This window comes from Heterodontus francisci, chromosome 30 (genome assembly GCF_036365525.1).
Source record: "Heterodontus francisci isolate sHetFra1 chromosome 30, sHetFra1.hap1, whole genome shotgun sequence".
Lineage (NCBI taxonomy): Eukaryota > Metazoa > Chordata > Chondrichthyes > Heterodontiformes > Heterodontidae > Heterodontus > Heterodontus francisci.
Genome location: NC_090400.1, coordinates 54,694,590 through 54,765,429, shown reverse-complemented (window position 1 = coordinate 54,765,429; position 70,840 = coordinate 54,694,590). Strand labels below are relative to the sequence as shown.

The window sequence follows — 70,840 nt, the reverse complement described above, 5'->3', positions numbered from 1 at the left end:
CATTGCTTATCCGCAATGCCGTGACTCGGATTCGAACCGAGGTTGCTGCGGCCACAACGCAGAGTACTAACCACTATACGATCACGGCGTGCTACATGGACTGATGGAAGACAATACTGAAAATCAGCCTCAAATCCAAGAAGCTGGAGATTTCACAATGTAACAACAATAATTCATTCAACATGGCGTTTACTCCAGTAACGTTGTATGTGATTCACTGAATATCTTATCTGCACCTCCTGCTTTCGCACTTAGCTGGAGATGGCCACTTTCCGAACAGGAACTTATTTTTTTTCTGCACAAAGCTACTCTAAAATGCAGCAAGGCGGGGGGAAGTAACATTTCAACACACTCTGCACCGGGGTCATTGCAAAGTCCATTTCCATCCCATTGCTGTTCTCGCTGCTGAGAAGAGCATTGCTCAAAATCGGCTTAGTTTGGTCGATTTATAAAAGCAAGCAACCGTTTCCTGTCATTGTCAGGGTTCTACTCCGTAGCCGTCAAAATGACACACACGACACAACTCACTTATGATCAGCACAATTCATTGTGCTCATAGCGATCTCCAGTTGAATCTAGTCTTGCTTCAGAGTACTGATCTGGAATCCAACGTGTGACTGTATTGTCTGCATCGCTCTTTGCCACTTAGTTTTCATGAAACATGTATAAAAACAATTTTCCTACACTTCTAATGCTGCATGCTATTAAGTTTTGTTTTTAGAAAAACGCTCCAAACTAAAAATATTGCATAATTCATGGTATTGCAACAGTATTCTGGACCAGTCTGAGTAAGAAGGGCTAAATAAATTATTCCATAGTTCAGAAGAAGCTAAGTAACAGGTTTAGCACTTCTAATTCTCTGAATACAAGCAAGTACTGTTATTAACAGCAGTGATCATTCTGCTGTATTTGATACTGGAAGAATGTGTTCCACAGCTGTTTGGTTCAATACTGTTACAATGGATAACTGAATATATATGTTATAAGAAACAGTAATAATAAATCAAATGGTTGTCTACACAGACATTTAATTCCAAGAAAAGACAGCCATTAAAAAAGTCAGTTAATCCACCTATAACATCGCAATAATATTCTGAACTAACAGCCTAGAATAAGTCCTAAATTCCAAAGGCCATGTGTTTACTACTGACCAGTAAACAATGCACACCCTCCAGTAGCCCACTCAAGTGGACTAAATAGTGAGTGTTAGCAGGCTATGACTGTGTCACCTCCAAACTCTACAATTTCCTACATTGGCTTCAACGCCACAAGTTTCAAATTCTCACAGTCTCAATCAATGGGTGGGAATCAGAAAGTTTCCCGATCCAATCTGGAGTCAGACAGGGCTGTCCTCTCTCCCCTGTCTTGTTTGTTTGCTGTATTGAACCCTTTACTGAGTCTATTAGGAAGGATGTGGGCATAAGAAGGGTGACAATCCCAGGCAGTGGAGGCACTCAGGTTAAAACCTCCCTGTACATGGATGACGTCGCCTGCTCGGATCCGCTGTCCGTTCGCAGACTGATGAGCAATTGCGACCAGTTCCAACTGGCCTCGGGAGCCAAAGTTAACCACGGCAAGAGTGAGGCCATGTTCTTTGGGAACTGGGTTGACCGATCCTTTGTCCCCTTCACCGTCAGGTCAGACTACCTGAAGGTGCTGGGAATATGGTTCAGAAGGGCCAGGGCGTGTAACAAAACCTGGAAGGAGCAAGTAGCCAGGGTACACCATAAGCTGAGCATGTGGGAGCAGCGATCTCTCCCCATTGTGGGTAAGAACCTGGTCATCAAGTGCAAGGCGCTCACATTGTTGCTGTACGTGGCGCAGGTCTGGCCCATATCACACTCCTGTGCTGTGGCAGTCACCCGAGCCATTTTCCACTTCATCTGGGGATCCAAAATGGACCGGGTCCGGAGGGACACGATGTTCAAACCTCTAGATAAGGGCGGGAAAAATGCACCCAACGCCGCCCTCATCCTGATGACCATCTTCATGTGCAGCTGCATCAAGCTGTGCGTAGATCCCCAATACGCAAACACCAAGTGTCACTACGTGCTGAGGTTCTATCTGTCCCCGGTGTTGCGAAGGATGGGCCTGGTCACATTGCCGCGGAACACTCCATCCAGTTGGACCGTGCCATACCACCTATCCTTCGTGGAAAAGGTTCTGTGGAAAAACACCTTTGAACACCAATCCATCAGACAGTGGTCTGCACGGAATGTCCTCAAGGCTCTACGGGAAAAGGAGATGGTGGATCCTGTCGGATGGGTCCCCGAGCAGACTGCCAAAGTCATTTGGCGGAATGCCTCATCACCAGAACTTTCAAACAAACACCAAGACGTAGCTTGGCTGGTGGTGAGAAGGGCCCTCCCCGTCAGATCCTTCATGCACACCCGAAGTCTCGCCCCCTCCACACAGTGCCCCCGCGTTGGCTGTGGTGGGGAAGAGACGGTCGCACACCTCCTCCTGGAATGTGCCTTTGCAAAGCAGGTGTGGAAAGAGATGCAGTGGTTTTTGTCAAGGTTCATCCCAAGCAGCTCTGTAACACAGGAGTCTGTGCTCTACGGGCTGTTCCCAGGGACGCACACCGAGACAAACATCAACTGCTGCTGGAGGACTATCAATTCGGTGAAAGACGCCCTTTGGTCTGCCCGAAACTTGCTGGTCTTCCAGCGCAAAGAGTTGTCCACCGCCGAATGTTGCAGACTGGCACATTCCAAGGTCCAGGACTACGTGCTGAGGGACGCACTAAAGCTTGGGGCAGCCGCAGCAAAGGCTCAATGGGGAAAGACCACAGTGTAAGGTTCCCCCACCAAGCTGGACTGAGGGGCTGGATCAATGGGAAACCCCTCAAACTGTATCGTTAATATTCTCAATTGCTGTAAATGTAAAACTGTAATTGACATGACAATTGTGAAACGGAAGGGTTGGGAAGAAACTCATGACAGTATTGAAGGAAACTGATCTCCCTTGCAATGTTTGTATTTTTTGGTGCTGTTTGGAAACTGTTTGGCAATGTAATTTTTACAGATTTTTATGAATAAAGTATATTTTGGAAATAAAAAAAAAGTGAAATATTCAGCACTTTTAGGTTTGAGGATATACAAAGACATAATTCACTAAATGTATACAGTAAATCCAAAGTCCAAGCCTAACCTTAATACAGAATCCTCAAATGTAAGATTCCCACCTTTCTTTAGGATTTTTTTCACTTTGGTGTGGTTGCCCTCTCTAACAAATTGATGTAACTGCGACCCTGATGTATCAGCTTTCATTGAACCAAGTTGTACAGGGCAGGGCACAGGGAGTGGTACCAGGTGAGACATCCTAAAGCAAGTCAAAAAAAAGTATTAACTCAGTATAAAATGAATTTACAGTCAATAACTGACATCTGGAATTCTTACATAAAGGTGAAAAAAACTGCATTTTGCTTCATAAATGTCTTTAATATTGACAGGGAATCTGTGAATCTTCATGTGGTGGTGGTAGAGGTTTGGAACTCTCTCCCGCAAACAGCAGTTGCTGGTAGGTCAACTGTTAATTCTAAATCTGAGATTGACAGATTTTTTTGTTGAACAAAAGTATTGGGGGTTATGGGGCAAAGACAGATGTGCCGGAGACTCTCAGACACTTCTTCCTACCTGTCCCAGACCATGACCACACCACCAAACATCAAGCCACTGTTTCCAGGACTGTCACTGACCTCATCTCCTCCGGAGATCTTCCCTCTACAGCTTCCAATCTCATACTCCCGCAACCCCGGTCAGCCCACTTCTACCTCCTTCCCAAAATCCACAAACAGGACTGTCCTGGTAAACCATCGTTTCAGCCTGTTTCTGCCCCACTGAACTTATTTCTTCCTATCTTGACTCTATCCTTTCTCCCCTGCTCCAGTCTCTTCCTACCTACATCCGTGACTCTCCTGACACCCTACATCATTTCGACAATTTCCGGTTTCCTGGCCCTAACTGCCTCCTCCTCACTATGGGCGTCCAATCTCTTTACACCTCCATCCTCCACCAGGACGGTCTGAGGGTTCTCCGCTTCTTCATTGAACAGAGGCCCAACCAGTCCCCATCCTACACCACCCTCCTCTACCTGGCTGAACTTGTTCTCATATTGAACAACTTCTCCTTCAACTCCACTCACTTCCATCAAATAAAAGTTGTAGCTATGGGTACCCGCATGGGTCCTAGTTATGCCTGTCTTTTTGTGGGATATGTCAAACATTTCTTGTTCCAGTCCTACTCAGGCCCCCTTCCTCACCTCTTTTTCAGTACATTGATGACTGTATTGGTGCCACTTCCTGCTCTCGCCCCGAACTGGAAAACTTTATCAACTTTGCTTCCAATTTCCATCCTTCTCTCACCTTTACATGGTCTATCTCCGACACTTCCCTTCACTTCCTTGACAACTCTGTCTCCATCTCTGGGGATAGGCTGTCTACTAATATTCATTATAAGCCCACTGACTCCCACGGCTACCTTGATTACATTTCCTCACGCCCTATTTCCTATAAGGACTCCATTCCATTCTCCCAGTTTCTCCATCTTCGATGCATCTATTCTGATGATGCAACCTTCCACAAAAGCGCTTCTGTCTTCCTTTTTCCTCAACTGAGGACTCTCCCCACTGTGGTTGACAGGGCCTTCAACTGTGTCCCACCCATTTCACACACTTCTACCCTCACCCCTTCCCCTCTTTCCCAGAACCGTGACAGGTTCCCCTTGTCCTCACTTTCCACCCCACCAGCCTCCACATCCAAAGGATCATCCTCCGCCATTTCCACCACCTCCAGCGGGATGCCACCACCAAACACATCTTCCCGTCCCCTCCCCTGTCAGCATTCCGAAGTGATCGTTCCCTCCGCGACACCCTGGTCCACTCCTCCATCACCTTCCCATGCAATCGTAGACAGTGTAATACCTGCCCTTTTACCTCCTCTCTCCTCACCATTCAAGGCCCCAAACATTCCTTCCAGGTGAAACAGCGATTTACTTGTACTTCCTTCAATTTAGTATACTGTACTTGCTGCTCATAATGCAGTCTCCTCTATACTGGGGAGACCAAATGCAGATTGTGTGACTGTTTTGTGGAACCCCTCTGCTCAGTCCGAAAGCATGACTCTGAGTTTCTGGTTGCTTGCCAATTCAACACCCACCCCCCAATCTCATGCCCACATTTCTGTCCTTGGCCTGCTGCAGTGTTCCAGTCAATATCAATGCAAGCTCGAGGAGCAGCATCTGATCTTTCGATAAGGCACTCTACAGCCTTATAGACTCAACCTTGAGTTCAACAATTTCAGAGCACGACTAGCCTTTTTTATATTTTTGTATTTTCTTTATTATTTTGTTTTATTTTTGAACCATGTGCCTGTTTTTTCATGTGGACAGAGTTGCTTATTATTCTGCCATTAACACTCTTTCTGTACTAATGCTTTGTCTTTCACCACAAGCATTAACACTGTCTTTGCCTTTGTTCCATGGCAGCTTTGTTATTTAATCTCTCCTGCTCTCTGCCCTATCACACACCTTCCCTTTTCTTCTCTTCCCCACCAAATCAACCCCCTCCCCCTTCACTTGCTTAAAACCTAATTCTTTTCTAACCTTTGCCAGTTCTGATGAAAGGTCACAGACCTGAAACGTTAACTCTGCTTCTCTCTCTGCAGATGCTGCTTGATGAACATACGAACATAACAAGATGTTAGCCTTGGATTGTCTGAGTCAAGAAATTATGGGTTCAAGTCCCACTCCAGAGACTTGAGCCATTTAATCCAGTCTGATTAGGATTCCAATATCCTCTATTTAAGGATTAGATTGATTGAGTTTCTAAATGGAGGTGCCATCTTTCATATGAGCCATTAAACTGAGGCCCCGTCTGCCCTTTCAAGTGGATTGCCCTAGTGGGAGAGTTCCTCCCAGTGTCCTGGCCAACATTTATCCCTCAGCCAACGTCATGAAAAAAAAATATCTGGCCATTATCACATTGTTGCTTATGGAAACGGCTTGTGCATAAATTGACTGTCACATTGCCTACATTTACAACAATGACTATAGTTCAAAAGTACTTCATTGGCTGCAAAGCACTTTGGAATATCCTGAGGTTGTGAAAGGTGCTATACAAATAAAAGCTTGTTGTTTCTGTTTTCTTCGTCATCTCCTTTCTTTCTTTTCCATGTTAAGGATAAGGGTGTAGGGATAAATCGAGCAACTACAGGCCAGTTAGTTTAACCTTGGTGATGGGAAAGGTTTTAGAAATGATAATCCGGGACAAAACTAACAGTCACTTGGGCAAATGTGGATTAATTAAGGAAAGCCAACATGGATTTGTTAAGGTCAAATCATATTTAACTAACATGATTGAGTTTTTTGATGAGATAACAAAAAGGGTTGATAAAAAGAAATGCAGTTTATGTGGTGTACATCGGCTTCCAAAAGGCTTTTGATAAAGTGCCACATAATTGACTTGTCAGCAAAGCGAAAGCCCATGGAATGAAAAGGACAGTAGCAGCATGGATACGAAGTTGGTTGAGTAAAAGAAAACAGAGCGTAGTGATCAATGGTTGTTTTGTGGACTGAAGGAAGGTTTATGGTGGAGTCCTCAAGGGTCGGTATTAGAACCACTGCTTTTCTTGATATATATTAATGAATTAGACTTGAGTGTACAGGGTACTTTTGCAAAAATTGCAGATGACACAAAATTTGGAAGCATTGTGAACTGTGAGGAGGATAGTGATAGACTTCAAGAGGACATGAATATGAGGAAGAACCTTTTTACACAGCAGGTGGTAATGATCTGGAACCCGCTGCCCACAAGGATGGAAGAACGAGAACTGGCAATATAAAATAAAGGATACAATTCTAAAGGGGATAGAGGAGCAGAGGGACCGGGGGGATATATGTGCACAAATCGTTGAAAGTGGCAGGGCAGCTTGAGAAAGTGGTTAAAAAGGCATACAGGATCCTGGGCTTTATAAATAGAGGCATAGAGTACAAAAGCTAAGGAAGATATGGTAAACTTCTGTAAAACACTGGTTCGGCCTCAACTATAGTACTGCATCCCATTCTGGGCACCACACTTTAGGAAGAATGTGAAGGCTTTAGGGAGGGTGCAAAAAAGATTTACAAGAATGGTTCCAGGGAGAAGGGACATCAGTTATGTGGATAAATTGAGAGAAGTTTGAGCTGTTCTCCATAGAGAAGATTGTGAGGAGATTTGATACAGGTGTTCAAAATCATTAGGGGGCTGGACAGCGTAGATAGAAAGAAACTGTTCCCATTGGCAGAAGGGTCAAGAACCAGAGGACACCGATTTAAGGTGATTGGCAAAAGAACCGGAGGCGACACGAGAAAACATTTTGTCGGCAGTGAGTGGTTAGGATCTGAAATACACTGCCTGAGAGTGTGGTGGAGAAAGATTCAATCGTGGCTTTCAAAAGTGATTTGGTTAATTAATAGAAAAATATTTGCAGGGCTACGCAAAAAAGGCAGGTGAGTGGAATTACTTTTACAGAGAGTCAACATGGACTCAACGGCTGACTGGCTTCCTTCCTGAGACAGATGCAGATTGAAGGGAACCCTAAAACTATTGAGGTCTTGAAAAGAGGAAAATGCCAGTGGTTTAATGCTTCCCCCACCGGTGCCAACCCCCACCCCCCCCCCAACTCTCCCTCTCTCCCCATCCCTCCCTGGGTCTCTTTCCTCTCTTCCCCCACCCCAGTCTCTCTCTCTCCCTCCCTCCCTCCCCTGGGGTCTTTCTCTCTCCCTCAGGGGTCTCACTCCCCCTCGGGCATCTCACTCCCCCCTCCCCCGTTGGGGATCTCTCTCCCGCCCCCGGCTTCCCCCTCCCCCCAAGGTCTCTCTCCCACCCCCACCCTGCTCCCCTCCCTCTCCCCCATTCCTTCCCCCCACCAATAACCCCTCCCTTTCCTTCCCCCTCCCTGACCTGCACCCCCCACCTCCCCTATTCCCCCTCCCCTATTCCCCCCCTCCCCTTACCTCTCCCTTCCCCCTCTCCCCCTCCCCGCTTCCCCCTCCTTCCCTCCCCTTCCACCTCTCTCCCCCTCCCTCCGCTTCCCCCTCCTTCCCTCCCCTTCCCCCTCTCTGCCCCTCCCTCCCTCCCATCTCCCTCTCTCACCTCCCCTCTCTCACCCCTCCCCTCCCTCCCCCCCTCTCTCACCTTCCCCTCTCCTCTCCCCCTCCCCTCTCCCCCTCCCATTCCCCCCTCACCCTCCCTCCCCCTCTCTCACCTTCCCTCTCTCTTCTCCCATTCCCCCTCTCACCCTCCCTCCCTTCCCCCTCTCACCCTCCCTCCCCTTCCCCCTCTCACCCTCCCTCCCTTCCCCTCTCTCTCCCCCTCCCTCCCTCCCTTCCCCTCTCTCTCCCCTTCCCATTCCCCCTCTCCCCCTTCCCATTCCCCCTCACCCCTCCCTCACCTTCCCCTCTCTCTCACCCTCCCTCCCCTTCCCCTCTCTCTCCCCCTCCCCTTCCCCCTCTCTCACCCCTCCCTCCCCTTCCCCTCTCTCTCCCCCCCCCTTCCCCCTCTCTCCCCCTCCCTCCCCTTCCCCTCTCTCACCCCCTCCCCTTCCCCCTCTCATCACCCTCCCTCCCCTTCCCCCTCCCTCTCCCTCCCTCCCCCTCCCTCCCCCTCTCTCACCTTCCCCTCTCTCTCCCCCTCCCCCCCTCCCCCTCCCTCCCCCTCTCTCACCTTCCCATCTCTCTCCCCCTCACCTTCCCCCTCTCTCTCCCCACCTCTCCACCCCCCCTCCCTTCCCCCTCTCACCCCCTCCCCTTCCCCTCTCTCTCCCCCTCCCCTTCCCCTCTCTCTCCCCCTCCCCTTCCCCCTCTCCCCTTCCCCCTCTCACCCTCCCTCCCCTTCCCCTCTCTCTCCCCCTCCCATTCCCCTCCCTCCCCTCTCTCTCACCCTCCATCCCCTTCCCCTCTCTCTCCCCCTCCCATTCCCCTCCCTCCCCCTCTCTCACCTTCCCCTCTCTCTCCCCCATCCCCCTCCCCCTCTCTCACCTTCCCCTCTCTCTCCCCCTCCCCCTCCCCCTCTCTCACCTTCCCCTCTCTCTCCCCCTCCCCCTCCCCCTCTCTCACCTTCCCCTCTCTCTCCCCCTCCCCCTCCCCCTCTCTCACCTTCCCCCTCTCTCCCCCTCCCCCTCTCTCACCCTCCCCCCCTCTCTCCCCCCCTCCCTCCCCCTCTCTCACCCTCCCCCCTCTCTCAACCCCCCTCCCCCTTCCCCCTCTCTCACCCTCCACCCCTCCCCTCTCTCACCCCCCCCCCCCTCCCTCACACCCCCTCCCCTTCCCACTCTCTCCTCCCCCTCCCCTCTCTCTCCCCCCCCATCCCACTCTCTCTCCCCCTCCCCTTCCCACTCTCTCTCCCCCTCCCCCTTCCCCCTCTCTCTCCCCCTCCCCCCTCTCTCTCCCCCTCCCCTTCCCCCTCTCACTCCCCACCCTTCCCCCTCTCTCTCCCCCTCCCCTCTCTCTCCCCCTCCCCCTCCCCCTCCTCACCCTCCCTCCCCTTCCCCTCTCTCTCCCCCTCCCCCTCCCCTTCCCCTCTCTCACCCTCCCTCCCCTTCCCCTCTCTCAACCCTCCCTCCCCTTCCCCTCTCTCACCCCCTCACCCTTCTCCCCTCCCCTTCCCCCTCTCTCTCTCCCCCTCCCCTTCCCCCTCTCTCTCTCCCCCTCCCCTTCACCCTCTCTCTCTCCCCCTTCCCCTTCCCCCTCTCTCTCTCCCCCTCCCCTTCCCCCCCTCTCTCTCTCCCCCTCCCCTTCCCCCCCTCTCTCTCTCCCCCTCCCCTTCCCCCCTCTCTCTCACCCTTCCCCCCCTCTCTCTCCCCTCCCCTACCCCCCTCTCTCTCTCCCCCTCCCCTTCCCCCTCTCTCTCTCCCCCTCCCCTTCCCCCTCTCTCTCTCCCCCTTCCCCCTCTCTCTCTCCCCCTCCCCTTCCCCCCCTCTCTCCTCCCCTCCCCTTCCCCCCCTCTCTCTCTCCCCCTCCCCTTCCCCCCTCTCTCTCTCCCCCTCCCCTTCCCCCTCTCTCTCTCCCCCTCCCCTTCCCCCTCTCTCTCTCCCCCTCCCCTTCCCCCTCTCTCTCTCTCCCCCTCCCCTTCCCCCTCTCTCTCTCCCCCTCCCCTTCCCCTCTCACTCTCCCCCTCCCCTTCCCCCTCTCTCTCTCCCTCCCCTTCCCCCTCTCTCTCTCTCCCCTCCCCTTCCCCCTCTCTCTCCCCCTCCCCTCCCCTTCCCCCTCTCTCTCCCCCTCCCCCTCTCTCTCTCCCCCTCCCCCACTCTCTCTCCCCCTCCCCTTCCCCCTCTCTCTCTCCCCCTCCCCTTCCCCCCTCTCTCTCTCCCCCTCCCCTTCCCCCTCCCCTTCCCCCTCTCTCTCTCCCCCTCCCCTCCCCCTCTCTCTCTCCCCCTCCCCTTCCCCCTCTCTCTCTCCCCCTCCCCTTCCCCCTCTCTCTCTCCCCCTCCCCTCTCTCTCCCCCTCCCTCTCTCCCCCTCCCCCTCTCTCTCCCCCTCCCTCTCACCCCCTCCCCTCCCCCTCTCTCTCCCCCCTCCCCTTCCCCTCTCTCTCTCCCCCTCCCCTTCCCCCTCTCTCTCTCCCCCTCCCCTTCCCCCTCTCCTCTCTCCCCCTCCCCTTCCCCCTCTCTCTCCCCCTCCCTTCCCCCTCTCTCTCTCCCCCTCCCCTTCCCCCTCTCTCTCTCCCCCTCCCCTTCCCCCTCTCTCTCTCCCCCTCCCCTTCCCCCTCTCTCTCTCTCCCCCCTCCCCTTCCCCCTCTCTCTCTCTCCCCCTCCCCCTCTCTCTCTCTCCCCCTCCCCTTCCCCCTCCCCCTCCCCTTCCCCCTCCCCTTCCCCCTCCCCTTCCCCCTCCCCTTCCCCTCTCTCTCTCTCCCCCTCCCCTTCCCCCTCCCCCCTCCCCCTTCCCCCTCTCTCTCTCCCCCTCCCCTTCCCCTTCCCCCTCTCTCTCTCCCCCTCCCATTCCCCCTCTCCCTCCCCCTCCCATTCCCCCTCTCCTCTCCCCTTCCCATTCCCCCTCTCCCCTCCCTCCCCTTCCCCCTCTCTCTCCCCCCCCTCCCCTTCCCCCTCTCTCTCCCCCCCCTCCCCTTCCCCCTCTCTCTCCCCCTCCCATTCCCCCTCTCCCCTCTCCTCCCCCCTCCCCTTCCCCCTCTCTCTCTCCCCCTCCCCTTCCCCCTCTCTCTCTCCCCCTCCCATTCCCCCTCTCCCTCTCTCCCTCCCCCTCTCTCTCCCCCTCCCCCTCTCTCTCCCCCTCCCCTTCCCCCTCTCTCTCCCCCTCCCCTTCCCCCTCTCTCTCCCCTCCCATTCCCCCTCTCCCCTCTCCCTCCCCCTCCCCCTCCCCCTCTCTCTCTCCCCCTCCCCCTCCCCTTCCCCCTCTCTCTCTCCCCCTCCCATTCCCCCTCTCCCTCTCTCCCTCCCCCTCTCTCTCCCCCTCCCCCTCTCTCTCCCCCTCCCCTTCCCCCTCTCTCTCCCCCTCCCCTTCCCCCTCTCTCTCCCCCTCCCCTTCCCCTCTCTCTCCCCTCCCATTCCCCCTCTCCCCTCTCCCTCCCCCTCCCCTTCCCCCTCTCTCTCTCTCCCCTCCCCTTCCCCCTCCCCCTCCCCCTCTCCCCTCCCCCTCCCCTTCCCCCTCCCCCTCTCCCCTCCCCCTCCCCTTCCCCCTCCCTCCTCCCCTCTCTCCTCCCCCGCCGCCAGTTGAGGATTTGCGGTTTTGACGGAGTTTTTTTAATGATGGAATCTGTTTATATATTCCTTGATTTATTCACTGATTTATTTGATAGATTTATTTATTGACTGATTGATTTTACCTCTGAACTCCCGCTCTTCTTTCCAGGTTTTTAATATTTCGGTTTTTTTTTGGTGAAATTCAACCTCGCGCCGCGAACGGGCACGCGGTCCCTGGGCTACGGCGGCCCCGCAGGGCCAGCGCGTCCTCCCCACGCCAGCTCGAAACGCGATCTCACCCATCCCTCCACTCCCCCAGTGGCTGCCTCCAACCAATGCCCCAACACAGAATAACGCTGCTCAATTACTTGCATGGGCCAAATGATGCTAACTTTCCCTTCCTTGCCGTTGTTGTTAATTGATTGTGATCTCTCAGAAGCAAATTCTACCTGGAACTCACCTGAAACTGTCCCAGTCTGAAAGCTCTCTCCTTTGCTTCTGGTCTTCACTTTGCCTTTGGATGACTACTTAACCTCTCCAACTCAATAAAAGGCCAGTGCAGAAAGCCTGGTGTAATAACAAGAATGGTTATACCTGTCTGGTCCCATACTTTTTTTTTTGGCTGCTCTACTCAGGTACTGGAATTAAATAAAGAGCTTGTACAAGTATAGCACCTTTCATATCCTCAGTATGTCACAAAGTGCTTCAAGGCCGATTAATTACTTTTAAGAATATAGTTATTTGTTCATGTAGCAGAAAACGCAATTTGTGCACAGCAAGGTCCCACAAACAGCAATTAGACAATGACCAATTAATCGGTTTGTGTGATGATGGTTGAGGGTTAAATGTACTTGAAAACCTGGTTGTTCTTCAAATAGTGCCATAGTATTTGCAATATATATGGAAAGGCAGATAGGGACTGGGTTTAACATCTCATCTACATGTTAAATTGGTTCCTGGGATGAGAGGGTTGTCGTATGATGAGGGGCTGAGTAAATTGGGCCTATACTCTCTGGAAGTTATCTCATTGAAACATACAAGATTCTGAAGGGGTCTGACAGAGTTGACACTGAGAGGTTGTTTCCGCTAACTGGAGAATCTAGCACAGTCTCAAGGTAAGGGGTCAATCATTTAGGTCTGAGATGATGAGAAATTTATTCACAAAGAGGATTGTGAATCTTTGGAATTGTCTACTCTACAGGGCTGTGGATGCTCCATTGTTGAATATATTTAAGGCTGAGATAGACAGATTTTGGGTCTCTCAGGAAATCAAGGGATATGGGGAGTGGGCAGGAAAGTGGAGTTGAGGCAGAAGATCAGCCATGATCATATTGAATGGCAGAGCAGATTCGAGGAGCTGTATGATCCACTCTTGCTCCTTTTTCTCCTGCTCTTATGTTCACTCTGACAATGCATCAGTCCCTCAGTTATTGCATTGAAATGTCAATCTAGATTCAAGCCTTGGATGGAGCTTGAACCCTTGATATTCTGAGTCAGGCTCAAGAGTGCTAATACTGACACCGTGAACATTTTCTACAACAGTATGTTTATAGTCCAACAAGAAAGACCTGGTTCATGGGAATGAGGTGGGCCAATTAGATCATGTATCAGTAGATCATCATTTAAGGGACAGTGATCATTGCATCTGGACAGAGTAGACAGACAGAACCTGTTTCCACCCATGAAAGGATCGAGAATGAAAGAGCACAGATTTAAAGTAATTGCTAAAAGAAACAAAAACAACATGAGGAAAATCTTTCATGCAGCAAGTGGTTAAGATCTGGAATGCACTGCCAGAGAGTGTGGTGGGCGCAGGTTCAATTGAAACATTCAAAAGGGAATCAGATTTTTATATGAAAAGGAAGAATGTGCAGGGTTATGGGAAGAAGGCGGGGGAATGACACTAAGTGAATTGCTCTTTTGGAGAGCTGGTGTGGACATGATGGGCCGAATGGCCTCCTTCTGCATTGTAACGATTCTGTGATTCTGATGAATAGATTCATCATTTTAAATACATTGAGAAAATAGAAAGTTCAGCTTCCATGTCCCCTGCTAACCTGCTGGTCGTCCTTTAAGCGACAGTTGGCCAGTAGGAGGCAGTGGTCAGAGAAGAACACCGACTTGACGTCAGTCGATCTGACCGTGAAAGCACGGGGCACAAACAGAAAGTCAATCCTGGAACGGGCAGACCCATCCGGTCTTGACCAGGTGTATCTACGCTGCGCTCCGTCTGCAGGGTTGCTGAAGACGTCGTGCAGATTGGTATCTTTTGCTGTTTCCATCAGGAGTCTGGACGTAGCTTTGACTGTCAGCCCTGCTGGATTGTCCAGCAGCATCAATGATGCGGTTAAAGTCATCACCTCGAATGACCAGCCTGGACGTTGCCAGCAGCAGTGGGAGCTGCTGGAGGACGGTCAGCCGCTCGCTGTTTTGAGCCGGGCATACACATTGATTAACCGGAGCAGAGCATTGTTATACGTTACGTCTGCTACGAAGAGGTGACCACTCACCACCTCCTTAACTTCGGAGATGATGAAGTTGCCTCCCTGCAGCAGAATACCCAGGCCAGAGGAACGGGAATCATTTCCCCTGACCAAATCGACGGCCATTGCCTGTAAGTGCTGAGGTACAATATTCCACACTCCTGCAGAAACAGCAGGTCGGCTTTGATCTTGGCGAGGTAGTCCAAGGTTGAAACATATCACGTAGTGGATTTAACACTATGTACGTTAATGCAAGCAATCTTCAATCCCATTAAAGCCACATGTTGCTTACCACTCCCGGTGTCATTACTAGTCTCAGTCTTTGGGTATGTTCCTGCATAGCCATAGTGTTTGTAAACTGTTGCAGTTTTTGGGCTCAAAAAACTGTCCTGGTCACTCATGGGGAGTTTGTTCCGCTGGGGTGAAATCGAGGTCGGGGGCGGTGGGGGGGGCGGGTCGGTCTTGTAGGCAGCGAATTTTAGACTGTCCTCTGCTGGTGGTGTCTTTTCCCTCTGTTCCTCCTCCAGGGATGTTGCTGCTCCTGGCTTCCTGGAGCCCGGGTGCGTTGGGCGCTTCACTGCTCCTGGTCTCCTGGAGCTGGGGTGCGCTGGGCATCTCGCTGGGTTCAGTGCTTTGGGGCTGGAGTGCACTGGGCATCTTGCTGTTTCCAGTGTTTTGGAGCTGGGGGGGTTTTCTCTTCCAGCTGCTTTGCGTTCTGCCGCTTCTTTTGCTGGTGACGTCTTTCCTGCCTTCCTCATCTGATGAGGAGCAGCTGCTGTAGTCAGTCTCAGACATTAACCTCCTCTTGCCACAGGTTTGGGGGGGGGGGTGGCCTGTTCCTTTTTTTGGGTCTTCTTTATGGTTCTCCTTTTGACCACTTGCCACTCACCTGGTTGTCCCTCTGCTGGTTCCTCCTCCATTGATTCAGTCTGCTGAGGAGGAGCTTCCGGGCACAGGGTTGGTATTAGATAGCTTGCTGCAGCTCCCTCCCCTTTCTTCTCCTTCATAGACAGCATTTCCTCGCTGGGAAGCTCAGTGCGGGGAGGGTTGCTGGTCTCCATCGCAGCACCAGCTGCGTTCACTGTTGCATCCTCCAGCCTTTCCTTGGTCCTTGCCACCTGTGTGTAACTGAGGCAGCATTTGGGAAGGTCTTGTAGAGGTGACCTGCCTCACCACACAGGTTGCAGCACTTACTCTGCTTACAGTCCTTGGTCTGATGGCCTTCCTGCTTGCAGTTCTTGCAGACGACTATGCTGCAGTTGGCCACCACATGACCAGATTTGCCGCAGGTATGACAAACTCTGGGCTGCTCTGCATAGACCAAGAAGCCTCGACTTCCCCTGATAGCAAAGCTGGAGGGAGGATGGATGATGGATCTGTTGGCATCGACCTTCAAGGTCGCCTTGACCTGCCGCATGCTGGTCCAAATCCCAAATGGGTCCTTGACCTCAGTGCTGCTGCCAGTCACCTTGACATACCTGGCGAGGAAGGTGAGTACATCCAAGACAGGAACATGGGGGTTATAGAGGTGGATTGTCACCACCACCTGCAAGTTCCCCTCCAAGTCACACACCATCCTGACTTGGAACTATATCGCCGTTCCTTCACTGTCGCTGGGTCAAAATCCTGGAACCCCCCTCCTAACAGCACTGTGGGTATATCTACCCCAAATGGACTTCAGCAGTTCAAGAAGGCAGCTCACCACCACCTTCTCAAGGGCAATTAGGGATGGGCAATAAATGCTGGCCTGGCCAGCGATGCCCACATCCCATGAATGAATAAAAAAAAAACCCGGTTCCGTTGCAACGGCAGCATGACGAGCAGCTCCGCCATGAGGATGGACAGCGGCGCCTGGTTTCCTCTCTCCTTGAACACCTTCAGGAACTTGATGCATCCCGCCACGTTCTTGAACGTCACGTCGAAATATCCACTGCTGGGGAAGTCCTGCAGGCAGAAGATGTCCACAGCTTGGAAGCCACAGAATTCAATCAGGATTTTCTCAATGAAGAAGGCGCAGTCGATGGGTGCACCTTTCTCGCTATCTTTCACTGCCACCCTAATGGTGTTACGCACCCCCTGGCCAGAAGCTCTGGTGCTGATTGCAGCCATTTTTTGCTTGAAGCTTTTCCGGGACAGGCACTAAAACCCCAACCAACAGGAAAACAACAACCTCAGTAGACCTCCAATCACAAAGGGCAAAATGCTGTAATTACGGCGCTGAACCCACCGCCACCCCCCCTAAAAAACACAAAAACACCACCTGCAGGATCAAGCTCTGCTGATCATGGTCTCTCCCCAGCCTGGGAGAGCTTCTGCCTTATCAAGACTTCTCCCCTGCCAGGTAAGTATCTTTTTTTTTTATTTCCAAAATATACTTTATTCATAAAAATCTGTAAAAATTACATTGCCAAACAGTTTCAAAACAGCACCAAAAAATACAAACATTGCAAGGGAGATCAGTTTCCTTCAATACTGTCATGAGTTTCTTCCCAACCCTTCCGTTTCACAATTGTCATGTCAATTACAGTTTTACATTTACAGCAATTCAGAATATTAACGATACAGTTTGAGGGGTTTCCCATGGATCCAGCCCGTCAGTTCAGCTTGGTGGGGGGACCTTACACTGTGGTCTTTCCCCATTGAGCCTTTGCTGCGGCTGCCCCAAGCTTTAGTGCGTCCCTCAGCACGTAGTCCTGGACCTTGGAATGTGCCAGTCTGCAACATTCGGTGGTGGACAACTCTTTGCGCTGGAAGACCAGCAAGTTTCGGGCAGACCAAAGGGCGTCTTTCACCGAATTGATAGTCCTCCAAATGACTTTGACGGTCTGCTCGAGGAACCATCCGACAGGATCCATCGTCTCCTTTTCCCGTAGGGCCTTGAGGACATTCCGTGCAGACCACTGCCTGATGGACCGGTGGTCAAAGGTGTTTTCCCGCAGAAACTACTCCACGAAGGATAGGTGGTACGGCACGGCCCAACTGCACGGAGCGTTCCGTGGCAATGTGCCCAGGCCCATCCTTCGCAACACCGGGGACAGGTAGAACCTCAGCACGTAGTGACACTTGGAGTTTGCGTACTGGAGCTCTACATACAGCTTGATGCAGCCGCACACGAAGGTGGTCATCAGGATGAGGGCCACGTTGGGTACATTTTTCCCACCCTTGTCCAGAGATTTGAATATCGTGTCCCTCCGGACCCGCTCCATTTTAGATCCCCAGATGAAGCGGAAAATGGCTCGGGTGACTGCCATGGCGCAGGAGTGGGGTATGGGCCAGACCTGCGCCACGTAGAGCAACAACGTGAGCACCTCGCACCTGATGACCAGGTTCTTACCCACAATGGAGAGAGATCGCTGCCCCCACATGCCCAACTTTTGTCGTACCTTGGCTACTCGCTCCTCCCATGTTTTGGTGCACGCCCCGGCCCTTCCGAACCATATCCCCAGCACCTTCAGGTAATCTGACCTGACGGTGAAGGGGACAAAGGATCGGTCAGCCCAGTTCCCAAAGAACATGGCCTCGCTCTTGCCGTGGTGAACTTTGGCTCCCAAGGCCAGTTCGAACTGGTCGCAGATGCTCATCAGTCTGCGCACGGACAGCGGATCCGAGCAGAAGACGGCGACGTCATCCATGTACAGGGAGGTTTTAACCTGAGTGCCTCCGCTGCCTGGGATTGTCACCCCTCTTATGCTCGCATCCCTCCTAATAGACTCAGCAAAGGGTTCAATACAGCAAACAAACAAGACTGGGGAGAGAGGACAGCCCTGTCTGACTCCAGATTTGATCAGGAAACTTTCCGATTCCCACCCGTTGATTGAGACTGCGCGACTGATGTTTGTGTAGAGCAGTTGGATCCAATTGCAGTTTCCCTCCCCAAACCCCATTCTGGAAAGCACGTCCATCATGTAGGTGTGCGATATCCTGTCAAAAGCCTTCTCCTGGTCCAGGCTGATGAGGCAGGTGTCCACCCTCCTGTCCCGTACGTAGGCGATCGTATCCCTGAGTAGCGCGAGACTATCAGAGATCTTCCTGCCGGGTACAGTACAGGTCTGATCGGGGTGAATCACCAACTCCAGAGCAGATTTGACTCGACTGGCTATGACTTTGGACAGAATCTTGTAGTCAACATTAAGCAGTGAGATGGGCCGTCAATTTCTGATTTCTGCCCTCTCCCCCTTCTGCTTGTAAATGAGGGTGATGATGCCTTTCCTCATGGATTCTGACATGCTGCCGGCCAGGAGCATACTCTCGTATACTTCCAGCAGGTCCGGGCCGACCCAGTCCCACAGGGCCGAGTACAACCCGACCGGTAAGCCGTCGCTCCCGTGAGTTTTACTCGTCTCGAAGGACTCGACGGCCTTTGTCAGCTCATCCAGAGTTAGCAGCTTGTCCAGTCCCTCCCTCCTGCTGTCATCTAAGACCTCTGTGATAGATGACAGGAAGGACAGGGAGGCTCTGCTGTCTGTGGGCTTTGTGTCATACAGCCCAACATAAAAGGATTTGCTGATCCTTAGTATGTCGGACTGCGAAGACGTTACCGAGCCATCTTCTTCCTTCAGGCTGCTGATAACAGAGCTCTCTCTGTGTACCTTTTGGAAGAAGTAATGCGAGCACGTCTCATCCTGCTCGATGGAGCGGACTCTGGACCGGAAGATGATCTTGGAGGCCTCCTTGGCAAAGAGCGAGGCCTGCTGGCTCTTCCCCTCTTGGAGGTCCTCTTTGACCTCGACCCCCATCGACTGCAACCGGAGTAGATTTTGCATAATTTTCTGGAGTCGGGACATTTTCCTCTGTCTCTCTCTCGCCCTCTGAACACCTTTGTGGATGAAGAACCTCTTGATGTTCTCCTTGATCACTTCCCACCAGTGAACTGGAGACTCAAAGAGGGGTTTCACGGTCCTCCAACCTTTGTAATCCCTTTTGAGTTCCTCAACGTTCTCTGGGGTCAGCAGTGTAGCATTGAGCTTACACGTCCCTCTGCCAACCCGCTGGTCGTCCTGTAAGTGACAGTCGGCCAGTAAGAGGCAGTGGTCGGAGAAGAACACCGGCTTGACGTCGGTGGATCCGACAGTGACAGCACGGAACAGAAACAGGAAGTCAATCCTGGAACGGGCAGACCCGTCTGATCTTGACCATGTGTATCTGCGCTGCACTTTGTCTGAAGGTTTGCTGAAGACGTCGTGCAGTTTGGCATCTTTAACTGTTTCTATTAGGAATCTGGACGTAGCGTCCAGTTTGCTGTCGTCACTGCCAGATCGTCCAGCCACATCGATGATGCAGTTGAAGTCACCGCCTAGGATGACCGGCCTGGACGTCGCCAGCAGCAGTGGGAGCTGCTGGAAGACGGTCAGCCGCTCGCTGCGTTGTACCGGGGCGTACACGTTGATCAACCGGAGCGGAGTGTTGTTGTACATCACGTCTGCTACGAGGAGGGGACCGCCCACCACCTCCTTAACTTCGGAGATGGTGAAGTTACCTCCCCGCAGCAGAATACCCAGGCCGGAGGAACGGCAATCATTACCCCCTGACCAGATCGATGGCCTGTGGGACCACCATCGCGACCACTGCCTGTAGGTGCTGAGGTGTGGTATTCCACACTCCTGCAGAAACAGTAGGTCAGCTTTGACCTTGGCAAGGTAATCCAAGGTTGAAACACATCGCGTAGTAGATTTAATGCAACGCACATTAATGGAAGCAATTCTTACACCCATTTTTTTAAAGGTTATATGTTGCTTCCCATACCATTTCGCCTTGCTAGTCCCAGTCCTTCGGGATCTTCCTGCATACCCGTCGTGTGCGCAAGCAGTTTCACGTTGGTTGGGCTCAGAAACCCCTCCTGCTTTTTCATGCAGTGTTTGTTCCGCTCGGGTGACATCGGGGGGGGTCTTGTAGGCAGAGAGGATTGGGTTGTCCTCAGCTGCTTCCATCTGTTCCTCCTCGAAAACATCACTGCTCCCGGCTTCCCGGAGCTCAGGTGCGCCAGACGTGTCTTTGCTCTCGGTGTCCCGGAGCTGAGATGCGTTGGCCACATCGTTACGTGTGGCGCATTGGGGTTGGGGCACGCTGGGCCCATCACAGCTTCCAGTGCCCGGGGGCTGGGATGCTTTATCATCCATCTTGGATGTCTGCCGCCTCTTTTGAAGGGGCTGTCGTTCCAGCATTTCCCCGTCCAGTGAAGAGGAGTTGTTGCAGTCTGATTCAGAAGATAGCCTCCTCTTGCCACTGGTTTGGGTGCTGGCCTGTTCCGCTTTGGGTTGTTTTTTCTTTGCGGTTTTCCTCCGGACCACTTGCCACTGACCTGTTTGTCCATCTGCTGCCTCCTCCTCCATTGATTCTGTCTGTGGAGGAGGGGTTTCCGGGCGCTGGGTAGGTGCTGGGTCGCTGGTTTCAGCTGCCTCCCCTTCCTTCTCAGGTTGAAGTTCCTCACTGCGGAGAAGGTTGCTGGTCTCCTTTCCAACACCGGACGCCTTCGTCGAACCTTCTCCCGGCCTTTCCTTGGACCTTGCTGCCTGAGCATAACTGAGGAAGCGTTTGGGGCAGGTTTTGTAGAGATGGCCTGCCGCACCACACAAGTTGCAACACTTAGTCTGCTTACAGTCCTTGGTCTGATGGCCTTCCTCCTTGCAGTTCTTGCAAACAACCGTGCTGCAGTTGGCTGCCATGTGACCAGATTTGCCACAGGTGCGGCAAACTCTGGGCTGCCCAGCGTAGACCAAGAAGCCTCGACTTCGCCCGATAGCGAAGCTGGAGGGAGGGTGGATAATGGCTCCACTGGGATCGACCTTCAAGGTCACCTTGACCTGCCGCTTGCTGGTCCAAATCCCAAAGGGGTCCTTGACATCAGTGCTGCTGCCGGCCACCTCGAAGTACCTGGCGAGAAAGGTGAGTACATCCACCACCGGAACATGGGGGTTGTAGAGGTGAATCGTCACCACCCGGTCCCGTTGTGATGGAAGCGTGAAGAGCAGCTCCGCTGTGAGGATCGACAGTGGCGCCCGGTCCCCTTTCCCCTTGAACGCCTTCAGGAACTTGATGCATCCCGCCATGTTCCGGAACGTCACGTCGAAGTATCCACTGCTGGGGAAATCCTGCAGGCAGAAGACGTCCGTCGCTTGAAATCCGCAGCAATCGAAGAGAATTTTCTTGATGAAGAAGGTGCGATCAACCGGGGCATCTCCTTCCTTGTCCTTCACGACCACCCGAACGGTGTTCCGCACTCCCTGGCCCGAAGCTCGAAAATTTGTTGTAGCCATTTTACTCAAAGCTTCCCCAGGATCAAAAGGCAATGATCATGGTCTCTTCTCAATCAAATAAGCACTGATAAGAACAGATACTACACTTGATCTTAGCCAAAAGGCCACTTGAACAGGGAGGCAGGACCACCATGTAATATTTCATTCTAAAACCAAGGGCTACGAACATAAGCAGTCCCTCTAAGGTAACTATATCCTTCCTTAGATAGCATAGGAATATAGGAGCAGGATAGGCCATTCAGCCCTTTGAGCCTGCTCCGCCATTCAACTAGATCATGGCTGATTATCTACTTCAATGTCACTTTTCCGTGCTATCGCCATATTGCTTAATGTCATTTGTCTCCAGAAATCTATCAATTTCTGTCTTGAACATGCTCAGTGATTGAGCTTCCACAGCCCTCTGGGGTAGAGAATTCCAAAGAATAACCACCCTCTGAGTGAAGAAATTCCTCCTCATCCCAGTCTTAAATAGCCTATCTCTTATTCTGAGATTATGTCCCTTGGCTCTAGACTCACCAGCCAGAGGAAACATCCTATCCACACCTACCCTGTCACGCCCTGTAAGAATTTTATAATTTCAATGAGATCACCTCTCATTCTTCGAAACTCTAGAGAATACAGGCCTAGTTTCCTCAATCTCTCCTCGTAAGACAATCTCGCCAATCCAGGGATTAGTCTGGTGAACCTCTGTTGCACTCCCTCTATGGCAAGCATATCCTTCCTTCGATAAAGAGACGCCAAACTGTACACAATACTCCAGGTGCAGTCTCACCAAGGCCCTGTGTAACTGTAGTAAGACTTCCTCACTCATACTCCAATCCCTTTGTAATAAAGGCTAATACACCACTTGCTTTCCCAATTGCTTGTTGTACCTACACATTAACTTTCTGTGATCTGTGTATGAGGACATCCAGGAATTTCTGAATATGAACATTTCCTAATCATTTGTCATTCAAAAAATATTCTGCTTTTCTACCCAAGTGGATAAATTCACACTACCCCACACAAAATTCCCACTGCCATGATCTTGCCCACTCACTTAACCTGTCCATATGCTCTTGATAACTTGATGTTAATCTGTCTCTTTAGCCTTGTAGATGCTGATTCAGCAGCTGATTTGCTGTATTCCCCACCACCCTCAACTCCCTCTCACCCCTCCACCCCCTTACCCTCAACTCCCTCTCACCCCTCCACCCCCTTACCCTCAACTCCCTCTCACCCCTCCCCCTCAACCCCCCCCCTCCCCAACCTCCCTTCCCCCAAATCCCCCTCCACAACCTCCCTTCCCCCTCCCCCAAATCCCCCTCCACAACCTCCCCTCCCCCAACCCCACCCACAGGCTGTGCTGCTCCTTTAAGAGGCGGGAATGTCTATCGAGGCCGCCGGTGGCTCTCAGGGTCTGTTGGCGGGAATGTTGCTGCAGTTTGGGGGCGAGCTGTAACTTGCCGCCTGTTTATTTTCATTCATTGAGAGTGAGTGTGAGGTGATTCTCTGAGGGGAGGTTTACAAGAAGGCAGGCCGGTGGGCAGGAGCGGGTCCGGGCGCTTGTTTGCAGTCAGGCCCCGGCTTTCTGGTCGCTGCAGGAGGGGAAGATGCAGAGGGACCTGGGCAGCTTCCCCCTTCCACCCGGCCTCAGGGTTAAGCTGATCGGCTCCGGATTCCAAAGCGCCGAGGATCTGCGCGGAGTGAGAGCGAGTGAGCTCAGCAGAGGTAAAAAATATAGCGAACGGCCGGAATATACCGGGAAGCGGGGTCCCCGCCCCCCCCCCCCCCCCCACCTGGGAGTGGGGTCCCCGCCCCCCCCCCTCGGGAGCGGGGTCCCCGCTGCCGCCACACGCCCTGAAGTGGGGACCCCGTCGCTGCCACCTGCCCCCGGAGTGGAATCAGCGTCACTGCCACCTGCCCCTGGAGCCAGGTCCCTGTCGCCGCCACCTGCGTCTGGGAGTGGGGTCCCTGCCGTTGCCAACTGCCCCGGGAGTGGGGTCCCCACTACTGCCGCCCCCCCCCGGAGAGGGGTCCCCGCCCCTGCACCCCTCCCCCCCCCCCCCCCGGCCTGGGGTCCCTGCCGCCACCACCCACTCGCCCCGGGAGGGGAATCACCGTTGCTGCCAGCCGCCCCTGGAGCCGGGTCCCTGCCCCCGCCATCCGCCCAGGATCGGGGACCCCGTCACTGCCACCCACTCTCAGAGAGGGGTCCCCGTCACCGCCACCTGCCCCCGGAGCCGGGTCCCTGTCGCCGCCACCCACCGGGGATCGGGGACTCTACCGCTGCCAGCCGCTCCCCGGAGCAGAGGAGAGGGGAGAAAGAGGAGGGGATTTTTCTTCCATAGTCTTATTAAGTCAGGAATATTTCCCTTAAAAGGAAAAGAGCAAGTTGCATTTATATAGATTCACTCAGGGAAGGGAAGCTGGCACTGACTGGCTTCCATGTGGCTCCCGTTATATGGTAGACTCTTGGGCAACTGGAGATGGGCAAAAGAGGTGCAGTGTTAACAAAGTTAAGATGTCTAAAAGTGTGCAATAATCTGCTTCAGCTCTGGCATCGCAAGATACATCCCTTGATCCATCCAGAAATGTTCTAACATCTCCCACTGTCGCGGAATGCTCCATTCAGTTGTACCGTGCTGTATCACTTATCCTTCGTGGAAAAGTTTGTGCAGAAAAATGCCTTTGACCGTCCGGCAGTGGTCTGCATGGAATGTCAAGATCCTACAGGAAAAGGAGGTGGTTGATCCCGTCGGATGGTTACCTGAGCAGACTGCCAAAGTCATTTGGCAGAATGCCTCATCACCAAAACTTTCAAACAAGCACCAAGACGTAGCTTGGCTGGTGGTGAGAAGGACCCTCCCCGTCTGTTCCTTCCTGCATGCCCGGAATCTCACTCCCTCCGCACAATGCCCTCACGGTGACTGTGGTGGAGAAGAGACAGTTGCCCACCTCCTTCTGGAATGTGTCTTTGCAAAGCAGGTGTGGAAAGAGATGCTGTGGTTTTTGTCAAGGTTCATCCCAAGCAGCTCTGTAACATAGGAGTCTGTGCTCTATGGGCTGTTCCCAGGGACGCACACCGAGTTAAACATCAACTGCTGCTGGAGGACCATCAATTCGGTGAAAGACGCCCTTTGGTCTGCCTGAAACCTGCTGGTCTTCCAGCGCAAAGAGTTGTCCACGACCGAATGTTGCAGACTGGCACATTCCAAGGTCCAGGACTACGTGCTGAGGGACACACTAATGCTTGGGGCAGCCGCAGCAAAGGCTCAATGGGGAAAGACCACAGTGTAAGGTCCTCCCACCAAGGTGAACTGAGGGGCTGGATCCATGGAAACCCCTTGGGCTGTATCCAGCAAATATGGGTTTGCTGTAAAATGTATATTGTATGTGAAATGGAATGGAAGGGTTGTGAGGCAACTCACTCCTGTATTGAAGAAAACTGATTTCCTTTGCACTCTTTGTATTGTTTGACTTGATGCTGTTTTGAACTGTGTTGTAATGCACTTGTTTTACAGATTTTTCTGAATAAAGCATATTTTTTGGGAGGAAAAAAATCTCCCACTGCAGCATCCAAATGATTGCAGGATTTTTCCCACCTGCAGTCCGTTCCTTCTGCCAATCAGTCCTAGTGCGGGGAAGTATTTCCTGATACCAGTCTTATTTTAATTGTTTGAGTGTGTATCCCTTTACATCACCGTTTAGAGCTGGGCATCTCCAAAGAGGAGGCATTGGAAGTCCTACAGATCGTGCGACGGGAGGACTCCAGAGAGGAATCCCAACAGAATGTGGGGCTACCATCCATCCGGAAGTACACTGCCCTGGAACTGCTAGAGCAGGAGCACGCTCAAGGCTCCATAATCACCTTCAGCTCAGCTCTGGATGAAATCCTTGGGGGAGGGGTGCCTATCGGCAAAATCGTGGAGATCTGCGGTGCTCCTGGTGTTGGGAAAACTCAGCTAAGGTAGGAACCTCCCCACACGGTCAATCCATGTCCCAAACTTCGAACTAAAATGATGCACAATACAAATTTGCAAAGCATGGTGGTTTATCAATAATTATTTCTCCGAAGTCAATGGGCAGTGAGCGTCTCAGTGGCCTTGCGAGCCATGTTGGATGAGCCCAGGTTCGATCCCTCGTCCCTGCCGCATTACTTGGTCTTGGTCAGGGTGAAGGCTTGGGGAGCTACAGTGTCCCTGGGCTGGGGAATCCTACGGTCCCTGCTGCAGATTTCTGCTCAGTGCCTCCTGCTGAGACGTGCCTGCAATGGCAGGAGGGTTGGTAGCCAGAAGTAAAGGCCTGCTCGGGTCTGGGGAAAAAAAACCTGACCCGAACCCAACAGAACCACATCGGACCCGGGCCCGACCCAGCCCGAGTCCTTTCCATTTTTTTCCCACGCCCGACCCGAGCCCGACTCGACCACCGGAATGTTCACTTTCTCCAGCTGACAGCATTCGTTTTACATCCATAGTGCACTCACTGTACTTACCACTTTTGGATGGATGGAATGGGATGGAAGGAAGCTGCAGCATAAGCGCGATGACATCATAGAGACACTCTCTTGCTCACTGCGCAGGCTCAGAGCTTCCCTCCAGGACGTCCTGGACTCCCAGCTCCGGCAGGCTTTTCAAGTTTTGACGCTTACTTGCTCAACTTCCCTTTTCCTCCCAGCAGCGCAAAAGGTAGTACTGCATGTGTCCGACCCGGACCTGGAAGAGCGAACCGACCAGACCTGAACCCGACACATGTCGGGTAGCAGGCCTTTAGCCAGAGGACACAGATTTGAGATAGTGGCAAAAAAGACAGGGGGGGGGAATAAGAGGAGACTTTTTTAATGGAGTAAGTTGTTATGATCAAGAATGCATGGCCTGAAAGGGCAGTGGAACCACATTCAATAGTAACTTTAAAAGGAAATGGAATAAATACTTAAAATGAAAACGTTTTACAGGGCTATGGGGAAAGAGCTGAGAGTGGGACTAATTGGATAGCTCTTTCAAAGAGCTGGCACAGGCACAATGGGCTGAATGGCCTCTCTCTGTGCTGTAAGACTCTGAATCTACATGTGATTGGGTCAGGCTTGGGCGTGAGGTTGTAGGAGGAGGCCATTCAGCCCCCCAAACCTGTTCCACCATTCAATTAGATCATGGCTGATTTGTATCATAACTCCGTTTGACCTGCCTCAATTCATAATCCTTAATACCCTTGCCTAACAAAAATCTATCCCTAATTCCCCGCTCTTCCCCCTCCCCCCCCCCCCCCCCCCCCCTCCACTACACCGCCGTCACATTGCCTAACAACACTCACTGCCCTGACTGGACTATGAAGAATGTCCACTTGGCATGCTGGAGAGCTTCCTGGCAGTGAGAGCACCTGTGGGACTGCAGCAGTCCGCTGGTGGGTTGAGTGCCAAACAGTGTAAGCCCCACAAAATCTGGTCTGCCAAGCTACGTGCAAATTTCTTGTAGCACTAAGCTCCGTCCAGTCCCAAAGGAATGGCGGTTAGGCTTGCCTATCATGCACAACAAGAAGAAAGTCACTCTATCTAAGGACCAGCAGAGATGTGGAGCTGTTTGGGAGGAGAGGGACAAAAATAGCATACAGCCAGAGGAAGGTAACACAGGCAGGGGAAACCTGTGTATTTACGATTGCTTGATCTACTGAGATGTCTGTTTTTTTTTCTCTGTGTTGCACAGTATCCAGCTGGTGGTGGACGCACAAATCCCCGAATGCTTTGGCGGTCTTGACGGCGAGTCAGTGTACATCGACACTGAAGGCAGTTTTATTGTGGACCGAGTAGCAGACGTTGCTCAAGCTGCCGTGCACCATTGTCACCTGATTGCCGAGGCCGGCCAGGAGGAAGGTAGGCTGATCAGCTGACTGCATCTATTCAGTAGGCAAACTGGAAGGGGGCCTGGGGTGCTGCTCACTGTCGTTCTCCATTCTGCGGGACATCAGTGTTGGCCTTGGGGAGGCCTGAGTTAAACTTTCCACAGAGGCCATCAGCAGTGGCTCAGTGGTTGGTGCTCTCGCCTCTGAGTCAGAAGGTTGTGGGTTCAAGTCCCACTCCAGACTGATACTGCCAGAGGTGCCATCTTTTAGCTGAGACATTGCTGTCTGTCAAAGGTCCTGCAGCATTATTGGAGGAAGAGCAGTGGAGTTCTGTTCCAATATTTATTTTCAACCAACATCGTTTAAAAATAGATTATCTGGTTATTAATCTTAATGGGATCTTGCTATGCGCAAACCGAATACACTATTTAAGAAAAGGGACGTCATTGGGACTTTATTGGGATGTTGTGAGGATGTGAAAGGTGCTATATAAATGTAAGTTCTTCTGTTTTTGTAATGAAAATAGAGAGTCACAGCTGTGTCACACTTAAGATTAAGATAAGTTGAGATTCTGAAGGGGCTTGACCGAGCAGGCACTGAGACATTGTTTGCCCTGGCTGGGGAATCTAGAACAAGGGGTCACAGTCTCAGAATAAGGGGTCAACCAGAGAGTTGTGGGTGCTCCGTCACAGAGTATAGAGTCATGGAGCCATTTACGGCACAGAAGGAGGCCATTTGGCCCATCGAGTCTGTGCCGGCTCTCCATGGAGCCATGCTGTCAGTCCCACTCCCTAGCTTGAACGCCCCCAGCCCTGCAAGTCTATTTCTCTCAGGTGGCCATCCAACTTCCTCTTTAGGTCATTGAACGTCTCCATTTCCACTACCCTTGTGGGCAGCGAGTTCCAGGTCATTACCATCCGTTGTGTTTAAAAAAAAAAAGTGCTTTCTCATATTCCCCCTGCATCTTCTGCCCATCTGTGTCCCCTAGTCCTTGTACCATTTGTTAATGGGAACAGTTTTTCCATTTCTAACTTCTCTAAGCTTGTCAAAATCTTGTACACTTCCATTAAATCTCCTCTCAATCTCTTTTGTTTTAAGGAGAACGAAGCCAGCTTTTCCAACCTAACCCTGTAAGTAAAATCCCTCATCCTTGGAACCATTCTGGTAAATCTCCTCTGCACCCTCTCAAGGACCCTCATCCTTCCTGAAATGTGGTGACCAGAACTGGACGCAATAGTCTAACCAGAGCTTTATAGCTAAGGCTGAGATAGACAGAGTTTTGGTGTCTCAGGGAATCAAGGGGTATGGGGAGCAGGCAGGAAAGTGGAGTTGAGGCAGAAGATCAGCCATGATCATATTTAATGGCGGAGCCGGCTAGAGGGGCTGAATGGTCTACTCCTGTTCCTATTGCTTGTGTTTTTATGTCAAGCACTCGTGAGCACAACAGCTGGGGTCTGGCCTTTCATCAATAGAGAGGAGGAGAGACAGAAATAATTCATAGACTCATACAACACAGTGGGCGGCACAGTGGTGGGTGGCACAGTGGTTAGCACCGCAGCCTCACAGCTCCAGCGACCCGGGTTCAATTCTGGGTACTGCCTGTGTGAGTATGCAAGTTCTCATAGGGACAGGTGGGGATGTGGTAGGAATATGGAATTAGTGTAGGATTAGTATAAATGGGTGGTTGATGGTCGGCACAGACTCGGTGGGCTGAAGGGCCTGTTTCAGTGCTGTATCTCTTAACAAAAAAACACTGCGGAAGGACATTCAGCCCATCGTGGCTATGGGTACTGGGACTAATTGGGTAGACTTTTTAAAGAACTGCTGCAGGTATGATGGACTGAATGGCCTCCTGTGTTGTATGATGCTATGAAATGAAAATAAGGTCTTGTACTTATATAGCGTCTTATCACCTCAGAACATCCCAAAGGGCTTTATAGCCTACGAAGTATTTCTTGAAGTATAGTCTCTGTTGTAGTGTAGGAACCCAGTGGGCTTCTGCTGTTTGAGGGACTATACCTAGCAAGGGTTTGTGACTACCAGAATGGGGTGTGAATATAATTGTGGAGATAACATTTTATGAAAAAATCTGACTTGTGCAAGTTCAGAAAGAATCGCAAAATTAAATTTTTTTCCCCAAAACTCTTGCATTAAACTGTTGTGACTTAACCCACCCAAACAAGGAATGATTACTGAAAACTGTGATAGAAAATAAAAACAGATTAAGTTCAAAATCATGTTCAAATTAACAACTAAATAGCAGAGAGATTGGCGCCCGTTTTTCAGGCTCTTTGCGGCCTATTAAAGCCCCAAAATGGCGGACAGGGAATGAACGTGCACACATGCTACCAAGAGCGCACAAACTGAGAACTCTTGAATCTCTAGGCCAATGTGTTTTATTTAAGGTTGTAAACTGGAATACTAGGGAGGGAAATTCATGAAATTACACTCCTGGTGGGGAGCCTCACCCTCTGGGAGCAGATACGTGGGATAACGACAGGGTCAGAGGTCCCGAGCAGCACTCCCTTCCCCAGGGGAACGCTGCTCCATGCCAGGAATGCAATCAAATCCGCCCCTGCACATCAAACTACCTAGAGGGGCTGCAGCGCAAAGTCACCACAATAGTACTGGGGCTAAAAGGATGAATTATGAGGGGCACTTTCTGCACATCCTGCCACTGTTTTGGGGCTGCATAGCACTTGAGAAACCAGGAACCACACAGCCTAATTTCTTGGCTATTTAGTTGTTGATTTGAACAGAGCAGACTTGTATTCCCTTGAATGTAGAAGACTAAGGGGTGATCTAACTGAAGTGTTGATGATTATGTTACGACGAGGTGAAAAAGGGGTCTAGGGGTCCCTCTCCGCCTTCACCTAGTCTTACTGTAACAGGGATTAATTTTAAACACACTGTGTTTTTAGCTCCCACCTTGGTGCATCTTTGTTCACCGCTTTTCAACTACAAGGCAAAGAAACCAACATAAACAGGTTTTCTTGCATTTAAAGTTTCAGTGCTGTATCTCTTTAAAAAAAAACTAAAGGAGAAAAGTTGAAATTTATTAAACTTAAACTCTAATTCGGTTAACGCCTATGGATACACGACGCGCCCACGCTAGCATGCATACGCGATACACACATGAAAATAGAGACAGAAAAGAGCAGAAGAAAAGGAAAGTGGAAAAGTTTGAGGCAATATCTGAAGAGTTTTTGTTGCGGTTCTTCGCATTCACGGTAGTGTCCTTGATTGCAGGTAGATCTTGCTTCTTGTTGGGACCCAGTATTCTTCTTAAACCTTGTTTGCTGTAGGAAACTTTGCTCTTTTGGGGTTCATATGTCTTCAGTGGATTCAGAGGCTTGTGAGAAAGAGATGGGAGCAGACAGGAGAGATCGTCTCAGTCCAGGAGCAAACAGACACTCTGAGTTCAAACTGTTTGTACAATTCAGAAAAACCCAGGTTGCCAGGCAGGTTAGTCATGTGACTAACTGGTCTGACCACGTCTTGGATTGTATCACCTCAGCAGTCTCTGGGATGTACCTCTTACACGCAATACCTGGTGATCAAGGTCCATTGTGGGTTGAATGTGTCCGGGAATGGTCCTTTGTCCTTCCAGTCACCGTCTGTTAATATGCAAATGTCTTTTCCAGTCGCGGCTGATCTGTTTAACAAGTCCTTTCTTCACTCCAGTAACAGTTTAAAATCAATGTTCATGACAAAATTAGTGCACCTCATTCTTGGCAGGTGGGGGCCTAGCATGACAAAGATTAAGGATTTGATGGGGTAGATAACAAGGAACTATTTCCTCTGGGCGAGTCCAAAACAAGGGGGCATAACCTTAGAATTAGAGCCTGTTAGAGCCAGGCCATTCAGGGGTGATGTCAGGAAGCACTTCTTCACACAAAGGGTAGTGGAAATCTGGAACTCTTTTTTTTTTTTTCCTGCCCCCCCCCCCCCCCCAAAAAAAAAGCTGCTGAGGCTGGGGGGTTGGGGGGGGGGTGCGGTCAATTGAACCTTTCAAAATGAGATTGATAAATTTTTTTGTTGGATGAGGGTGTTACCAAACCAAGGCAGATAGATGGAGTTAAGATACAGATCAGCCATGCTCTAATTGAATGGCAGAACAGGCTCGAGGGGCTGAATGGCCTCCTCCTGTTCCTGTGTGTAGTTTTCTAAATTCTCTTGGTGGAAATGATGAAATGGGAAGTGTTGGTGAAGCTGGGAGGCCATCTCTGTATCTAAGGGTGTTCATCTGTCTTACAGTTCAGCTGAAAGCAGCGGAGGCCTTCTCTGTCTCCAGCATCCTCTCTCGCATCTACTACTTCCGTTGCCATGACTACGTGGAGCTGCTGGCACAGGCTCACCTGCTGGCTGACTTCTTAGCTGAACATCGTAAGGTACGTTCTGGCTCGAGCTCTGACTAGCTGTCGGAGGAAGCTGGTGGTTTAACCCTTTTCCTCCCCTCCATTCACAGACCTAGTTCAGTTTACACTGGCAGTACACTGGGCTTGTAGGGGAGGGATGCTGATGTAGAGTCTCTGACTTTTCCACATGTTGCAATCATTAGGCTGTGGGTGTCGCTGGCAAGGTCAGCATTTATTGTCCGTCCCTAATTGCCCTTGAGAAGGTGGTGGTGAGCCGCCTTCTTGAACTGCTGTAGTCGTTGGGGTGTAGGTGCACCCCACAGTGCTGTTAGGAAGGGAGTTGCAGGATTTTGACCCGGCGACAGTGAAGGAACGGCGATATAGTTCCAAGTCAGGATGGTGTGTGGCTTGGAGGGGAACTTGCAGGTGACGGTGGTGTTCCCATGCATCTGCTGTCCTTGTCCTTCTAGGTGGTAGAAGTCGTGGGTCTAATGAATCTTCAAATTCGGATGGATCTTCAAGGGAAGGGGCAGCTTCGAAGGGAAGATGCAGAAAGATGTGAGCCAGGGAGGGAGAAAACCATAGAGCACATCATCCTGGGGCCTTCCATCAAGCCGAACAATGGCCATTTAAACAGCATTTCAGGAAAATCTAAGTGGGGAGGGCGGAATCCTTCACAAAAAGTGAATTCCTTTTAGGATGGTAGAGCAGTTGGGTTGGATTGTATTTATTTTATTTTATTTAGAGATACAGCACTGAAACAGGCCCTTCGGCCCACCGAGTCTGTGCCGACCCATTTATACTAATCCTACATTAATCCCATATTCCCTACCACATCCCCACCATTCTCCTACCAGCTACCTACACTAGGGGCAATTTACAATGGCCAATTTACCTATCAACCTGCAAGTCTTTGGCTGTGGAAGGAAACCGGAGAACCTGGCGAAAACCCACGCAGTCACAGGGAGAACTTGCAAACTCCGCACAGGCAGTACCCAGAACCGAACCCGGGTTGCTGGAGCTATGAGGCTGCAGTACTAACCACTGCGGAAGGATCCAGAACCGGAGGACACCGATTTAAGGTTATTGGCAAAAGAAGCAACAGCGACATGAGGAAAAGCTTAATGCAGTGAGTGGTTAGGTTCTGGAGTGCACCGTCTGAGAGTTTGGTGAGGCAGATTCAATTTTGGATTTCAAAAGGGAATTGGATAATTATCTGAATAGAAATAACTTGCAGGACTACGGGGAAAAGGTGGGGGAGTGGGACTAGCTGAGTTGCTCTTGCAGAGAGCCAGCATGGACACGACGGGCTGAATGACCACCTGTGCTGTAACCATTCAATGATTCTCCCAGGCTGAGACTCCAAATATCAACCTCTCCTCTATCTGAAGCTGCACCTTCTCATCCAGAGCACTAGATGGCACATTAGGAGGAGGCCATTCAGCCAGTTCCACCATTCAATTGGATCATGGTTGATCTGCACCTTAACTCCATTTTCCCACCTTGTCTCCATTATCCAACAAAAATCTATCCATCTCAGTCTTGAAAGGTCCAATTATCCCCCAGCATCCACACCTTTCTGAGGGAGGCAGTTCCAGATTTCTACTATTCTTTGCGTGCAAAAGTGCTGCCTAATTTCACTTCCAAATGGCCTGGCTTTAATTTTACGATCTTGTTCCCTGGTTTTTGACTTCCCTACCAGAGGAACTAGTTTCTCCCTATCCAGCCTATTGAACCCTTCTCAACATTTTAAACACCTCGATTTGATCACCCCCTTACATTTCTAAACTCAAGGGGAATCAAGCCTGGTTTATATAATTGCCTCACAATTTAACCCTTTAAGCCCTGGTAACATTCTGGTGATCTGTACTCCATCCTCTCCAAAGCCAATATATCATGAGGTGTTGTGCCCAGAGCTGAGTGCAGTCCTTCAATACACTTTGATGTGCACTTGAGGTGTTGTAACCTACAGGGCCACGGACCAAGAGCTGGAAGATGGGATTGGACTTAATAGCTCTTTTTTTTTTGTCCAACATGGACTTGATGGGCTGAATGGCCTGTGCCATAAATCCTTCCACATTTGAGTACTCCCAACAGGGTCTGTCCAGGACTCTCTACAATTGAAACATAACTTCCTCCCCTTTGCAATCCACACCTTTGAGATAAAGGCCAAGATTCCGTTAGCCTTTCCAATTGCGTTTCATGCCTGATTACTGGTTTAACTGATTTGTGTACTTGGAGTCCTAAATCTCCTCTCCCCTGCAGTCTTAGTGTCTCACTATTTAGAATTCCCAATATGGACCAGTAGAAATTAAAAAGAGAACCGTAAATAAAATAAATAGAAACCAGTCTGACTGCGTCGAAACAGGGAGAAGATGGGTTAACCTGTCAGACTCCATCAGCTCCCAGATGGAGCCACTAGATGGAGCAGTGCACTGCAGCCAAGGTGCGATTGGAATTGGCAGAGTAGGCAGGAAGGTGTTGAGATCATTTATCCTGCAAAAATTTCACTGCTGTCTGGCCAACAAACCTGGAGTTCACACTGTCGGCAACAGTTCAATCCCAGGCCCAGCCATTGGCTGTTCTGTGCTGAAAGTATTTGCCGGGATGGGTTGCATGCAATTGATTATGAAACTTTATACTTGCTCAAAACGTACATCGGGTTTAAAAATAAAGAGGGCTATCTGAATAAAGCAATGGCTTTATTTATCGAGGCATGGAGTACAAAAGCAGAGAAGTTATGTAAAACACAGGTTAGGCCCCAGCTGGAGTATTCTGGCCAATTCTGGGCACCACACTTTAGGAAGGATGTCAAGGCTTTGGAGTGGATGCAGAGGAGATTTACTAAAATGGTACTAGCTATGAGGGACTTCAGTTATGTGAAGACTGGAGAAGCTGAGGTTGTTCTCCTTCGAGCGGAGAAGATTAAGATGGGTTTTGATGGAGTAAATAAGGAGAAACTGTTTCCAGTGACAGTGTCGCTAACCAGAAGACACAGATTTAAGGTGATTGGCGAAAGAACCAGAGACGACATGAGGAAATATTTTTTTCACAGCGAGTTATGATCTGGAACGCACTGGCTGAAAGGCCGGTGGAAGCAGATTCAATCGTAACATTCAGAAGAGAATTGGATAAATACCAGAAGGGAAAAAAATTTGCAGGGCTGTAAGGAAAGGGCGGCGTAATGGGATCAATTGGATAGCTCTTTCAAAATAGCCAGCACAGGAATGATGGGCCAAATGGCCTCCTGTGCTGAATCAACTCTACCTCTCCTCATTGCTGTGTAGTGATTCCTGGTCTATGTGTGGGTTGTTCTTATTCCAGAAAGCCAGTTGGTGAAGGATGGAACTTGAACCAATTTTTACACACATTTATATTTATTTACAGAGTTACACGTTACAAGCATACACCTCCTAACCCAACAGCCACAGTTTTAGTCTGTCTATTTATAGGCAGCTTAAGTGAATCACCACCTGCCTAAAATTAAACCTGATTAATTGACAATTAACATGGGTTTCGTGTAGGATTGGGACTAGGCTCCTCTGTGATGCCCTCCATGTTTGAGTTGCTTGTTAACACTAACTGTCTGGCTCCAGATTTCCACTTAACAAGAACTTGCATTTATATAGTGCCTTTAATGTAGGAAAACGTCCCAAGACACTTCACAGGAGCTTTATTTTTAAAAAGTTTGACATCGAGCCACGTAAAGAGATATTAGGGCAAGTGACCAAAAGCTTGGTCAGCAATAGGTTAAAGGAGTGTCTTGCAGGAGGAGAGAGAGATGGAGAGGTTTAGGGAGGGTACTCCAGAGATTAGGGCCCTGGCAGCTGAAAGCACGCCTGCCAATGGTGGAGCGATGGAAACTGGGGATGCTCAAGAGGTCAGAACTGGAGGAACCACCACCTGCAAGTTCCCCCTCCAAGTCGCACACCATCCTGACTTGGAAACATATCGCCATTCTGCAACCATCGCTGGGGGTCAGAATCCTGGAACTCCCTCCCCAACCACGGGTGTACCTTCATCACGTGGACTGCAGCGGCTTCAGAAGGTGGCTCACCACCGCCTTCTTGAGGGAAATTGGGGATGGGAATTAATTGCTGACCTTGCCAGTGATGCCTACATCCCCGAAATAATTTTCAAAATGATCATGGGCGGGCGGGCGGGTGAGTGGTGGGGGTTTGATGGCGGCTCTGGTGTTGGAGAGACAAGGCCATGGAGGGTTTTGACCGAGAATGTTAATAGTGAGCTGGATCAGGAGTCAGTGCAGGTTGGCAAACACAGGCACCAGGAGCTGCTGGAGGTTCACCAGTTGTCAGGTTCTCCCTCACTCCAGCAATATGACGGGGCCCAGGGAAGCTGGAGCTCTCGGAGGGTCATAGGGCTTTAGCAAGGCACCAGTGGGTGTTTGCACCCCTATGGAGCTGTACCCCAACAAGAGCCAGTGTCATGGGGGTAGGGTTGGTAATTGCTGGGTGTGTTTTCTCAGATGGTTTTGACTGTTGTAGGGCTAAACTCCATTCCCTGTTTTACCAGGTGCGGATTGTGGTGATTGACAGCATCGCGTTCCCGTTCCGGCACAACCTGGAGGATCTGTCACTGCGGACACGGCTCCTGAACGGGCTGGCACAGCAGCTCATCGGCATGGCCAACGACTACAGCGTGGCGGTGAGTAAAACCTGGCACAGCGGCTCCACCCTGTAACTGGAGTGGGAATGGCTGGAGCAGCTGCATTAACCGGACCCCGATATGGCCCACGATTGGACTGGCCTCGACTTCACCCTGCTGCCGTCCGATTGGCCTATCCCCAGCAACTGCACGCGATCCTCCGACTAGACCAGACTGAATTAGGCCCTGTTTCACTTTCAAAGCAAACCAAGCCAGGCTGGACCAGACCTTGTTTCACCCGATTCTGCCTTGCTTTGGGACTGGGGTGGAGTGAACTGGACTGTTCTCTGGGGCCGGACTGGACTTGGCTTTAATGTCTGCCCAAGCTATCCTTTCCTCGTTTCGGGAATGAGCAAGTTGTTTGAAACTAAAATGTTCCTTTAGGCAGTCTGACGGAGTTGGCCAGTTATACAATTGGGTTCAGCTGACCTGTTAATCCCGATGACTAAAGCTACTTTAAGTTCCTGTGATAAGTCTGCTGTTTCTCTCTGATACAAACTCTGCCACTTTCTATGATCTTCATGGACCCTATGTAACTGCAACAAATTCACTGCTCGGCATTCACAATGACCATCTCCTCTTTCAGGTAGTGTTGACAAACCAGATGACCACACGGTTTGGACAAGTCCAGTCCTCACTGGTCCCTGCTCTAGGTGAGATCACTGTTTCCTTCCTATGGGCTGATTGCAGTGCTGAGTCTTAGATTTTTTTTAAAAAACAAAACTACTCTATCTATCTTCCCTTTTTTCTCCCCGCTCCCCCAACTCCCCAAACCTCAAATTCTGGGCTATATTCCCACAGTTACCAGTTTAACCCTCCCACCCCGTCCCCCATCACCACAAGCTCGGAGTGAAAGTGAATATTATTATATTTACCTTGGGAGTGAGGGTCAAGCAACAACATCAGTTTGTATTTCTAAAGTACCTGGGGCGGCACAGTGGCGCAGTGGTTAGCACCGCAGCCTCACAGCTCCAGCGACCCGGGTTCAATTCTGGGTACTGCCTGTGCGGAGTTTGCAAGTTCTCCCAGTGACGGCGTGGGTTTCCGCCGGGTGCTCCAGTTTCCTCCCACTGCCAAAGACTTGCAGGTTGATGGGTAAATTGGCCATTGTAAATTGTCCCTAGTGTAGGTAGGTGGTAGGAGAATGGTAGGGAATATGGGATTAATGTAGGAGGGGATGTGGTAGGGAATATGGGATTAATGTAGGATTAGTATAAATGGGTGGTTGATGGTCGGCACAGACTCGTTGGGCTGAAGGGCATGTTTCAGTGCTGTATCTCTCTGTGACTCTTTGACCTTTAATGTAGAAAAATGTCCCAAGCTGCTTCACAGGAGCAATTGGTCTAAAGCTTGGTGAAAGAGGTGGGTTTTAAGGAGTGTCTTAAAAGGAGGAGAGTGATGTGGGGAGCCGGAGAGATTTAGGACTGGAATTCCAAAGTTTAGGGCCTAGGCAGCTGAAAGTGCAGATGCCAATGGTGGAGCGATTAGAATTGGGAAATGCACAAGAGGCCAGAATTGGAGGAGTGTGAGATCTTGGAGGTTTGTAGGGCTGGAGGAGGTTATGGAGATATTGGAGGAAAGGTGGGGGGCACTGGGGGGGAGGTGAAGGAGGCCATGGGCTGTTATGAAAATGAAGGTGACGAGCCTTGTTCTATTCTTTCCAAATGTCCACACAGCTGGCACGCGATCTGCAGCGAGAATGCTGGCTAATACTCTGTGTCCCTATGACCCATCGGCCTCTTGTCCCCAGCCACGATTGGCTAACTCCGCACAGAGTGCGCTTCCTGTCCGGAACTTTCTTGGTCAGCGTGTGTAACTACTCACCAGATTACCTGAATGAGAAAACTCCAACGTTAAAATGTAACCAGGATTTGGATATCAGTGAATGCATTGCACATGTAGAGTGTAATGCGGAGCTGGCAGTATAGGGTCCCCTAAGCAGATAGAAATGCATAACAACACCCTTTAATTATAAATCTACACATTAGTAACTGGACTCGATTTAAAATTGCAGCAACAAGTGGCTACACCATATTGAAAATAAAAGTCACTTGTGTTTACTGTGTGGGAAATGGCTGCATTTTGAAGTCATTGTGTGAGATGGTGGAAACATATTTTTAACACTATTAAACTATTGTGTAGTCAGTTGTTCACCACTGACAGTCCAAATGCTGGTTACATTTAATTGCTTATATTACCAAGAATGTGTTCTTGGTCACCGAGTCAAACCCTTGCAATTCATTAAAAGTTAATGTTGCATGCAAATGGCCCGCACTGAAATTCCAAAGCATGCTCACTGAAACAGGTACTTGTGTTTACAGTCAATTGAGCTCAAACCCTCCCTGTGTCCCCCTTCACCTCCCCAACCTCATGCCTCTTTCTAATTTTGCCTTGGATCATCTTGGACTTTACAGCCAGTTAACATTAAATTTACATCAACACACATAACTAGTCTGTGTTTCATTTGGCCAATACGATACATTAGGTACAGATAAAGAAAAGCCTTTATACATTTTACAGAAAGTGACAGTCTACCACGTTATCAAGAAATCATGGACTTAAAAGCCTCTCCAGCTCTCCCTTCTCCTATATCCGTCTTATGGATAATCCTTACAAAGTATTTCTCCCTTTCCCTCAATCGTCCTAACTTGCTGTTCACACAAAGGAACCCAAACCTGAATTTTTTTGAGTCCAAATTTTATGTCCCTCTTCACTTGAATTTCAGTCCCTCTGACAGATACCAGTGGGTTTAACTATATCCTGATTGTTTCATTACTTAGTTTCTTTGTAGAGCACGTGCCAGTGCCTTGATTTTTAAAAAAAGTTTCTCGCTCTCCTGAGTCACAGTAACCATTTCACGCTGTTGTCAATTATCTGAGCATGTCTAGGAGCAGTTCTTCAGTGCAGCTTCACCATGCATTTCTGTATGCTAGTGCCTCACTTGCACATAACTACTGGTATCTCAATATCATGATCCATCTCTGCCTTCTACTGAGGTTCCCACTATCACAGATGCCAGTCTTCAGCCAATTCAATTCACTCCACATGATAATCAAGGAATGGCTGAGGGCACTGGATACAGCAAAAGCTATGGGCCCTGACAACATTCCAGCTGTAGTACTGAAGACTTATACTCCAGAACTAGTTGTACCCTTAGCCAAACTGTTCCTGTACAGCTACAACACTGACCATGTGGAAAATCGCACAGGTATGTCCTGTCTTTAAAAATGAAAAGCGAGAAAAAAACAATCTGGCCAATTACCGCCCCATCAGTCTACTCTCCAACATCAGCAAAGTGATGAAAGGAGTTGTTGACAGTGCTATCAAGTGACACTCGGCAATAACCTGCTCATCGATGCTCAGTTTGTGTTCCGCCAGGGTCATTTAACTCCAGGCCTCATTACAACCGTGGTCCAAATATGGACAAAAGAGCTGAACTCCAGAGGTGAGATGAGTTTGACTGCCCTTGACATCAAGGCAGCATTTGACCAAGTATGGCTTCAAGGGTCTGAGCCAAATCGAAGTTAATGGGAATCGGGGGGGAAAACCCTCCACTGGTTGGAGTCATACCTAATATAAAGGAAGATGGTTGTGGTTGCTGGAGGTCAATCATCTCAGCTCCAGGACGTCACTGCAGGAGTTCCTCAGGATAGTGTCCTAGGCACAACCATCTTCAGCTGCTTCATCAATGACTTTCCCTCGCATATGATCTGAAGTGGGGATGTTCGCTGATGATTGCAGTGTTCAGTACCATTCGTGACTCCTCAGATACTGAAGCAGTCCGTGCTGGCATGCAGCAAGACCTGGAGTGATAAGTGGCAAGTAACATTCGTGCAATCTAACCATCTCCCCTTGACATTCAGTGGCATTACCATCGCTGAATTCCCCCACCATCAACATCCTGGGGGTTACCATTGACCAGAAACATAACTGGACCAGCCACATAAATACCGTGACTTCAAGAGCAGGTCAGAGGCTGGGAATTCTGCAGCGAGTAATTCACCACCTGACTCCCCAAAGCCTATTCATCATCTACAAGGTACATGTCAGGAGTGTGATGGAATACTCTCCAGTTGCCTGGATGGGTGCAGCTCCAACAACACCCAAGAAACTCAACATCATCCAAGACAAAGAAGCCCACCACCATCAACATTCACTCCCTCCAACACCGGTGCAGTGGCAGCAGTGTGTACCATCTACAAGATGCACTGCAGCAACTCACCAAGGCTCCTTCGACATCTTCCAAACCCATGAGCTGTACCATCTAGAAAGTCGAGGGCAACAGACACATGGGAACACAACCACCTGAATGTTCCCCTCCAAGTCACTCACCATCCCGACTTGGAACTACATTGTCATTCCTTCACTCACACTGGGTCAAAATCCTGGATCTCCCTCCCTAACAGCACTGTAGGTTTACCTACACCACATGGACTGCATGAATTTTTAAAAAAACACACTTGACATCTGATAGAAGCCATTCTTGGATTTTCAGGTGATCTTATCAACAGCTCATGGAGGGGGAGTGTCTCTGGAGATCCAATTTTCAATTTCTCCAGTTTCTTCCATATTCACATTTCACATGATCTTTCATGAAGTTTGCACCAATTGAGGTGGTGTTCCTGTGTAGTTGCTGCCCTTGTCCTTCTAGATGGTAGAGGTCGAGGATTTGGAAGGTGCTGTCAAAGGAGCCTTGGTGAGTTGCTGCAGTCAGTCTTGCAGATGGTACACACTGCTGCCACTGTGCGCTGGTGTGGATGTTTTAAGGAGATGAATAACATATAGGTCTGGTGCAACACACTTTGATGCAGCACATGTGGCTCCCCCTGTATAATGTGCATTCTGTACTGATAGTATTTAACCTGCTGTCTATCTGGGAACATGCAGCATCGAAGGGAGACACTGTACCTGTACCAAAATCTAATCCCTCTGCCTTCCTTTCTCCCCATGGCACCCTGTAAATTGTGACACGCTCCTCACACACAAAAGCAAAGTACTGTGACTGCGCGAATCTGAAATATAAACCGAAAATCCTGAAAAAGCACAGCAGCTCCAGCAGCATCTGTGGAGAGAAAAACTGAGTTAATAATTCAGGTTAATGACCTTTCATCAGAGCTGGAAGAAGTTAGAGATGTTGTAACAGGTTTTAAGCAAGTACAGAAGCAGGGAAAGGCAGAAGAGGGGGAGAAAAGAATAGAAGGGAGGGTCTGTGAAGGGGTGTAAAGAGATTAAATGACAAATGGGATGATGGTGCAAGGCAAAAGAGGGCGGTAATGGGACAATTGGTCTAAGGAAGTGTAAATGGCAACAGCAGAATAGTCACCAATAGCTGCTGTCTGGGGGGAAAAAATGGGAGCAGTGTAGAGAAGGCTCTCTCCTTCTGTTGCCTCCATAACTCTGAAGGCTTATGACTGTCTACGCTGCTTAAAATGGTTTGTTGTTTTGCTCAGGTGAAAGCTGGGGTCATGCAGCCACCATCCGCTTAATTCTTCGCTGGGAGGGCAAGCTGAGGTAAGAGGTTAAACCGAGGTAAGAGATCAAAGGTCTGAGTTATCCAGAAAGCAGCTTGTTAAACAGCTGTGCTCTTCCCCGGTGGCGCTGAGTTGATGCAGCCCTGTGTGCCCACTTCCGACAGGCCTATCTTGGCCCATCACACTGTAGCTCCTAAGGACTCCAAACATGATATCTACGTGTCAAATATCAGTGTGTGGTGGCATGCAGACCCCCAACTGCCAAGAATGAGGCATATTAATTTTGCCATATGAACATTGATTTTAAACTGTTGCTGGAGTGAAGAAATGACTTGTTTGAAGATCACCAGAGACTTGGCTGGAAGAACATTTACAGACTAAGAGACCGTGCTTGGAGAGACAAAAGAATTGCTCACTGATTTAATTAATAGAGATTGTTCTGGGCAATGCTTTCACATCTTGTCAGTAAGAGACAGCCCGACAACCCCCACCCCACCCCAAACCAAGAGCTTTGAAATCCCCAAAAGCAGGACTGGTTAAAGCAGCTGGTCTCTCTCTCTGTCTGTCTCTCTAGATTAGATTAGAGATACAGCACTGAAACAGGCCCTTCGGCCCACCGATTCTGTGCCGACCATCAACCACCCATTTATACTAATCCTACACTAATCCCATATTCCTACCAAACATCCCCACCTGTCCCTATATTTCCCTACCACCTACTAGTGACAATTTATAATGGCCAATTTACCTATCAACCTGCAAGTCTTTTGGCTTGTGGGAGGAAACTGGAGCACCCGGAGAAAACCCACGCAGACACAGGGAGAACTTGCAAACTCCACACAGGCAGTACCCAGAATCGAACCCGGGTCCCTGGAGCTGTGAGGCTGCAGTGCTAACCACTGCGCCACTGTGCCGCCCATACTCTCACACACTCTGTCTCCCAAGCCACCAGACTCATGGACGACCCGTAAACCTCTGGAGAGAAAAGACTGCGACATCGAAACAAGTTGAAGCATGAACTGGGCCGCAACAAATTGCAAGACTTACCACAACCAAACACTCCACATTGAACTTAAAGGACTGTAATTATAATCCCGATAATGTCTCAAATTTACCCCCTTTATTCTTCTCTACTTTTTCTGTCTCTATCTGCGTGTGTGTTTATCAAGTATACATGCTAGCGTGGTCGCGTCGCATATTCGTAGTTGTTAACCGGATTAGAGTTTAAGATGAATAAACTTCCACCTTTCTTGTTTAAATCTAAGGAAACCTGTATAATTTCTTTGCCTTACAATTGGAGCAGTGAACGCGGAGTCACTGAGGGGGAGCTAAAAACATGATGTTTCTAAAATTAAACCCTGTTATGGTTAAACTAGGCAAAGGCTAAGAGGGAACCCCTAGATCCCTTCTAACCTGGTCGTAGCAATGGTTTCAATGATGGCATGGACAGTTGGGTTGAATGGCTTATTCCTGTACTGTAAATCCTATGTAAAAGTAAACTAATCTATTTTTACTCTGGATATGGTCTTCATTAGGAAAGCGATATTTATTGCCCATCCTTAGTTGCCCTGGAGATTGTCTAACATGTGGTATGGGGTATGGAGTCACATATAGGCCAGAACGGGTATGGGTGGTAGATTTCCTTCCGTATGGTCATTAGTGAAAGGGCACATCTGATGATACACTTCAAGAGAATGGCAACACCTCAGAAACCAGTGTTTGGTTGCTGTTACTTATCTCCCAGTTACTGTTCGATTTGAAACAATCTGCTTATCATAGAATGGTTACAGCAAGGAAGGAGGCCATTTGGCCCATCATGTCCATGCTAGCTCTCTGCAAGAGCAACTCCGCTAGTTCCACTCCCGTGCCTTTTTCCTGTAGCCCTGCAATTTTTTTCTCTTCAGATAATTGTCCAATTCCCACTTTATATTCAAACTGATTAACTGTGTCAAATTTAATTGCTTAGGAACATGAGGAGGCCATTCAGCCTCTTGAGCCTGTTCCGCATTCAGTTAGCGATTGGCTGATCTGCAGCTCAACTTCATTTACCCGCCTTTGCTCCAATACCCCTTGATACCCTTAACCCAATAAAAAAAACTCTTAATCTCCGTCTTGAAAGCTCCACTTCTTCGTGCCAAAAGTGAAGAGCTGCATATAATGACACCACTATTCCCGGCCGGAATGGAGAAGATTGGATAATTCCCCGGTCACTCACGCCTGGACACCACATTGCTTTACTGTAAGTGCCACCCTGCCTTCAGCTCACTGGTTGACACCACGGTGTCAATGCTCACTCTGAAAATACAAGTTGAAAATTAGAGGGCTTTGATTTCCAAAGCAGCTGATTGAGTGAATGAATAGACCTGGAAGCATGTAACTGAAATCCTGTGCAGTGTCCTGTCTCTCCAGTCCATGCTACTGACTGAGGCCAACAGTGGGCATTGCCCATCCACTAGGTAACTAGAACCTGTCAGGCATGTGATGTATTGCATTTTCAAATCCTTTCCTCCCAGCTTCTGCTGTGTCCATCTTCTGTCTCTCTCTCTCTAGGTTTGCCTCCCTCTACAAATCCCCAAGTCAGAAAGAAGCGACTGTACCGTACCAGATAACTGTGAGTGTTGTGTGTATTTCTAAAAATTGTATATGTTGGTTGCTGATTTTTATTTTCTGTTCATTTTAGGCGAGAGGTGTCAGTGCTGGGTGATAGAGCACGGTCCTTCAAATCTCAGTATTGCGTATTCCCAGTTCTGGCATAGTATTGGGAGCTGAGGGAGAGGAATGAGAGGTTGCATTGGGGGGGAGTGGTGGGGGGGGGGGTGGGGGAGAGGAAATGAGAGGTTCCAATGGGGAGTAAAAGAGAGGAAGAGACAGGTTGGACCCTAGATGCGACGGAATTATTGCCCAACAGATAACCAGTTTTCTTTGTTCAAAGGCTCTCGATCCTGAAGCTGAGCTTGTTTAACTGCTGCTCTCTTGTCTTGTTTTCAGTCACTTGGTTTTCGGGATGTCCATTCATCCAACCCGCCTTCAACCTCACCTGACAATGGGAACAACCCACGCAAGCGTCCGAGGACGGAAGATGAAGATGGACACTGACACTGTCCACAGGACGGGCAGGAAATTGTCCCATTTCAATTAATGGGAAAATTGAAAGTGTATTTTGACTTTCCAAAGAGTTGGGAGTTACTGAGTTACAGTGGCCCTACCCACTCCACCACTGAGTTCTCTATCTCGGCCACATGACTGTGGGAGATGCTGAGCAGACGTTGGCAACGGAAGCTGGGACTTTACTGGCCAGAGTGTCAGAGACAGAGAATTTAACTATAAGACACCTCCGATTCCACTCCCAACCATTGTTCTTTTCTAACAGGAGTCAAACTTGTCGCTGATCTTTTTAATACCCCTGAACAGGCCAAATCTGAAAAGTTTTCACACTTGTTCAAACCCTTTTGCCTGCTTGCGAGATTCCAGTTGTCGTGATGTTCTACGAAATGAGTTTTTTTTTTTCTCTCCTATTCTGCCTCATTTTAAGTAAATGTATTTTGTAACCATCTCTTCCCCCACACCCCAGCCTAGTGTTTGTTTGTCTCTCACTGCCTGTGTATACTTGTCACAGTCTGTGTGATCCTTACCTGCACAAACCCCATCATTGTTCACAATACAAAACTCATCTTAATCACTCTGATTACTTGTCCAATGCAGTACGGGGGGAGTGCTGCACTGCCGGAGGTGCTGCCTTTCGGATGAGACGTTAAACTGAGGCTCTAGCTTCCCTCTCTAGTAAATGTAAAAGATCCCAGGGTCCGGGTTGTTATCACATTGCTGTTTGTGGGAGCCTGCTATCGCTTTTGTTACACTACTAGTGTGACTACACTTTCAAATGTACTGCATTGACTGTAAAGTACTTTGGGGCATCCTGAGTTTGTGAAAGGTGCTATATAAATCCAAGTCCTATCTTTTTCTATGAGTGACTCTTAACTGTTCTTTGTGTATGTTTAAGAACATTGTGCTGGAACAGGCTCAGTTTCAGTTGTCAGGCACTCCTTTTCCCTCCTCCTCCCCCCCCCCACATTGCATGTCTAAGCACCATGTTCTGTATATACACACACCTGATGTAAAGCCACTGCAAAGTCCTCACAGAGCTATACAGTAGCAAGGAGTCAACTGCTTCTCATGAGGATAGTATTAATGAAAGAACTTGCATTGATATAGTGCCTTTCACAACCTTAGGACATCCCCAAAGTGCTTTACAGCCAATGAAGTACTTTACTGAAATGTAGACCCTGCTGTAATGTAGGAAACACAGCAAATAATTGGTGTATAACAGCACGCACAAACAGCAATGAGATGAGTGATCAGATAATCTGTTTAGTGATGTTGGTTGAGGGATCAATAGTGTTCAGGACACTGGGGAGAACTCCCCTGCTCTGTCTAATGAATATCTTTTACATCCAGCTGAAAGACAGACAGGGCTTTGGGTTAAGGCCTCTGTTGGCATAACACTGCCGCACTGTGCGTATGAGCCTGGATTATGGGCTCAAGTCTCTCAAGTGGGGCTTGATCCCATGACCTTCATGACTCAGAGACTCAGGAGCCACCTCTGCCTCTGTATTGCAAGTGAAAGATTGTGAGGTGTTAAATGATTAAAGGTGAACCTGTAGGGGCTGTATGGAGACCTGACGATGAAGCTTGATCTGTATTTGCTTTGTTCCTGGACGACATAAAGGGGAAAAAAAGCCTGAACTTTGTTTCAAGAAATGGAACCCGTGTTAGACACGAAGCAGAGAAACAAATTCTGCACTCGGGAACGCAGTGCTGTTGTCACTCAATGAAGCTTCGCCTGTTGTGCAGCCCTGAACAAATTGTATTTAAGAATCCATGAAAAATAAATCATAGCTAACACGACACTCACTCGTACTCATTGATGCTCTGTCATAAACCTGAGGCTATTTGAAATGAATGTACTTGAAGAACGTGGTACTGGCTGGCTGTCAAGTAGAATCGTGCAGCACAGAAAGAAGCCATTCAGCCCATCATGCCTGTTTCTTTGAAAGAACTATCCAATTAGTTCTGTTCTTTCCCCTTAACGCTTTCCTTTTCAAGTATTTATCCAATTTCCTGTTGAAAGTTACTATTGATTTTGCTTCCACCACCTTTTCAGGCAGTGCATTGCAGACCATAACAACTCACTGTGAAAAATAAACTCTCCTGTTCTCTCTACCCGCCCCGCTGGTTCTTATGCAGAATATCAACTGCACTGCTCTCATCAACCTTCTCCGTTACTTAGTCAAAGAATCCAATCAAATTTGATTAAGGGGTGCAATATTTTTAATTATCAGTTAATAACCCTTAAACCATTTGAATTTCAGTAAACGTTCCTTGTTCTGTCCCCCATGTTCTTCCCTCCTTGTCCACAGGAGCACTAACTCCTGGAGGTTGTTTTTTCCCTATTCTTCGGTGGGATGTGGGCGTCACATTTGTTGCCCCTCCCTAATTGTCTTTGACAACTGAGTGGCTTGCAAGAGGGCAGTTAAGAGTCAACCACATTGCTGTGGCTCTGGAGCCACATGTAGGTAAGGATGGCAGATTTCCTTCCCTAAAGGGAATTCGTGAACCACATGGGGTTTTCTGGCACGATTACTGAGACTAGCTTTCAGTTCCAGATTTTTATTCATTAATTGGATGTAAATTCTGCCAGCTGCCATGGTGGGATTTGAACCCATGACCCTCCAGGGCCTAGGCCTCTGGATTACTACTTCAGTGACATTACCACTACACCATCATGGGCATGCAATGTACAATAGTACCTCCCTTAGATACCCATTATGGCTTCTCCCCCTCCCTATCTTTCTAATCTCCTCCAGCCCTGTAGTTCACCCCTTCCCCAAACTCTCTGACTCCTGCCTTCCACCAGCTCCATCAGCCCCACCATTGGTGGCCCTGTCATCAGCTGCTCTCTCCTGCTTTAAGCCCACGACTCTGACCAGGAGTTTGGTTTTCCCCACAATCTTTAAACCCTGGTTTTCCTTGGGATGGTTGTCTCTGTTAAAGGTGCTTTTTTTTATTCATTCATGGGATGTGGGTGTTGCTGGCCAGGCCAGCATTTATTGCCCATCCCTAATTGCCCTTGCGGTGGTGAGCTGCCTTCTTGAACTGCTGCAGTCCATGTGGGGTAGGTGCACCCACAGTGCTGTTAGGAAGGGAGTTCCAGGATTTTGACCCAGCGACAGTGAAGGAACGGCGATATAGTTCCAAGTCAGGATGGTGTGTAACTTGGAGGGGAACTTGCAGGTGGTGATGTTCCCATGCATTTGCTGCCCTTGTCCTTCTAGTTGGCAGAGGTCACAGGTTTGGAAGGTGCTGTCTAAGGAGCCTTGGTGCATTGCTGCATTGCATCTTTTAGATGGTACACACTGCTGTCGGTGGTGGAGGGAGTGAATGTTTAAGGTAGTGGATGGGGTGCCAATCAAGCGGGCTGCTTTGTCCTGGATGGTGTCGAGCTTCTTGAGTGTTGTTGGAGCTGCACCCATCCAGGCAAATGGAGAGTATTCCATCACACTCCTGACTTGTGCCTTGTAGATGGTGGACAGGCTTTGGGGAATAAATGCAAGTGTGCAGCAGCAGACTATTCAACAAGGGCATCACCGAAGCTTGGACTCATCGTTTTGATTTATTTTCCCTCCTCTGTAAGAATAGGGGGATATATGGAAGTTTAGAAAAAGGCTAAGTAGGAGGAAGAGAACGACGCTTCTGGACCACTCACCAAATGGGAGATTGTGTGGAGCATTGACAGGAAAATAGAGTCAGAACCTGCTTTTGGCAAACCACTAAAGATGATGATGGAGTTGCCTCTGTGACATTTTATACATCAAGGTCCAGATGAATAATTATTGTTGCTAAGGGCCCAGAAAGGTGTTTCTGATGAAAGATAATGGAACTGAAGTGTTAACTCTGTTTCTTTGCATATGCTGCCTGACCTGCTGAGTGTTTCCAGCATCTTGTGTCTTTATTGGAAAAGAATTTGCATTTCTGTAGTGCCTTTTGTGGCCTCAGCATATCCGAAAGCATGTTACAGTCAATTACGTCCTTTTTGCAGTGTAGTCACTGTTGTAGGAAACAAACTTTATACCGTGAGCTTCAGGACCCCAAAGTCGGCTAACAAAGTGGGTCACAAGCCCAAGATTGCCAGTGAGTGGGACCGGCTCAGCGGTTTTACCGTCCAATTAAGGATGGCGGGTGGGCCCCTGATGTTGCATGCCCAATCAGAGGGCTGGCAGCTCTAGAGGCTCGGCAGCCTCACTGGGAGAGGTGGGCATTGCTGAGGCAGGTCAGAGGCCTCGAGGCTGCCTCCACATGGAGGCACCCTCAGATAGGTAAGTGAACATTAAAACATAAGGGGCTGAGAGCGATAGAACTCACAGGACAGAAGGGAAGCCCCTCCGAGGGCGCTCATTGAGGTTGCAGGGGCTGCCTTTCATGCCCATGGCCCTCTCTTTGGGCCATGGCACCTCTGGCTCTGATGCCCACCCACCAAAGCTAGGGCAGAGTTACCACCTCCATGAAGCTGGTGGCCTCCCCTTGCGGTGGGGGGAGGGAGGGTCCATCCTCATCGGAAGCAAAATGGCCTGTCATTCAGCCCTTAATTATGCAAATTACCCTCCATGGAGGCAGGCCGCTAATGGGAATCTGCCCTGGCAGTAGGAAAGCAATGGGGATCCATTCTGACACAGTTCCCCACTATTTTACCGACTCTCCCCCCGCACCCATCCCACCCCACCTCCGCTCCCGCCACCCAGGGGGTGGTAAAATTTAGCCATATGTGTCAATGGCTGCACCTCTGCGAGTTAAATACCAGTCTCGTCTCACAAGGGAGTTAAGGCTGAGTGAACAGCTCCTTGATACCTGAAGGTTATCAGTCACAAATTCCAGGATGTCAATTGAATATTAAGAACAATATCACTGGGATCAAATTACAATTATTTGAATTTGTATTTGACTGGCAAAACAATGGCATGAAAACATTTAAAAACATGTCACAACACTTTACACAGGAAATGTTTACATTCAATTCTCACTTTGCCCTTGACCTCAACAGGCTATAGCTGGATTGAGTCCAAAACCAGCAACTCCTTCTTACATTACAATGGTTAGTGTTTTTATATAGTGTCTCACCACAATGTGGAAATGCCTCAAAGCATCACATCACCTAACAAGTACAGGCAAATGAGGGAGCTTCTGGCCAGGGAGTGCGTAACACCCTGGCCAGAAGTGGTGCTGAAGGAAAAGGAAGGATGTGCACCTGTTGACCGAACCGCCTCATCACCAGAACTTTCAAACAAGCACCAAGACGTAGCTTGGCTGGTGGTGAGAAGGGCCCTCCCCGTCAGATCCTTCATGCACACCCGAAGTCTCGCCCCCTCCGCACAGTGCCCCCGCGTTGGCTGTGGTGGGGAAGAGACGGTCGCCCACCTCCTCCTGGAATGTGCCTTTGCAAAGCAGGTGTGGAAAGAGATGCAGTGGTTTTTGTCAAGGTTCATCCCAAGCAGCTCTGTAACACAGGAGTCTGTGCTCTACGGGCTGTTCCCAGGGACGCACACCGAGACAAACATCAACTGCTGCTGGAGGACTATCAATTCGGTGAAAGACGCCCTTTGGTCTGCCCGAAACTTGCTGGTCTTCCAGCGCAAAGAGTTGTCCACCACCGAATGTTGCAGACTGGCACATTCCAAGGTCCAGGACTACGTGCTGAGGGACGCACTAAAGCTTGGGGCAGCCGCAGCAAAGGCTCAATGGGGAAAGACCACAGTGTAAGGTTCCCCCACCAAGCTAGACTGAGGGGCTGGATCCATGGGAAACCCCTCGAACTGTATCGTTAATATTCTCAATTGCTGTAAATGTAAAACTGTAATTGACATGACAATTGTGAAACGGAAGGGTTGGGAAGAAACTCATGACAGTATTGAAGGAAACTGATCTCCCTTGCAATGTTTGTATTTTTTGGTGCTGTTTGGAAACTGTTTGGCAATGTAATTTTTACAGAGTTTTATGAATAAAGTATATTTTGAAAATAAAAAAAAAAAAACCTGTTGACCAAACCGGGGAAAGACCACTGTGTAAGGTCCCCCCACCAAGCTGAACGGAGGGGCTGGATCCATGGGAAACCCCTCGAACTGTATCTGAAAAATTTTCATTTGCTGTAAAATGTAAAAATGTATATGGCATGACAAATGAAATGGAAGGGTTGTGAGGCAACTCATGATTGTATTGAAGGAAACTGATCTCCCTTGCAATGTTTGTATTTTTTGGTGCTGTTTGAAACTGTTTGGTAATGTATTTTTTACAGATTTTTATGAATAAAGTATATTTTGGAAATTTAAAAAAACCTGTTGACCAAACCGGGGCGTGCAACAAAACCTGGAAGGAGCGAGTAGCCAGGGTACAACATAAGCTGAGCATGTGGGAGCAGCGATCTCTCCCCATTGTGAGTTAGAACCTGGTCATCAGGTGCGAGGTGCTCACATTGTTGCTGTACGTGGCGCAGGTCTGGCCCATACCCCACTCCTGTGCTGTGGCGGTCACCCGAGCCATTTTCCGCTTCATCTGGGGATCCACAATGGATCGGGTCCAGAGGGACACGATGTTCAAACCTCTGGATAAGGTCGGGAAAAATGTACCCAACGTCGCCCTCATCCTGATGACTACCTTCATGTGCGGCTGCATCAAGCTGTGTGTAGAGACCCAGTACGCAAACACCAAGTGTCACTATGTGCTGAGGTTCTATCTGTCCCCGGTGTTGCGAAGGATGGGCCTGGTCACATTACCGCGGAACACTCAATCCAGTTGGACTGTGCCGTACCACCTATCCTTCGTGGAAAAGTTTCTGCGGAAAAACACCTTTGACCACCAATCCATCAGGCAGTGGTCTGCACGGAATGTCCTCAAGGCCCTACGGGAAAAGGAGATGGTGGATCCTGTCGGATGGTTCCCTGGGCAGACCGTCAAAGTCATTTGGCGGAATGCCTCATCGCCAGAACTTTCAAACAAGCACCAAGATGTAGCTAGTCTGGTGGTGAGAAGGGCCCTCCCTGTCAGATCCTTCCTGCACACCCAGAGTCTCACCCCCTCCACACGCTGCCCTCAAGGTGGCTGTGGTGGGGAAGAGACAGTTGCCCACCTCCTTCTGGAATGTGCCTTTGCAAAGTAGGTGCGGAAAGAGATGCAGTGGTTTTTGTCGAGATTCATCCCAAGCAGCTCTGTAACACAGGAGTCTGTGCTCTACGGGCTGTTCCCAGGGACGCACACCGAGATAAACATCAACTGCTGCTGGAGGACGATCAATTTGGTGAAAGACGTCCTTTGGTCTGCCCGAAACTTGCTGGTCTTCCAGCGCAAAGAGTTGTCCACGACCGAATGTTGCAGACTGGCACATTCCAAGGTCCAGGACTACGTGCTGAGGGACGCACTAAAGCTTGGGGCAGCCGCAGCAAAGGCTCAATGGGGAAAGACCACTGTGTAAGGTCCCCCCCACCAAGCTGAACGGAGGGGCTGGATCGATGGGAAACCCCTCGGGCTGTATGCACCAAAATATGATTTTGCTGTAAAATGTATATTGTATGTAAAATGGAATGGAAGGGTTGTGAGGCAACTCACTCCTGTATTGAAGAAAACTGACTTCCTTTGTTCTTTCTGGAATGTCAACTTGGTGCTGTTTTGAACTGTTTTGTAATTTTTTAAAACAGATTTTTATGAATGAAGTATATTTTTGGGAGAAAAAAAATCCGGCAGCTATTCAGCGTTGGCAATATGCTGCGTGTGAAAGACCAGTGAATCTCTTCCAGATTGTGATTGAGAGACGAATATTGGGCAATTCACCAGGAACGTTTTTGTGATAGCAGCAGGGGATCTTGAACATTCACCTGAACCTCGGGCAGAGGGGCCTCGGTTTAATATCTGATCCAAAGTGAAACCGGATTCATGGTGCCTTGAAAAAATACACAAAATTGCATATGTTTCAATGGTGTTCGAAAGTCTATGTCAATATCACTCCTATTAACCTGTGGCTCTAAATCTGAGATTGGTACCTCAAATTTCTGCCTTCTTAAGTCGATGTAGTAGATCCTAATCCACTATACAAAAACGAGCAGGAGAGATCTCCTTGGTGTCTGGGCCACCATCTATCCCTCAACCAGGATCAAGAAAAGAGTTAATTTGCTCATTAGCTTATTGCTGTTTGTGGGAGCTTGCTGTGTGCAAATTGGTTGTTGCAATTCCTACATTATAACAGTGACGACATCTCAAGAAGGATTTAATTGGATGTAAAATTCCAAGATTGCAAAGGACGCTATATTAAATACAAGTGTTTCTCAACAACTCATCTAAACAACAGCACCAACAACAGTGCAGCACTCCCCCAGTATTCAACTAGATTGTCAGCCTAGATTACAGGCTATGGAGTGGGACTTGAACCCACAATCTTCTGACTCAGAAATGAGAGCGTTACCAAGGCCAACACATACTTGTAATGAGAAGTAATCCGTTAGTTGTGAGGGGCTTTGTGATGTTCCGAAGCTATGATCAAATGCTATATAAACACTCACTCAGCCATTTGAGCTGCCAGCTGCCTAGGTGCTAAACTGTAGAAATCACCCCCCCCCCCCCCCACCCCACCCCCACCCCCACCCCCCCAAACCTCTCCACCTCTTCCCCTTTTGGAGAGATTGAGATGAATAGTAGAGACGTACATAAGGAGAAGCTAGATGGGTAGATGAGTGAGAAAGGAATAGGATGTGTTGATACCGTTAGATGAAGTAGGGTGGCAGGAGAGTTGTGGAGCAGAAACCCTGGCGTAGATCAGTTGGAATGGCCTGTTTCTGAGCTGTAAATTCTCCTTAAAACCTACCTCTTTGACCAAGCTGTCCTAATCTCTTCATATGAGGATCAGTGTCACATTTTGTTGATAATCTCTGCTGTGAAGCATCTTGGAATGTTTTTAACTACTATTAAAGAAAGAAAGGCTTGCATTTCACGAGCACAGGAGCACTTTACAACCAATCACAGAATTGTTACAGTGCAGAAGGAGGCCAATCAGCCCATCGTGTCTGCACCGGCTCTCCAATTGAGCAATTCACTTAGTCCCATTCCCCCGCCATCTCCCTGTAACCCAGCACATTCTTCATTTTCATATAACAGTCTGATTCCCTTTTGAATGCTTCAATTTTGGTAGGAGGAACATGGAGAGACAATATAAAATAAAAGGTACAATTCTAAAGGGGGTGCAGGAGCAGAGGGACCTGACTCCACCAGACTCTCAGGCAGTGCATTCCAGACCTTAACCACTCACTGCGTGAAAAAGTTTTTCCTCGTGTCACTTTTGCTTCTCTTACCTATTACTTTAAATCTGTGCCCTCTCGTTCTCAATCCTTTCAGGAGTGGGAACAGTTTCTCCCTCTCTACTATGTCCAGACTCTTCATGATTTTGAATACCTCTATCAAATCACCTCTCAACCTTCTATTCCCTAAGGAAAACAGTCCCAACTTCTCCAATCTATCTGCATAACTTAAGTTCTTCAGCCCTGAAACCATTCTCATGAATCTTTTCTGCACTCTCTCCAGTGCCCTCACATCTTTCCTAAAGTGTGGCACCCAGAATTGAACGCAATATTCTAGCTGAGGCCGAACTAGTGTCTTATATAAGTTCAACATAACTTGCTTGCTCTTGTACTCTATGTAAAATGTACATGGCTTGTAAAATGGAATGGAAGGGTTGTGAGGCAGCTCACTCCTGTATTGAAGAAAACTGATGTTCTTTGCACTTTTTGGAATGTCAACTTGGTGCTGTTTTAAACTGTTCTGTATGCATTTTTTTTTTACAGATTTTTATGAATAAAGTATATTTTTGAGAGAAAAAATAGTACTCTATGCCCCTATTAATAAAGCCCAGGATACTGTATACTTTATTAACCGCTCACTCAACCTGTCCTGCCACCTTCAATGACTTGTGCACATATACACCCAGGTCCCTCTGCTCCTGCACCCCCTTTAGAATTGTACCTTTTATTTTATATTGTCTCTCCATGTTCCTCCTACCAAAAGAAATCACTTCCTCTGCATTGAACCTCATCTGCAACCTGTCCGCCCATTCCACCAACTTGTCTAGGTCCTTTTGCAGTCCTACACCATCCTCCTCACATTTCATAATGCTTCCAAGTTTCGTATCATCCGCAAACTTTGAAATTGTGCCCTGTACACCAAGGTCTAGGTCATTAATATATATCATGTCTTGAAAACCCTATATGCCAAATGAGAAATATTAATTTCATTGGTTGGAACCTTGCATTAGACTTTTACTGGAAATTTGTACGAGTAACTTTTTAAAAAAAGTAAACTGGCAGCCAAGACGGCCACTGCAATTTACATTTGAAACACCAAAAGATCAGACTGGAGACGACAAAACTGAGTCAACCTAGCCAGAACAATGAGGTGCTCTCTGATTAAATTACCTGAAATGGCCTTATCAGCACGGTCATCATTGGCCATCTACACCCATTGACTTTGAAAGAGCCAACCCCCTCTAAGTGTAACTGGACAGCTTAAGGTGTAGCGCCTTGAATCACAGAGAAGATTCCAAAAAAACCTAATCGAAACAACAAAGGGGTTTGTTCATGTCATGTGACTGCCTGCGCCGCTCTGGGGAGATTGCAAACTTTATCACACAGAAAGCAGAGAAGAGTAACTGAAAAGCCATCAACAAGGCAGCTCTCTCCCGCTCTCTCGCCAGTCAGACTGCCACAGCCAGCAATTAGGGGACAAGGATCGAACCCCTCTTCTGCCTTCAGGAGCCCTGAGAAAAGTGAGCCCACCACCATGCACGTGGCCCAGTGAGGACTTCAGGAATACATCTTCAGCTGAGGACTTTGAGATTTAAAACTGTATTTAAATTCCATTTATTCCAGACTCTACTCCCACCTCCAAAGTTATTTTCCCTGTGTAATCTATTTGTATGTGTGTGACTCTCGTGTGAATGTATGTGTGAATGCGTAGCGTATTTTAGTAATTTTAATCGGTTTAGAGTGTTAAGTGTTAATAAACTTACATCTTTCTTGTTTAAACTCAAGAAAACCTGTCTGATTGGTTCTTTTGCAATCACATTAGAGAAACAGGAGCATGCGCCCACTGAGGTTAGTGAGTTAGAAAAGTATAAATCCTGTTGCAGTCAAACCAGAGAAGGGCAAAAGGGAAGCCTGAGAGCCCCTCTTCACCTGGCCGTAACAATTAGGATAAGTAAGAGTCCCAACACTGACCCCTGGGGAACTCCACTACAAACCTTCCTCCAGCCCGAAAAACATCCACTAACCACTACTCTTTACTATTCTTTGTTTCCCGTCACTCAGCCAATTCCGTTTCCATGTTGTACCGTCCCTTTCATTCCATGAGCTATAACTTTGCTCACAAGTCAACTTTTAAACTGCAGTCACTGTTGTAATGTCAGAAATGTGGCAACCAATTTGTGCACAGCAAGCTCCCACAAACAGCAGTGTGATAATGACCAGATTAATTTTTTTTTATCGTGATGTTGATCGAAGGATTAAACATTGGTCAGGGACCCTGGGGTGAGGCAGTGACAGAGGATGTTTGATGGGGGAGGGGTTGGTGACGGGGTTTGGTTGGGGTGGCGGTGGGGAGGGAGAGCTGGGTTTCAACTTCTCGTCGGAAAGACGGCACCCTCGGCAGTGCGGCACCCCCTTGGTACTGGCACTGGGAGTTTGTGTTATAAGATGAGTGGGTGGTTTGGGATGCGGGGGATAGAGGGGGCGAAGGTGAATTGTTGTCGCTCCAAGTCATTGAGAAGTTTGATCCTCCACCCCACCAAAAAAAGGCTTTTTCTGGCACCCGGCAAACTGGGGGGGGGGGGAAGCGCGCGTGCGCGTGCACGCCCAATGATGCGACGTGCGCGCCCCAGGCTACTGGGAGGCGGCGGCGGCGCGCGTTCCGGTCGTGGGAATGGAGGGGGGGGGGGCGCGCGCCCATTGTCTACAAAGGGGCGGGAGCGCGCTTCCCCTGGTCGGGCGGGGTGGGGTGCGCGCACGCCCGCTGCCGGGGGCGCGCACGCCCCTCCTCCTCCTCCCCCTGGTGGAAGCAGACGGCGCTGCTGCTGTTTGCGGATCGCTCGGCTCCGGGAATGCGAAGGGATGGCAGCGTCGGCCAGCGAGGAGAAAGCTTTCCGGAGGTTCCTGGAGCTGCTGCTGCGGGAATTCCGGGGCCCCTTCGGCGAGGAGGACCCGCTGCCCCTCCGGCCCGTCTCCAACCACATCACCGAGGAGGAGGTGGAGGGCGAGTGCCTGGACCTCTGCCTCCAGCATCTCTGCAGATAGTTAAGTACCGACCTTCGACTTAACCACAGTCCCGGTGCCTTCATCCCAGTGGCAGCCAAATCAATGCAACTCATGCAGTCAGACTGGGGGGGGGGGGGTGGAGAGGAGGCAGCCCCCAGTGCAATGGGGCAAAGTCACTGAATGTGGGACTAGGTGAAAGGGCTGAAGGTGATAAAAAACCCTTATTCCTTTTGGAAACCTGTCCTCATGGGAGGGGAAGGATATAGTGTTATACTGTTTTGAAATTGCATTGTATAAAAGGGCTGGGAGCAAATTAAATCCTCACTGCGTGCAAGTGGGATGCAATCTGGAGGGGATGAAACAGGAGAAAGATGAACCTTGGGTTTTGTTTCAGATGCTCAGTTTGTGTGGACAGTGTTTAGAGCAAAGTCCTGCCTTGAGAAACCGGAGTTTGACATTGAAATCCCAGCTGGAGCAAAGCCTGGGAAAAGGAGACAAGAGATGAAAATCGGGATTGGAGAGTGAGACTGTTGTAAAATGTGCAAAGCAGTCTGAAACTCCATGGGCAGCCGTGGAGGGGGGGGGGGGGGGGGAATACAAAAAAAAACCCCCACAAAAAAGGCACATTGCATTCTCTGTATTTACTGAAGCTGAGCTGGATTAATAAATCGGAAGGGATCAGGGCTGACCCGGGCTGGGCAAATGACTGATTAATCTGCTCTTAGTTGTAAGACACCATTAGCAGGAACCCCGTGTTATTTATTTATATCCAGTCTGTAAGGCAACGATTTAAGAATGGAAGAAAAGTTACGGGTCACTATTAAAGTTGGATCGCAGAAATGTCTTTTTTTTAAAAAATAAAGGCGAGTGTACTCTTGTATCTGCACACTGCAGGGAAATGTTTATAAAGGTACATTAAATACTGGTTGTCTGGTCTGGACTAAATGTGGCGCTTGGGGTGTCAAATATTGTTGCTTTTTTTTAAAGCGTGGGGAATAGTGCCTGATTTGCTAGTACCTTGTTTTACGCTGAATGTTTGTTTTAATTCCACACTTGACTTGGGTCCCCTCTCATAGTGCCTGGGATCTGATCAGAAATGGAGTTGTTAATAAGTGATGGTTGCAACCTGGTCTGTTTGCATCCGAACGTTGTCCAGATATCACTGTTTAGTTGCTAAAATCAGAATAGACAAAGGGTTTCATGGACCCGGTGCCCTGGGGGTTGGAGCTTCCCAGTGCTGGAGAGAAACACTCTCGCTCTCCCAGGACATGGGGAGAGGGGACAGAAGATGCTATTTCCCTGGTTGGGGGTATTTCTTGTGCCCTGGGAAACAGACAGGCGCCCCCCCGACCTACCTCCAGTCATTCATCTCAGACCTGTCACTCACTCCGGAGGCTGAACAAGCCGCCAGGTAGTGAATTAATTTACCATCAGATTCATCACAAAAACGAACTATATTTTATTCCTTGCTGCTTTTTTAAATGCAAACTCAGTAACTTTCCTGCATTTCATTTAAAAAAGACATTTTCAGTCCTCTGCCTCTCAAAGTTGCTTCATTCAAATGATCTGATCAGTCATATTTTAAGCTCCAAAACCCCCCTCACTTTGCCGTCTTCCTCTATTGTTTAATTGAAATGATTGGATCATAGTTTTTAAGGCACTAAGTGTCAAGAGTAGAATTTATTCGGAAGGTGTCGGGAGATTGGAGACCCTGTGAGTTACATCACGATGAAACAGGGTTGGTGACGAATGATACCTTATTTGCTGATTAACAGAACAGCAGAACCAATGGATAGTTACAGCTCTAGAATTTGGGACGCCTGCATGTTAGACCCGGTCTTGACTGATATTTATTCCTGGGTGCTCGCCCCCAGTTTCTGTCTCTCCACAGCCTTTCTCCCTCTCCTTCAAACATATCTCCTAACAGCTGTTTTACCAGCTGAATAGCCGGCAGTATACTGTGTAAGCCTTCATTACAATAAATCATCTCACTGTGTATTAAAAAGGCAGTGAGCTGAATCCTGGGAATGTCAGCCTCGGCTCAGTCTCTTAGTCCAGGAGATGTGGGTTCAAGCCCTGTCATCTCAGTAACCAAGTATTGCGTTGACAGCAGCCATGGAGATCACTGAGTTCTGGGATGTCCTGTTTTCCCACAGTATATCAGGATGGTAACTCTATGACACAGTCCTCAGGGTATCTTGGTGAGCGGCATGCTGTGAGGATCCTGTTTTAAATAATTCTGGTGTTAAGACATCAGCAAGTCTCACTTAGTCTGTTAACGTGCTGTCAGGAGAAGGACACCCAGTTTATTCTGCGACAAAGATCCGACAGGCTGCTCAGTATTGCTAATGCTGAATTACAGTCTGTCTGATTCTCATTTAATGTGTCCTGTTGCAGCCCTGCGTTGCTTCACAGAGTACAGCTCTAGTTTCTATATTATAAACAGGATATAGAGGCACTGGAGAAGGTGCAAAAATGATTTACAAGAACTAAGAGATTATACCTATCAGGAAAGATTAAACATTCTGAGACTCTTTTTTTCTGTAGAAAAGAGAAGGCTGAGGGGTGACCTGATTGAGGTCCTTAAAATTATGAAAGGGTTAAATAGTGTAGAGATGTTTCCACTTGTGGGGAAGCCAAAACTAGGGGCTATAAATATAAGGTAGTCACCAATAAATCCAACAGGGAATGTAGCAGAAACTTCTTTACCCAGGCGCTGGTGAGAATATGGAAGTCTCCAGTACAGGGAATAGTTGAGGTGACTGGCATAGATACATTTAAGGGGAAGCTAGATAAGCACATGAGGGAGAAAGAACTAGAAGGTTAAGCTGATAGGGTGAGATGAAGTAGGGTGGGAGGAGGCTCATGTGGAGCATAAACACCAGCATGGACTAGATGGGCCAAATAGCCTGTTTCTATGCTGTAAATTCCATGTAAAGTATGTAATCATGCCAGTCCCCCTTCAGGCACACACACTCTTGCTCACTCAGTCACGTAATCAATTATTGTCAATGCTCTGACTGATCTTGTTGGCGTCAGATGGGATCCTGTAAATTTATTGGACTGTGATATTAGGAATGGGCAACAAAAGCTGGCTTTGCCCGCAATGCCCATATCCCATGGAACAAATAAAGAAAGAGGTTAATGCAGCTATCAGTCAGCATGTTCCTTCTTAAAACAATGGATGCCATCTTAATTCGATGTACACTCTCATTATGGTCCTTCTCCCCCCCCCCCCCCCCCCCACCCCGTAATATATCTCACAGTGTCCCATCCAATATCCCACTACAGTTCTCCCTCTTTGTGCTAGTGGGTAGTGTGAGCTGAGCCACGCTGGGGGCACTTTGACTGACAGTGTGGCTCCGTGATTGTCCGACAGGAGCAGGGTGTCTGTCGGGGGGGGGAGGGACTAATCCAGCCGGTGTTTGGAAAGCCCTGTCATGGCTGGGTGTAATGTTTCCCCACACCACCCCGACAACCCCTTTTCCCGCCCTGTCCTGTCCCGACCCCCACTGTGCCCTCCCTCAACTGTCTACTTGGATGAGAGTGTCCACCTTGTAGGTTGCATTCTCTGCCAAGGCCAGAAACTGAAGGTATTCCTTCCACATTCTGCCTGCAGAATAGTCAGTGTATGTTGTACATAAGGTAAATCTTAACCCTAAATATTAAACAGGAATCATCCATGGTAACACTTCCAGCTCTGATTTCAAGCCCTGTAAGCCAAACCCTCTCAAGTGGACATAAGATCCCTCAGCACTATTTTGAAGAAGGGGAATTCTCCCCTATATTCTGACCAATATTTATGCCGCAACCAAAACCCAAAACCGATGATCTGGTGATTTATCGCAATGCTGTTTGTGGGAGCTTGCTGTGCACAAATTGGTCACCTAGTTTCCTACATTATAACAGTGACTGCACTTCATTGTAGTACTTCATTGGCTGTAAGTGGGACATTCTGTGGTTTGTAAAGGGCGCTATTTAATACAGGTTCTTTCTTTCTGGGATCTCTGGCTCATTTTACAGCCAATGAAGTACTTTTTGAAATGCGGTCATTTGCCAATTTGCGCACAGGAAACTCACACAGCCAGCAACAAGAGAACAGCCAGATAAACTGTTTTGGTGATGTTGGCATGATGCCAGGGATAACTCCCCTGCTCTTCTTCGAAATAGTGCTACAGGATCTTTAATGACCACCTGACGGGGCAGCCAGAGCCTCGATTAAACGTCTCATCCGAAAGACAGCACCTTCGACAGGGCAGCACTCCCTCAGTACTGCACTGGGTATGTCAGCCTTGATTATGTGCTCAATTGTCAGGAGTGGCACTTGAACCCATGACTTACGGGCTCAGAGCCAGGGCCAGTGTTACCCACTGGTTCATTGCTGACACTTGTATGGGAATCAGCCTCGGCTGCGGTGTCTCCAGGGTTGAATAGCTGACTGATGCTCACCCGTAAGGAACGTTCTGTTTTGGATGAGTGCCACTAGTTCAAGGAAGAATGTTGATCTGGACACCAGGGGGGAAAAGTCCCCAGTCCTCCTTCAAAATAGTATTGTAGGATCTTATACGTCCCCCTAAGAGGGCAGACATTCCCATGTAAGAGCTGCACCTCTGACAGTGCAGCACTGCACTGAGCTGAGACCCTGGACTGGAACTTGTACCCACAAACCTCTGGCTCAGACAAGCCATTGATACTGAGAGGACTGGAGTTTTCCAGAACAGTGTGTGGGCCTCTCCCACACTGGGCTTTTGACAGTTGGTTTAACCTCCATCGCAAAATGCTTGCTGGAACTATTAGTCATCGTGTGGCTTTTGACCTTGACCTTGACCTTCAGGAATTATGACCTGTCGTCCAATAAGATAAATCCATTTGAGGTTGACCTTTTGGCGTTGAGGTCACTGAGGCCCAGCAGGAGCTTGTCCATCCGTGCTGCCTCACTACAATGCAGAGGCTCTGGCGACAGGGTGACTTGGGAGTGTGAGGAGAATATGTGCGTGGGGATTGTTTAAACAAATTCGCGTCTTCGAAAAGAAATTGTTTGAAGTCACTTAAACAGTTGAGGGAATGCTTGGGAGGAAGCTGAGATGAGGGCTGTACCTCACTACCACCTCTCCAGACCCCTCCACTGCAGCTGATTGGTCATGTTGCTTGTCCATCATCCAGTTCTGGATGAACAGAAATTTCCTGCAGTTAAATATTGGGAAGACTGAAGCCATTGTCTTTTGGTCTTTGCCACAAGCTCTCCAGCCACTGCTTCCACCCCCATCCCTCGCTACTGACTGAGGCTGAACCAGACTCTTCACAGTTGGTGCCTATTTGATCCTAACCTGAGCTTTTGACCCCAGGTCCTCTCCATCACCAAGACTGCCTACTGCCACCTCTGTAATGACACCTGTCTTCGGCCTTGCCTAAGTCCACTTGCTGCTGAAACCCTCATCCATGTTTGGGATAGAAATGCAATACTGTACTAATGTGCCTCCTGGCTTGCCATAGTCATGTGACCTCTACCATGAGGCACTCACCGCAGGCATCCATCACAAGGCAGTTCAATAAAGACACAGTACAAGTAAGACTGTTGTCCTGTGAGCTCTTAACAATCCACGCCTTTGTAACTTCCAGAATACTGGCCAGCCTCCCTCCTTTCACCCTGCCGTAAACCCTGAATTCATCCAAAACTCTGTTGATATCCTAACTTGCACCAAAACCGTTCAGCCATCACCCCTATCCTCGCTGGTCTACATTGGCTCCCGTTCAGGCAACATCTCAGCTTTTAACATTTTGATCCTTGTTTTCCAATCTTGCCATGGGCCTTGCTTCTCCTGATCTCTGGAACCACTTCCACTCATCCAACTCACCAAAATCTCTGAACTCAGTCAGTTCTGGTCTCTTGCACATCCCCCACATCTTTGCCCAACCGTGCCTTCAGCTGCCTAAACCCTAAACTCTGGAATTCCCTCCCTAAACCTCTCTATCCTTCTTTAAGACCCTCCTTAAATCCAACCAAGCTTATAGTCACCCTGCCTAATATCTCCTCATGTGGCTCAGTGCCAGGTTTTGTTTGATCACTCCTGTGAAGCACCTTGGGACGTATTCCTATGTCAAAGACACTACATAAATGCAAGTTGTTAATTATATTGTGAGGCTGTATGCGGCTCTAAATTACACAGACAGGAACCTGGACTGGATACAGATCTCAGTAACCCTGCTCTCAACAGATTGTGAGAGAGTTTCACAGGTGTTGGTGAGTGGATACAAATTAATAGGGAGAACTTTCCAAACTCCGGCAATTAATGGAATTCCTGCAAATTAGGTCACAAACCTCCAACTGTTGCTAGGGTGATGCTGATGCGAGTTTCCATTCTTTGCTTTTAAATGGGTAGGATAAGTCTGTCTGGGCAATAACCTGCACACTCCCATTCTCGGGGTGGGGAAAGAGGAAGCATGAAATCGTAGTATGAACAACTTTTGATTTGTGGTCACTGTTGTCATGGAGGAAACCAGGCGGGCAATTTGTGCACTGCAAGATCCCACAAACAGCGATGACGTAAATCACCAGATCATCGGTTTCAGGTGTTGGTTGAGGGATAATTATTGACCGGGGCACCTGGGAGAACTCCACTGCTCTTCTTTAAAATTGTGCTGTGGGATCTTTATATCCGCCTGAGAGGGCAAACAAGGCCTTGGTTTAACATTTCATCTGAAAGACAGCACCAGTGACATTGTAGCACTCAGTGTGTCTGCCTGAATGAAATGCTCAAATGTTTGGCGTGACACTTGAACCCATGACCTATTGGCTCAGAACAGGGGAGAGTGCTTCCTACTTCCACTAGGCCTCAGGCCTAGTGTTGCCAGCTCTGCTTTGTGTGTATTTGTGGAGTTTTCATCACATGATCACCTGCCCTCAGCTGGTCAAACAACTTCTTACAATCATAGAATAGTAAAGTGCAGAAGGAGGCCATTCGGTCCATCGAGTCTGCACTGGCTCTTTCGCAGAACAATCCAGTTAGTCTCACTACTCAGTACTTTGCAGTTTTTTCTCCTTCAAGTATTTATCCAATTCCCTTTTGAAGGTGACTATTGAACCTGTTTCCAGCACCCGATCAGGCAGGGCATTCCAAATCCTAACCACTCGTTGAGTTAAAGTTTTTCCTTATCTCACCTCTGGTTCTTTTGCCAATCGTTTTCAACCTGTGCCCTCTGATTATTGATCCCTTCAGCCATTGGAAACAGTTTCTCGCTATTTACTCTCTTTCAAAGTCCTTCATGATTTTAAACACTTCTAACAAATCTTTTCCCCATCGCCGATATTTTTGTAACTAATGAGCAAAAGTGTTTGAAGAAAATGAGGAAAACCACACAACTAGTTTTAATGCCCCTGTGATTTTTCTGTTGCATGTTGCTGGCAGTGTCCTGGAGATTAATCTTTAATTCGTGGAGGCTGCAGGTCAGGCCTGGAGCTTTGGAAACCCTAGCCTCTCTGGAATTTTCAAACAAAAAATTGCTAGAATGGTATATGTAGTTTGCTTTGCATTTGATTTGCCAGTGCACAGACTAGTGACTTCCTGAGTGTAATTGCTGGTGGGGCTAAACACCAAAAAGTCTCGACATTTATTTTTCTTAATTGAGGAGTCGTAATAGAAAAATAAATGTTTCTAAAGGAGGCCGGAAGTGCAGGACATCCACCTTGTGTTGCCAACCCTCCAGGATTGCCTCGGCGTCTTCAGGAGTCAGAGATTCTGAACACTGCTCAAAGCCAGAGGAAATATAATAGGGGTATTAAAAGATTGTGCGTTTACTTTTGTTTTCTTTGAACACATTTACTTATAAGTTTTAAAATTATTGGACGCAGCAAAAAAGATTTGATTGTCAGTTAAAATTCAACCAATCGGGTAATGAAGACTCTGTCAGCTTTCTAATTGGTGTATGTCTGTGTGTGTGTGTGTGTGTGTGTGTCTGTGTCTCTCTTTGTGTCTGTGTGTGTGTGTGTGTCTGTATGTGTATTTCTGTGTCTGTGTGTGTGTGTCTGTGTGTGTGTGTGTCTGTGTGTGTGTCTGTCTGTGTGTCTGTCTGTGTGTGTGTGTGTGTCTGTGTCTCTCTTTGTGTCTGTGTGTGTGTGTGTGTGTCTGTATGTGTATTTCTGTGTCTATGTGTATTTCTGTGTCTGTGTGTGTGTGTCTGTGTGTGTGTCTCTGTGTGTGTGTGTATTTCTGTGTGTGTGTGTGTCTGTCTCTGTGTGTGTGTCTCTGTGTCTCTCTCTGTGTCTCTGTGTGTGTGTCTCTGTGTGGGAAGGCAGTGAATCACAAGGAGTGACATGTCAGGCGACCAATGGCGGGAGCGCCGAGGTGGGAGGCCATGTGATGAAACCTCCTGGAATATGGCTGATCAAAATTGGCAACCCTGCACTTGCAAGAGGAGATCAGAGGCAGAAGGGAACTGAGGAAGACTGTGTTGTGTTGTACGTGAGGGGTCACCTATGCTGCTTTGGAATAGATGGTTTCCACAGGAGAGTTACTGAGTGTCTGAGATTGTGGAATTGATCCATCTGATCCACAGTCAGACCAAACTGCTTTTCTTTCCAGAAATCCTCAGTATAGACCTTTGCGAGCTCTCTGGATGGAACCCAAATCACATTCTCCACCTTCCATAAGAGCATGTTCTATTGGTTTGGAGCATCGGAAAGTCCAAGATCTGAGGGTCACTATCATTGCCTCTCATGAGAACAGGCCATTCAGCCCTTCGATTCAGTTCGATCATGCTTGATCTGTATCTGCACTCCACCTACTTGCCTCTCCCTCTTGAGCATCTATTCCTCTACTGTTGGCCCAGATTCCTAACTATGATAGATGTCACTAATTCTTAGTCACTTCAGGGAGGGCTTGAAGACAGCTTGACAAAGAGCAAAAGCTTTTTCTTCATGATGAAGCCTGGATGTGGAGTCAAACCTGTTCTTCATTCGACCCAAAGACAGTGTGTTGGCAGGCTGTTTGACCACAGAGTGCGTCACAACTGAGCCCAGTCCTGTCCAAAGTTACCTTCTGCATCTTGATAGTAGTCAGGAGTAAGAACCCTTCCCTAAGTCAGAGGACGCTGTTTGCTGGTGCTATCCTGGCTGGGAGCTGGGATTGGATAGCCCAACTAGGCCAGCACTTAAAGTCACAGGGAATTGTGTCCAGTTCTGGGCACCACACATTAGGAAAGATGTGAAGGCCTTGGAGAGGGTGCAGGGGAGATATACTAGAATGGTAACCAGAGATGAGGGACTTCAGTTAAGTGGAGAAACTGGAGAAGCTGGGATTGTTCTCCTTAGAGCAGAGAAGAGGAGACTTAATCGAGGTGTTCAAAATTATGAGGGGTTTTGAGAGAGTAGGTAGGGAGAAACTATTTTCAGTAGCAGGAGGGTCAGTAACTGAAGGACACAGATTTAAGATATTTGGCAAAAGAACCCGAGGGGGAGTTGAGAATGTTTTTTACACAGTGTGTTATTGTGATCTGGAACGCGTTGCCTGAAAGGGCAGTGGAAGCAGATTCAGTAGTAACTTTCAAAAGGGAACTGGATAAATACTTGAAAAGGAAAAGATTTGCAGGGACACAGGGAATGTGCAGGGGGGGAGTGGGACTAATTAGATAGCTCTTTCAAAGAGCCAGCACAGGCACGATGGGCCAAATGGCCTTGTTCTGTGCCGTGAGATTCTGTGATCTTGTGTGAGGCTGGGATGATCAGGAAACTGGGAGACAGAGTGACTGACACAGAACAAGGCACCAGAACAGGAGATGGTGAGAATCCACCAGAAATGGAAAGGAGCCAGTGACAGCTTAGCGTCAGGCAGTGCGAAAGAGGGTGCATTCGAAAGGGACAGATGGTGATATCGTCGCACATGAGAGTCAGGGGCAAGTGGAAAGGTGACACAGCGAGAGACGGTGAGAAACAGCTTTCCTGATGGGGAGTCCCTCAGCACAGCACAGGTCAATGTTCATCCTGTGCCCAACACCACCCAAAAACCGATGAACTGGCAATTCATTTTTGTCGTCATGATGGGAGCTTGCTGTGCCAAAGATGGGTGCTGGGTTTGCCCACGTAACAACAGTAAGTGCAGCAAACAATTATGAAGTCAAATGGTATATGTTAGCTTTTGTTACAAAGGGATTGGAGTATAAGAATGAAGAAGTCTTACTACAATTGTGCAGGGCATTGGTGAGGCCCCGCCGAGAGTACTGTGTGCAGTTTTGGTCTCCTTACCGAAGGAAGAACAGACTTGTCCTAGAGGCAGTGTAACAAAGGTTCATTAGACTGATTCCTGGGATGGGCAGATTGTTCTATGAGGAGAGTTTGAATAGACTAGATTTATAGTCCCTGGAGTTTAGAAGAATGAGAGGTGATCTAATTAAAACATATAAAGTTCTTAAGGGGCTTGACAGGGTAGATGCTGAGAAAATGTTTCCCCTGGATGGGGAATCTAGAACACGGGGGTCACAGTCTCAGGATAAGGGGTCGGCCATTTAGGACTGAGATGAGAAGTTTGTTCACTCAGAGAGTTGTGAATCTTTGGAATTCTCTACCCCAGAGAGCTGTGGAAGCTCAGTCATTGAGTAGATTCAAGACAGAGATTGATAGATTTTTGGGTATTAAGACATATGGTGATAGTGCAGGAAGGTGGAGTTGAGACAGCAGATCAGTTATGATCTTATTGAATAGCATAGCAGGCTTGAAGGGCCAAATGGCCTCCTCCTGCTCCTGTTTCTTTTGACACTTGAGTCATTTACCACACATGGAGCATTGAGAGATGTTTCTGAGAGGGAGGTGAACTGAAAGCATCCTTACGTGCTTGGCTGCGGCTTCCTCAGCTCAATGTGAACCTGGTGAACCCCGGGAACTGGCTAATGTCAGACTGGCAGGACGTGACCCCCAGTACTGCGTCTTCATCAATCTCCTGCCCTCTGTTTCCCCATCTCCTCTCCTGTTGCTGAGACACAGCGTGCTGATGGGTGGGTGGGGGGCGCAGTGGGAGGATGGGTTCACTAGCTTGCCCCAAACAGCCATTCCTCGCAGGCAGGCCATTCGACTGTGACGGGCGCCACGACTGGACTGGATCCCATCCTCATTGTAACGGCTTTGAAGTTCAGAGTTGCTCACTCCCACCAACTCGCACATTGTAATCTGACACGCAGTTAATTGCAGATAAATGTCCAGTGATACAGTGTTAGTTTGGGGTCAGTGGAACAGGTGACCCCAGATAGATTAGTGTGTCTCCAGCTGCTTTCGTTGCAGACATGAGAGCGAGAGTTTAATTTGAGCAGAATGTGTTGGATCACTCTCTGAACATATTGTTCAATTTTTGCTGTGTTAGTTCTAAGCTGTGGTTCAGTGGGTAACACACTTGCCTCTGTGTTAGAAGGTTGTGGGTTCAAGTCCCACTCCAGTGACGTGAGAGCAAGATATAGAATGACACTCCCAGTGCAGTATTAAGGAAGTTTTACACAGTTGGAAATGCTGTCTTTCAGATGACATGTTAAGCCAAGATTACGGGCAACACAGTGGTGCAGTGGTTAGCATCGCAGCCTCACAGCTCCAGCGACCCGGGTTCAATTCTGGGTACTGCCTGTGTGGAGTTTGCAAGTTCTCCCTGTGACCACATGGGTTTCCGCCGGGTGCTGCGGTTTCCTCCCACAGCCAAAGACTTGCAGGTTGATAGGTAAATTGGCCATTGTAAATTGCCCCTAGTGCAGGTAGGTGCTAGGAGAATGGTGGGGATGTGGTAGGAGAATGGTGGGGATGTGGTAGGGAATATGGGATTAATGTAGGATTAGTATAAATGGGTGGTTGATGGTCAGTACAGACTCGGTGGGCTGAAGGGCCTGTTTCAGTGCTGTATCTCTCTATGACTCCATCACATCTGCCCTCTCAATTGTGATGTAAAAGATCCTCTGGCACTTTTTTGAAGAAGAGCAGGGAATATCTGGGGCCAATATTTTTCCCTCAACCCGCATCACTAAAAACAGATGATCTGGTCATTGTCACCGAGCTGTTTGCAGGATCTTCCTTTTTTTAAATTCAAAATATACTTTATTCATAAAAATCTGTACAAAATACATTACAAAACCGTTCCAAACAGCACCAAGTCAAAAGATACGAACAGTGCAAAGGAGCTCAATTTCATTCAATACAGGAGTGAGTTGCCTCACAACCCTTCCATTTCATTTTTCATGCCATATACATTTTACAGCAAACAAATATTTTCCCGATACAGTTCGAGGGGTTTTCCATGGATCCAGCCCCTCAGTTCACCTTGGTGGGGGGACCTTACACTGTGGTCTTTCCCCATTGAGCCTTTGCTGCGGCTGCCCCAAGCATTAGTGTGTCCCTCAGCACGTAGTCCTGGACCTTGGAATGTGCCAGTCTGCAACATTCGGTGGTGGACAACTCTTTGCGCTGGAAGACCAGCAAGTTTCGGGCAGACCAAAGGGCGTCTTTCACTGAATTGATAGTCCTCCAGCAGCAGTTGATGTTTATCTCGGTGTGCGTCCCTGGGAACAGCCCGTAGAGCACAGACTCCTGTGTTACAGAGCAGCTTGGGATGAACCTCGACAAAAACCACTGCATCTCTTTCCACACCTGCTTTGCAAAGACACATTCCAGAAGGAGGTGGGCAACCATCTCTTCCCCACCACAGCCACCGCAGGGGCATTGTGCGGAGTGGGTGAGACTCCGGCATGTAGGAAGGATCTGACGGGGAGGGCCCTTCTCACCACCAGCCAAGCTACATCTTGGTGCTTGTTTGAAAGTTCTGGTGATGAGTTTGACTTTGACGGTCTACTCGGGGAACCATCCGACAGGATCCACCATCTCCTTTTCCCGTAGGGCCTTGAGGACGTTCCGTGCAGACCACTGCCTGATGGATCGGTGGTCAAAGGTGTTTTCCCGCAGAAACTGCTCCACGAAGGATAGGTGGTATGGCACAGTCCAACTGGATGGAGCGTTCCGCGGCAATGTGACCAGGCCCATCCTTCGCAACACCGGGGACAGATAGAACCTCAGCACGTAGTGACACTTGGAGTTTGCGTACTGGGGATCTACACATAGCTTGATGCAGCCGCACACAAAGGTAGTCATCAGGATGAGGGCCACGTTGGGTACATTTTTCCCGCCCTTATCCAGAGGTTTGAACATCGTGTCCCTCCGGACCCGGTCCATTTTGGATCCCCAGATGAAGCGGAAAATGGCTCGGGTGACTGCCACAGCACAGGAGTGGGGTATGGGCCAGACCCGTGCCACATACAGCAACAATGTGAGCACCTCGCACCTGATGACCAGGTTCTTACCCACAGTGGAGAGAGATCGCTGCTCCCACATGCTCAGCTTGTATTGTACCCTGGCTACTCGCTCCTCCCAGGTTTTGGTGCACGCCCCGGCCCTTCCAAACCATATCCCCAGCACCTTCAGGTAGTCTGAGCTGACGGTGAAAGGGACAAAGGATCGGTCAGCCCAGTTCCCAAAGAACATGGCCTCGCTCTTGCCGTGGTTAACTTTGGCTCCCGAGGCCAGTTCGAACTGGTCGCAGATGCTCATCAGTCTGCACACGGACAGCGGATCCAAGCAGAAGATGGCGACGTCATCCATGTACAGGGAGGTTTTAACCTGAGTGCCTCCACTGCCTGGGATTGTCACCCCTCTTATGCCCTCATCCTTCCTAATAGACTCAGTAAAGGGTTCAATACAGCAAACAAACAAGACAGGGGAGAGAGGACAGCCCTGTTTGACTCCAGATTGGATCACAGATCAGCTGCCACATTTCC

At 48.9% G+C, this 70,840-nt stretch overlaps 2 protein-coding genes and 1 non-coding gene across 5 annotated transcripts in view; 2 read left to right on the top strand and 1 right to left on the bottom strand.

Annotated features, from left to right (window-relative positions):
- Positions 1 to 16: 16 nt before the first annotated feature.
- On the bottom strand, positions 17 to 88 carry trnah-gug (transfer RNA histidin (anticodon GUG)). The gene has a single exon. It is a non-coding gene; the product is annotated as a tRNA-His (tRNA).
- A 22,590-nt stretch (positions 89 to 22,678) lies between these two features.
- On the top strand, positions 22,679 to 46,648 carry rad51c (RAD51 paralog C). 3 transcript variants are annotated; one of them, XM_068010687.1, is made up of 9 exons: positions 22,697 to 23,119; positions 25,100 to 25,358; positions 27,088 to 27,254; positions 31,481 to 31,614; positions 36,115 to 36,246; positions 36,833 to 36,899; positions 41,697 to 41,757; positions 44,268 to 44,328; positions 44,706 to 46,648. In XM_068010687.1, the coding sequence occupies exons 1-9, from the start codon at positions 23,002 to 23,004 to the stop codon at positions 44,811 to 44,813; spliced, it is 1,107 nt and encodes a 368-aa protein (XP_067866788.1). In that variant the 5' UTR covers positions 22,697 to 23,001; the 3' UTR covers positions 44,814 to 46,648. The 3 variants fall into 3 exon arrangements, with proteins under 3 accessions (XP_067866791.1, XP_067866790.1, XP_067866788.1); XM_068010690.1 differs by lacking the exon at positions 41,697 to 41,757 and having other exon boundaries at positions 22,679 to 23,119; positions 44,706 to 44,796; XM_068010689.1 differs by lacking the exon at positions 44,706 to 46,648 and having other exon boundaries at positions 22,679 to 23,119; positions 41,697 to 41,775; positions 44,268 to 44,324.
- Positions 46,649 to 56,859: 10,211 nt separating this feature from the next.
- ppm1e (protein phosphatase, Mg2+/Mn2+ dependent, 1E) overlaps positions 56,860 to 70,840 on the top strand; it is a 174,207-nt gene continuing 160,226 nt past the window's right edge. The window contains exon 1 of the mRNA XM_068010686.1: positions 56,860 to 57,087. Within this exon, the coding sequence (XP_067866787.1) occupies positions 56,906 to 57,087 (182 nt within the window). The 5' untranslated portion in view covers positions 56,860 to 56,905. The remainder of the gene's footprint in view (positions 57,088 to 70,840) is intronic.

What these genes read in the sequence shown, in the direction of transcription:
- rad51c (XM_068010687.1), top strand. Translation starts at nt 23,002, where the DNA reads ATGCAGAGGGACCTGGGCAGCTTCCCCCTTCCACCCGGCCTCAGGGTT. An exon ending in CCAACGACTACAGCGTGGCG is followed by an intron (nt 36,247 to 36,832) that starts GTGAGTAAAACC and finishes CTCCTCTTTCAG; the next exon opens with GTAGTGTTGACAAACCAGAT. An exon ending in CTCACTGGTCCCTGCTCTAG is followed by an intron (nt 36,900 to 41,696) that starts GTGAGATCACTG and finishes TGTTTTGCTCAG; the next exon opens with GTGAAAGCTGGGGTCATGCA.